The sequence below is a fragment of the Oncorhynchus keta genome, chromosome 26 (genome assembly GCF_023373465.1).
Source record: "Oncorhynchus keta strain PuntledgeMale-10-30-2019 chromosome 26, Oket_V2, whole genome shotgun sequence".
Classification (NCBI taxonomy): Eukaryota; Metazoa; Chordata; class Actinopteri; order Salmoniformes; family Salmonidae; genus Oncorhynchus; species Oncorhynchus keta.
In genome coordinates, this window is record NC_068446.1 from 40,712,848 (window position 1) to 40,784,936 (window position 72,089).

The 72,089-nt window shown below is 42.8% G+C and overlaps 2 protein-coding genes across 5 annotated transcripts; both read right to left on the reverse strand.

The window, feature by feature from the left end:
- Window positions 1-8,451: 8,451 nt before the first annotated feature.
- Window positions 8,452-41,214, reverse strand: LOC118377453 (AT-rich interactive domain-containing protein 3B-like). 2 transcript variants are annotated; one of them, XM_052480853.1, is made up of 9 exons: window positions 40,658-41,214; window positions 38,304-38,942; window positions 19,108-19,182; window positions 17,537-17,609; window positions 14,155-14,338; window positions 13,526-13,812; window positions 10,789-11,070; window positions 10,491-10,586; window positions 8,452-10,318 (listed from the first exon to the last, which is right to left on the reverse strand). In XM_052480853.1, exons 1-9 carry the CDS (start codon window positions 40,679-40,681, stop codon window positions 10,173-10,175), a joined length of 1,806 nt encoding a protein of 601 aa, XP_052336813.1. In that variant the 5' UTR covers window positions 40,682-41,214; the 3' UTR covers window positions 8,452-10,172. The 2 variants fall into 2 exon arrangements, with proteins under 2 accessions (XP_052336813.1, XP_052336812.1); XM_052480852.1 differs by having other exon boundaries at window positions 10,789-11,094.
- A 1,839-nt stretch (window positions 41,215-43,053) lies between these two features.
- On the reverse strand, window positions 43,054-52,692 carry LOC118377452 (cytochrome c oxidase subunit 5A, mitochondrial-like). 3 transcript variants are annotated; one of them, XM_035764364.1, is made up of 5 exons: window positions 51,266-51,404; window positions 49,534-49,653; window positions 45,472-45,593; window positions 45,060-45,177; window positions 43,054-43,912 (listed from the first exon to the last, which is right to left on the reverse strand). In XM_035764364.1, the coding sequence occupies exons 1-4, from the start codon at window positions 51,387-51,389 to the stop codon at window positions 45,070-45,072; spliced, it is 474 nt and encodes a 157-aa protein (XP_035620257.1). In that variant the 5' UTR covers window positions 51,390-51,404; the 3' UTR covers window positions 43,054-43,912; window positions 45,060-45,069. The 3 variants fall into 3 exon arrangements, with proteins under 3 accessions (XP_035620257.1, XP_035620258.1, XP_035620256.1); XM_035764365.2 differs by lacking the exons at window positions 43,054-43,912; window positions 51,266-51,404 and adding exons at window positions 44,022-44,220; window positions 52,505-52,692; XM_035764363.2 differs by lacking the exon at window positions 43,054-43,912 and adding an exon at window positions 44,022-44,220.
- Window positions 52,693-72,089: the final 19,397 nt, after the last annotated feature.

Here is a 72,089-nt window from a genome sequence, read left to right on the forward strand (position 1 = left end):
CTCTGATCCGTGTCTTTATTCCTGATCCGTGTCTTTATCCCTGCTCCGTGTCTTTATTCCTGATCCGTGTCTTTATTCCTGATCCGTGTCTTTATTCCTGATCCGTGTCTTTATTCCTGATCCGTGTCTTTATTCCTGCTCCGTATCTTTATTCCTGCTCCGTGTCTTTATCCCTGATCCGTGTCTTTATCCCTGCTCCGTGTCTTTATCCCTGCTCCGTGTCTTTATCCCTGATCCGTCTCTTTATCCCTGCTCCGTGTCTTTATCCCTGCTCCGTGTCTTTATCCCTGATCCGTGTCTTTATCCCTGCTCCGTGTCTTTATTACTGATCCGTGTCTTTATTCCTGATCCGTGTCTTTATTCCTGCTCCGTGTCTTTATTCCTGATCCGTGTCTTTATCCCTGATCCGTGTCTTTATCCCTGATCCGTGTCTTTATTCCTGATCCGTGTCTTTATTCCTGCTCCGTGTCTTTATCCCTGCTCCGTGTCTCTATTCCTGCTCCGTGTCTTTATTCCTGCTCCGTGTCTTTATCCCTGCTCCGTGTCTTTATCCCTGATCCGTGTCTTTATCCCAGCTCCGTGTCTTTATCCCTGATCCGTGTCTTTATTCCTGATCCGTGTCTTTATTCCTGCTCCGTGTCTTTATCCCTGCTCCGTGTCTTTATCCCTGCTCCGTGTCTTTATCCCTGATCCGTGTCTTTATCCCTGCTCCGTGTCTTTATTCCTGATCCGTGTCTTTATTCCTGATCCGTGTCTTTATTCCTCCTCCGTGTCTTTATTCCTGCTCCGTGTCTTTATTCCTGATCCGTGTCTTTATTCCTGATCCGTGTCTTTATCCCTGATCCGTGTCTTTATCCCTGATCCGTGTCTTTATCCCTGCTCCGTATCTTTATTCCTGATCCGTGTCTTTATCCCTGATCCGTGTCTTTATCCCTGATCCGTGTCTTTATCCCTGCTCCGTGTCTTTATCCCTGCTCCGTGTCTTTATCCCTGCTCCGTGTCTTTATCCCTGATCCGTGTCTTTATCCCTGCTCCGTGTCTTTATCCCTGATCCGTGTCTTTATCCCTGCTCCGTGTCTTTATCCCTGATCCGTGTCTTTATTCCTGATCCGTGTCTTTATTCCTGATCCGTGTCTTTATCCCTGCTCCGTGTCTTTATCCCTGCTCCGTGTTTTTATCCCTGATCCGTATCTTTATTCCTGCTCCGTGTCTTTATTCCTGCTCCGTGTCTTTATCCCTGCTCCGTGTCTTTATCCCTGATCTGTGTCTTTATTCCTGCTCCGTGTCTTTATTCCTGATCTGTGTCTTTATCCCTGCTCCGTGTCTTTATCCCTGATCCGTATCTTTATTCCTGCTCCGTGTCTTTATTCCTGCTCCGTGTCTTTATCCCTGCTCCGTGTCTTTATCCCTGATCCGTGTCTTTATTCCTGCTCTGTGTCTTGATTCCTGATCCGTGTCTTTATTCCTGATCCGTGTCTTTATCCCTGATCCGTGTCTTTATTCCGGCTCCGTGTCTTTATTCCTGCTCAGTGTCTTTATTCCTGATCCGTGTCTTTATCTCTGATCCGTGTCTTTATCTCTGCTCCGTGTCTTTATTCCCAATCCAAAATCTCTCTTTCTTTCTTCTTTAGCTTTTCTCTTCAGAAGACTCTTTGTTTGCCCCACATTGCTTCAGAGTGATGATCAAAGTCACAAAGAAAGGAAAACCACAACTTTGAATTTAGCTTCTGACAAAGCTTCCCTGGCAGTCAACATCACAATGTCCTTGACGTCTAGATGACATGACAGAATGGTCAGGAAGATCTAATCTGTACAACTCCATAGTTATTATTAGTATCACAAAGTCTGATCTTCACAAATTTTTAATGATGCATCAACCTTATATCATTCCAAAAATCCCTGTTTCCACACTGCTTCAAGGATGGGTTGACCAATCTTGCAGTCCTTCTCCAATGTCCTCTCTGTGATTCAACTCAGTCTCAATCCAGCCAGGATAATAATTCCAGAGATTAAACATTTTGGTAATTCCCTCTTCTACAGAGAGACTCCCCAGTGAGAGAGGGGCTGGGCGGGGTGGGGAGGGGGGGCAGGGAGGAGGAAGGCGGGAGGGGAGGAGGGGCCAGGCGGGGGAGGGGGAAGGCGAGAGGGGAGGAGGGGCCGGCAAGGCGGGAGGAGGGAAGGTGGGAGGGGCCGGGAGGGGGAGGAGGGGCCGGAGGGAAGAGGGAAGGCAGGAGGGGGAGGAGAGGCCGAGAGGGGGACGAGGGGCCGGGAGGGCGGGAGGAGGGAAGGCGAGGGGGGAGGGAGGCGAGGGGGGAGGGTGGGGCCGGGAGGGCGGGAGGAGGGAAGGTGGGAGGGGAGGAGGGGCCGGGAGGGGGAGGAGGGGCCGGGAGGGTGGGAGGAGGGAAGGCGGGAGGGGGAGGAGGGAAGGCGGGAGGAGGGGCCGGGAGGGGGAGGAGGGAAGGCGGGAGGGAAACGAGGGAAGGCGGGAGGGGAACGAGGGAAGGCGAGAGGGGGACGGGGGAAGGCGGGAGGGGGAGGGGAGGGAAGAGTGGCGGGAGGAGGAGGAGGGGGGCCGGGAGGAGGAGGAGGGGCCGGGAGGGCGGGAGGAGGGAAGACGGGAGGGGAGGAGGGAAGGCGGGAGGGGAGGAGGGTCCGGGGAGGGGGAGGGGAGGAGGGAAGGCGGGAGGAGGGGCCGGGAGGCGGAGGAGGGAAGGCGGGAGGGGGAGGAGGGAAGGCGGGAGGGGAACGAGGGAAGGCGGGAGTGGGATGAGGGAAGGCAGGAGGGGGGAGGAGGGGCCGGGAGGAGGAGCCGGGAGGGCGGGAGGAGGGAAGGCGGGAGGGGGAGGAAGGAGGGGTTACAGGATGAATGAAACCGTTGCTCCAGATGTCAATCCAGCAGTGAAGCGAGTACCGACCTCTCTCTCACACACACACACACACACACACCATTCACCCCTCATCCCTGTACATAGACACACACCAACCCCCCCTCCCCCTGTCACTTTTATTAGCATGTCCACTGTCATCCGTCTGTTGCACATCCGAGTTCAGGAATTGACTCTCCTAATCCGGAAACAAACTCCTTCTCTCCGTTCCACACACACATGGACATAAACACACTTTAAGATGTTGCGGAGGAGTCATTAAAACTCGTTTTTCAACCGCTCCACAAATGTCTTGTTAACAAACTATAGTTTTGCAAGTTGCTTAGGACATCTCCTTTGTGCATGACACAAGTCATTTTTCCAACAATTGTTTACAGACAGATTATTTCACTTAAAATTCACTGTATCACAATTCCAGTGGATCAGAAGTTTACATACACTAAGTTGACTGTGCCTTTAAACAGTGTGGAAAATTCCAGAAAATTATGCAATGTCTTTAGAAGCTTCTGATAGGCTAATTTACATAATTTTAGTCAATTGGAGGTGTACCTGTGGATGTATTTCAAGGCCTTACCTTCAAACGCAGTGCCTTTTTGCTTTACATCATGGTAAAATCAAAAGAAATCAGTAAAAAATGTCCTCTGGTCTGATGAAACAAAAATATAACTGTTTGGCCATAATGACAATCGTTATGTTTGGAGGAAAAAGGGGGAGGCTTGCAAGCTGAAGAACACCATCCCAACCGTGAAGCACGGGGGTGGCAGCATCATGTTGTGTGGGTGCTTTGCTGCAGGAGGGACTGGTGCACTTCACAAAATAGATGGCATCATGAAGAAATAACATTTTGTGGATATATTGAAGCAACATCTCAAGACATCAGTTAACGCTTGGTCGTAAATGGGTCTTCCAAATGGACAATGACCCCAAGCATACTTCCAAAGTTGTGGCAAAATGGCTAAAGGACAACAAAGTCAAGGTATTGGAGTGGCCATCACAAAGCCCTGACCTCAATCCTATAGAACATTTGTGGGCAGAACTGAAAAAGCGTGAAAGAAATAAAAGCTGAAAGAAAATATTGTCTCTAATATTATTCTGACATTTCACATTCCTAAAATGAAGTGGTGATCTGACCTAAAACAGGGAATATTAACTTGGATTAAATGTCAGGAATTATGAAAAACTGAGTCGAAATGTACTTGACTAAGGTGTATGTAAACTTCCGACTTCAACTGTATATCTACATACATCTATACACATACATCTACACATCTATACACATATATCTATACATCTAGAAAAATAATGCTGAGTTGCATCCAAAGAACACCATACCTACTGTGAAGCATGGGGGTGGAAACATCATGCTTTTGGGCTGTTTTTCTGCAAAGGGACCAGGACGACTGATCCGTGTAAAGGAAAGAATGAATGGGGGCATGTATCGTGAGATTTTGAGTGAAAACCTCCTTCCATCAGCAAGGGCATTGAAGATGAAACGTGGCTGGGTCTTTCAGCATGACAATGGTCCCAAACACACTGCCCGGGCAACGAAGGAGTGGCTTCGTAAGAAGCATTTCAAGGTCCTGGAGTGACCTAGCCAGTCTCCAGATCTAAACCCCATATAAAATCTTTGGAGGGAGTTGAAAGTCTGTATACTTATTTTCCAACATAATTTGCAAATAAATTAATTTAAAAAACCTACAATGTGATTTTCTGGACTTTTTCTCTCTCATTTTGTCTGTCTTAGTTGAAGTGTACCTATGATAAAAATTACAGGCCTCTCTCATCTTTTTAAGTGAGAGAACTTGCACAATTGGTGGCTGACTAACTATTTTTTTGCCCCACTGTATCTATACACATACATCTATATATCTATACACATACATCTATACACATACATCTACTGTATATATCTATACACATACATCTATACATCTATACACATACATATCTATACACATACATCTATACATCTATACACATGCATCTACATATCTATACACATACATCTACATATCTATACACATACATCTACATATCTATACATCTACATATCTATACATCTACATCTATACATCTATACACATACATCTACTGTATATATCTATACACATACATCTATACATCTATACACATACATATCTATACACATACATCTATACATCTATACACGTGCATCTACATATCTATACACATACATCTACATCTATACACATACATCTACATATCTATACACATACATCTACATATCTATACACATACATCTACATATCTATACACATACATCTACATATCTATACACATACATCTACATATCTATACATCTACATCTATACATCTATACACATACATATCTATACACATACATCTATACATCTACATCTATACATCTACATCTATACATCTACATCTATACATCTACATCTATACACATACATCTATACATCTATACATCTACATCTATACATCTACATCTATACATCTACATCTATACACATACATCTATACATCTATACACATACATCTACATATCTATACACATACATCTACATATCTATACATCTACATCTATACATCTATACACATACATCTACATATCTATACATATACATATCTATACATCTACATCTATACACATACATCTATACACATACATCTACATATATATACACATACATCTACATATCTATACATCTACATCTATACATCTATACACATACATATCTATACACATACATCTATACACCTACATCTATACATCTACACCTATCTACACCTACACATCTATACATCAATACACACATCTATACATCTATACATCTATACACACACATCTACACATCTATACACACACATCTATACATCTCACATCTATACATCTATACACACACACATCTATACACACACATCTATACATCTATATATATCTATACACATACATATTTACACATACATCTATACATCTATATATATATATATATCTATACAAATACATCTATACATATACATCTATACACATTTATCTATACATCTACACACGCACACACACACACACACACACACACACACACACATCTATACATATAATGGCCAAATAACACATATCCTTTTTCAGACTTAATATAATATATAGGAGGCAGGGTAGCCTAGTGGTTAGAGTATATAGGAGGCAGGGTAGCCTAGTGGTTAGAGTGTAGAGGTGGCAGGGTAGCCTAGTGGTTAGAGTGTAGAGGCGGCAGGGTAGCCTAGTGGTTAGTGGGTTAGAGTGTAGAGGTGGCAGGGTAGCCTAGTGGTTAGAGTGTGTAGAGGTGGCAGGGTAGCCTAGTGGTTAGAGTGTAGAGGTGGCAGGGTAGCCTAGTGGTTAGAGTGTAGAGGCGGCAGGGTAGCCTAGTGGTTAGAGTGTAGGGGCGGCAGGGAAGCCTAGTGGTTAGAGTGTAGAGGCGGCAGGTAGCCTAGTGGTTAGAGTGTAGAGGTGGCAGGGTAGCCTAGTGGTTAGAGTGTAGAGGTGGCAGGGTAGCCTAGTGGTTAGAGTGTAGAGGTGGCAGGGTAGCCTAGTGGTTAGAGTGTAGAGGTGGCAGGGAAGCCTAGTGGTTAGAGTGTAGAGGTGGCAGGGAAGCCTAGTGGTTAGAGTGTAGAGGCGGCAGGTAGCCTAGTGGTTAGAGTGTAGAGGTGGCAGGGTAGCCTAGTGGTTAGAGTGTAGAGGTGGCAGGGTAGCCTAGTGGTTAGAGTGTAGAGGTGGCAGGGTAGCCTAGTGGTTAGAGTGTAGAGGTGGCAGGGAAGCCTAGTGGTTAGAGTGCAGAGGCGGCAGGTAGCCTAGTGGTTAGAGTGTAGAGGTGGCAGGGTAGCCTAGTGGTTAGAGTGTAGAGGCGGCAGGGTAGCCTAGTGGTTAGAGTGTAGAGGTGGCAGGGAAGCCTAGTGGTTAGAGTGTAGAGGCGGCAGGGTAGCCTAGTGGTTAGAGTGTAGAGGTGGCAGGGAAGCCTAGTGGTTAGAGTGTAGAGGTGGCAGGGTAGCCTAGTGGTTAGAGTGTAGAGGCGGCAGGGTAGCCTAGTGGTTAGAGTGTAGGGGAGGCAGGAAGCCTAGTGGTTAGAGTGTAGAGGCGGCAGGTAGCCTAGTGGTTAGAGTGTAGAGGTGGCAGGTAGCCTAGTGGTTAGAGTGTAGAGGTGGCAGGCTAGCCTAGTGGTTAGAGTGTAGAGGCGGCAGGTAGCCTAGTGGTTAGAGTGTAGAGGTGGCAGGGTAGCCTAGTGGTTAGAGTGTAGAGGCGGCAGGGTAGCCTAGTGGTTAGAGTGTAGAGGTGGCAGGGTAGCCTAGTGGTTAGAGTGTAGAGGTGGCAGGGAAGCCTAGTGGTTAGAGTGTAGAGGCGGCAGGTAGCCTAGTGGTTAGAGTGTAGAGGTGGCAGGGTAGCCTAGTGGTTAGAGTGTAGAGGCGGCAGGGTAGCCTAGTGGTTAGAGTGTAGAGGTGGCAGGGAAGCCTAGTGGTTAGAGTGTAGAGGTGGCAGGGTAGCCTAGTGGTTAGAGTGTAGAGGCGGCAGGGTAGCCTAGTGGTTAGAGTGTAGAGGCGGCAGGGTAGCCTAGTGGTTAGAGTGTAGGGGCGGCAGGGTAGCCTAGTGGTTAGAGTGTAGGGGCGGCCCCTACACTCTAACCACAATTCCTCCCATTAATCACCTATTACAGAGAAAAACACTTTCCATTGATCGTTAGTTCTCTATTGACTTCTCGTCCTGTATTTGTCTTTGAAATAATATATATAGTGGCTAGGAAAAACTCCCTGGAAAGAAAGGAACCTATGAAGAAACCAGACTCTGGCTGTGCCAGGAGTATAAGAGTATAAGGGTCATTAAGGCTAGCTCGTTCTTCAAGGTGTTCAAATGTGCATAGAGGACCAGCAGGGTCAAATAATCACAGTGCTTACAGAGAGTGCAATTAGGTCAGCACCTCAGGAGTAAATGTCAGTTGTCTTTTTATAGCCGAGAATTCAGAGGACAGGACAGCAAGTGTGTTAGCAGGAAAGAGAGCGAGAGAAGGTCGAAACAGCAGATCCGGGTTCCATATCCGCAGGCAGAACAACAGAAACTGGATCAGCAGCATGACCAGGTGGACTGGGGACAGCCAGGAGTCGTCAGGCCAGGTCTGAGGCATGGTCCTAGAGCTCAGGTCCTCCGGGAGAGGAGAGATGGGAGAATATTTAAGATCACAAAGGACACCAGATATCTGTGAGGTTATGGTAGAGGCTTAATAAAACAGTAATACACATTTGTAAACAAACAGAGCACAGATATGGACTCTGCTCCAGAGATGTAATCTGTTTAAGAGGCAATGCCACCGCCAACAGGTCACTGGATCATACTGCATCCATCCCATGAATAGCCTCTTCATAATGCATGACACACATGCTAATAACGTCTCATATCCGCAAGCAGAACAACAGAAAGTGGATCAGCAGCATGACCAGGTGGACTGGGGACAGCCAGGAGTCGCCAGGCCAGGAAGGTCTGAGGCATTAAGACCAACCAGGCTTTGGGTCTTTATGAAGCAGCATCACAAATAGCAATAAAAAAAAATGAGAAAGCGACTTATTTCCTCAAGTTTATTTAGTTTCTCTTGTCCACATAAGAATACACCGAGTGAACAAACACCAAAAACATTTGAATCGTTTCCTATCAATACATCAGGTCTTTGGAATATAATGCAGTTAGCTGGTGATTCTGAGGCATTTTGTGTGTGTGTGTGATTTGTGTAGTTTGCAGTGTGAGGTATACATGATTGTTAGCCTGGTTAAACCAGACTGAATGTTTTCGCAAAGTGAGATAACGCTGATTTGGAAACACTGACACAGCATCCATTCAGTATGGTTTTACCAGGCTATGATTATGGCCCCATGATTGTACATACAGAATTATCATATTAAATAAGGTCCCTGACCAATGACTGGTTTGAAAGATAGACAGGTAGCTGAGCCCCCACCCCAGCCAACTACTTTCAAAGCATTTTGCGCTAATGAACACAACCCAGCTCCGATGACACAGATGTCACAAGTGAGGTAGACCGATTTCAGTGTCCCACTGTATGAAAACTGAACTATTTTCCTGAAGAGTATTCTAAGACAGACTACCCTGGTCCTGTGAGTTCCTGAGAAAATCACTTCCCGAGATGGAAATGCCTTAAAAATGGGAAGTTCAGTATTTTACAACTTAAACGCTAGATGGATCATCACCCTGAAAGTACAGTTTCTCCAGGGCCATAGACTACGTTCAGGGTGAGGAACAATGTAAACATCAAGTTGTAAAATACTGAACTTCCCCTTTAAATGAGGTAAGACGTGTATAGTTTCCTGTTTTACAAAACAGCTCGTCTCTGAGCTGTTACCAGTTGTTTACCTTTAGCTAATTGTAAGAGAACATGACTTTTGGGTGCATCAGTTTCACCTCACCCTGCCTGTGAACAGGGGGAGCTTGCACTTTAGGATGGTCTAAAATGTGCCAACTCCACCCAACCGCCGCCAAAGGCAAGTTAAAATGAACGCACCGGTTGAAAGCTCTTATTGGCATCCATATTGTCCTGCTGATGGCTATAATAACATATCGTAAACAGAAGTGACGGCTACATAATGTTAAAACCATCAAATGAGGTAGACAACTAATCGGCTCCAGAGTATAGCCAATCACCACACAGTATTTTGATGTAAAAACAAAAACACACAAAAAAAAAAAAAAAAAAAAATGTTTTCTTCACAAACCTTTTCAAATCATTCTTTTTTGCTTTATTATTCTAAAGGTTTAGAAAATAAACTCAAATCCAATTGTGAGTTCTCCTTACATTAAATAGACTAGTCTGTTCACAAGCAGTTTGTGATGTGGCAATAAGGGAAACTGTTCTTTACTAATACTGTAGCTCTCACAGCCAATGAATTGAGGTATACAAAGAAAACAGCACTTTTTTGTAATACGTGAAATTAAAAGAAAAAAAAAAAAGAAAAAAAACATTGCAGAATACAACATTTGCCTCTTCACCTGGTTCTAATTGAGATTTTACCCAAAATGCATGTGTTGAATACAAAGATAAAGTGATTGTACAACAGTTGATTGGTTGTCAGGGGTGGAATTAGAAAAAAATGAACTCATTAATAAAAAAGTAAATTAGTTTTTTAAGGTTGATTTTCCACTCCCATATTTTTTCAGTTTGACTAAAGAAGAGGTATTTGATTGAGCACTGATTTGTCCTCAGCACTAATTTGTCCTCATGGCCAATAGAATAACATGAGTAACACTGGAGAGAGACTGAGGGAGCACCATGCTCAGTTTGGCCCCTTGGAGGAAGAGGAGGATGCGGAGGAAGGGCTCTGAGAGGAGGAGAGGACACCAAAACCACTCTGTCCAGCAGGAGCCACGGTCTCTGACATCACAGAGGCTACACCAGGAGTCTTCTGGGCAAACAGCATTCCTGCAGGGGAGACAAGAACACATGTGTTGGTCAGTAGTGGGCCTCTGTGTGAGTGTGACAAGTTCAATGCCACACCGCCTAAGAAATAAGGGGATCGGAGTTGTTTCTGGACGGGTACGAAATGTCTCAAGAATGTGAAATACAGCATTACTAATCATTTGATTACTCTCACCTGAGTATAGAGTTCCATTGACCTCCACAGACACACTGATGCTGGCTGCCCCACTACTGGAAATACTGAGAGACAGGTCTTGTTCAGTGGTACTCTCTGAGGTGGGACAAAGACAAAAATGAGACAGTCTGTTAATGTTTAAAATTCAATTTATGTGAGTAAATGTTTATGTTTGGCTTGACAATGGGCTGCAAATGGAGTTTAGAAAAATAACAAACAGATATGAGAACGGGCTAAACCCGACTACGTAAGAATATGACAACTAACTGGTCGCCAACACACCCAGCCCAGTACCAACCGTTTCTGTTGTTGTTGAGTTTGAGTTGCTTTATGCCGGGGTTGAAGTGAGAGGCCATAGCCAGAAGGTTCTGCTGGAACGCCTGTTGCATCAGTCTCTGCTGTTCCTCCATGGCCAAACGAGCCATCTTCATGTCTGGACCCTCTCCTCCGCCAGCAGCCCTCTCCAGCTTCTCTCGAAGGTGCTCCAAGGTGGCGGCCTGGGCTAGCTGCTGCTGCTGCCCCAGGGAGAGAGCATGGGCCATGGGTAGACGGCTTGGAAGCATGGGGGTTGAAATCTCCTCTGAGAGGGAACAGAAGGAGAGAACTTTTCATAGATTAATCACCCCTCAAATATCAAACATTTTCAAAACATGGCCATTAGATTCGTTTCAGAAGCATGGCCATTAGATTCGTTTCAGAAGCATGGCCATTAGATTAGTTTCAGAAGCATGACCATTAGATTAGTTTCAGAAGCATGACCATTAGATTAGTTTCAGAAGCATGACCATTAGATTAGTTTCAGCCATTAGATTTGTTTCAGAAGCATGGCCATTAGATTAGTTTCAGCCATTAGATTAGTTTCAGAAGCATGGCCATTATATTAGTTTCAGAAGCATGGCCATTATATTAGTTTCAGAAGCATGACCATTAGATTAGTTTCAGAAGCATGACCATTAGATTAGTTTCAGAAGCATGACCATTAGATTAGTTTCAGAAGCATGACCATTAGATTAGTTTCAGAAGCATGACCATTAGATTAGTTTCAGAAGCATGGCCATTAGATTAGTTTCAGAAGCATGACCATTAGATTAGTTTCAGAAGCATGACCATTAGATTAGTTTCAGAAGCATGACCATTAGATTAGTTTCAGAAGCATGGCCATTAGATTAGTTTCAGAAGCATGACCATTAGATTCGTTTCAGAAGCATGACCATTAGATTAGTTTCAGAAGCATGACCATTAGATTATTTTCAGAAGCATGACCATTAGATTAGTTTCAGAAGCATGACCATTAGATTAGTTTCAGAAGCATGACCATTAGATTAGTTTCAGAAGCATGACCATTAGATTAGTTTCAGAAGCATGGCCATTAGATTAGTTTCAGAAGCATGACCATTAGATTAGTTTCAGAAGCATGGCCATTAGATTCATGTCAGAAGCATGACCATTAGATTCGTTTCAGAAGCATGACCATTAGATTCCTTTCAGAAGCATGACCATTAGATTAGTTTCAGAAGCATGGCCATTAGATTAGTTTCAGAAGCATGACCATTAGATTAGTTTCAGAAGCATGACCATTAGATTAGTTTCAGAAGCATGACCATTAGATTAGTTTCAGAAGCATGGCCATTAGATTCGTTTCAGAAGCATGGCCATTAGATTAGTTTCAGAAGCATGACCATTAGATTAGTTTCAGAAGCATGGCCATTAGATTCAAGGCCACTATCTGGATGGTGAGTGATTCATTTTTTATTTAACTTTTATTTAAGTAAGCAAGTCCGTTTAGAATAAATTATTATTTACAATGATGGCCTACCCCGGGCCAAACCTGGATAATTCTGGGCCAATTGTGCACCGCCCTATGGGACTCCCAATCGCTGCCGGATGTGATACAGCCTGGATTCAAACCAGGGACTGTAGTGACGCCTCTTGCACTGAGATGCAGTGGGGCGGCAGGGTAGCCTAGTGGTTAGAGCGTTGGACTAGTAACCGAAAGGTTGCAAGTTCGAATCCCCGAGCTGACAAGGTACAAATCTGTCGTTCTGCCCCTGAACAGGCAGTTAACCCACTGTTCCTAGGCCGTCATTGTAAATAAGAATTTGTTCTTAACTGACTTGCCTAGTTAAATAAAGGTGAAATACATTTTTAAAAACGAAATTAGACCGCTGCGCCACTCGGAAGCCCAGTGATCATGTCTGAATCAGTACCATGTTCTCATTTCATTACTACTTTGTATTACTTCTTTGTGTAGAGGAGAGCATTTCACTGTTCCATGTACACCCTGTATCCTGTGCACGTGACACAATTGATTTGAATAGTAGATCACTGTATATAGATTTTTTTTCTCTATTGTGTTATTGACTGTACATTTGTTTATTCCACGTGTAACTCTGTGTTGTTGTTTGTGTCGCACTGCTTTGCTTCATCTTGGCCAGGTCGCAGTTGTAAATGAGAACTTGTTCTCAACTGGCCTACCTGGTTAAATAAAATAAACAAACTAAACAGCAGAGGGTGTCATAACACATTAACTCTTTGTAAATGTGGTCTCAAAACTAGGTAGCCCGTCACAAGGTAGCCACATGATAGCAGCCATCACAGTAGATGAACAACTAGGTAGCCCATCACAAGGTAGCCACATGATAGCAGCCATCACAGTAGATGAACAACTAGGTAGCCCATCACAAGGTAGCCACATGATAGCAGCCATCACAGTAGATGAACAACTAGGTAGCCCATCACAAGGTAGCCAGCCACATGATAGCAGCCATCACAGTAGATGAACAACTAGGTAGCCCGTCACAAGGTAGCCAGCCACATGATAGCAGCCATCACAGTAGATGAACAACTAGGTAGCCCGTCACAAGGTAGCCAGCCACATGATAGCAGCCATCACAGTAGATGAACAACTAGGTAGCCCGTCACAAGGTAGCCAGCCACATGATAGCAGCCATCACAGTAGATGAACACCATGGTGCATTTCCAATCTACATACCAAAAAAACCCCGGCTACACGTTTAAAATATGTATACAAATACCTGTGGATCTTTTCAGAGATGGGCTGGGGGAGGTGTGCAGACCGTTGTGACCGGCTGAGGAGTGGTGGGGCATCTTGGGGGGAGAGAGGAGGGAGTGGTGGGGCATCTTGGGGGGAGAGAGGAGGGAGTGGTGGGGGTGGCCAGGGGTGGTGGAGGGGGAGAAGTGGTACAGGCTGTTGCTGTGTCTTCGGCCTTCCCTCCGGTTACCGTCTATAGCAGCCTGGAGCTCGCCTGGAGAGCTCAGCCCTTTCTTCTCACACTCGTACGGGTACAGGTACTTCATATACCTGGGTGGACGAATGAAAAGGCAGTGGTTGGATTTGTTATGCATTTTGAAATACATTTCTATCATGAACAGAAAAATGTTTGTTGCCTATAAAGAAATAATTTCTCATTTGAAAACAACTAACATCTACTGAGTAGCCGGGGGGTGTTGGTGGTTGTAGATAGTGCTGGCTTGTGTTCATTTGGGCACACTGTAAGAAGACGGTATAAACTGGTATGCAAAGGAAAAATAAAAAACATTTCTTATTGGACAGGTTCACATAGTACCTCCCATGTTGATCTCAATTTCGGGAGCATTTCCTTCTGTTTTGGTGCAGAATGAACATGGTCCAGAGTAGACTCACTGTGTGCGGAGGGTGAAGGCTGCTGAGGTGATGGAGGTGGGCAGATTGAGTCCTCTCGTGATCTCTCTCCAGATCTTCTTGTTAATGACCTCCACCAGGCCGCCCTTCTCCGTCACCAGCTTGTAGAGCATGTACAGGTCCAGAATCTGCTTCGCCATGATGGGAATGCGGTTCACCGGGGTGCCTGGAGAAAGAGGTAAGAACAGGTAGAAGAGTTGAAACTAGACGTCTACAGATCCAAGATGGTGGCAGATATCATGATGGGGATGCGGTTCACCGGGGTGCCTGGAGAAAGAGGTAAGAACAGGTAGAAGAGTTGAAACTAGACGTCTACAGATCCAAGATGGTGGCAGATATCATGATGGGGATGCGGTTCACCGGGGTGCCTGGAGAAAGAGGTAAAAACAGGTAGAAGACTTGAAACTAGACGTCTACAGATCCAAGATGGTGGCATTTGCAATCCAACCCCCCTGAATCAGAGAGGTGCGGGGGGGGGGTGGGGGGTATCTGCCATAATCAACATCCACGTCTTCGGCACCCGGGGAACAGTGGGTTAACTGCCTTGCACGGGGGCAGAATGACAAATTTGAACCTTGTCAGCTCGGGGATTCGATCCAGCAACCTTTCGGTTACTGGCCCAACGTGAAGAACACCTATTTAACCCAGGTTAAAACAGTCAGGTAATTGGAGAACTATTGCAAAAGGCATGACCGAGTCATGGAGAGGAAGAGTGAGGATTGACAGTCAATCCTAAAACCAATTAACGAAGGGGGCTAAACGGCAGTTGTTGGGTTGGGATTATTTCTTACTTTAGACATGGGGATGAGTGTGTAAAACGCACATAAAACACACACACGTGTTTTCAAATCATGCCATTTGTTTCCGAGTGGGGAATTAAGGGCAGGAAGGGCTGACATGTAGCACAACCAGTAAACCTCTGTAGATGTCCGTCCCAAACGATGTCATCTATTGTGGGTCCATTAGCCTACAAACCTACAGTAAAGCTAGAAGTCTATTCAGCAGCTCATGAAGAACCTGTGTTTTGTCTTGTAAACCACTGTTTCATAGGGTCTGAATACTTATGTAAATGTCATTTCAGTTTTTTAAAATGACTTTTAATACATTTGCAAAAAAAATTTATACGAACCCGTGTTTGCTTTGTCATTATGGGGTATTGTGATGTCATTATGGGGTATTGTGATGTCATTATGGGGTATTCTGTTTAGATTGATGAGGGGAAAAACGATTTAATCCATTTAGAATAAGGCTGTAACCTAACAAAATGTGAAGGGGCTGAATACTTCCCGAATGCTCTGTATGTGTGAAATTAGTTTGGATTTAGAATGGACCATTATCATACACCTGTCTTGGAACGGGGGGGACTGTCATGTCTACTAATGACCATAAGAAGCATCAGAGCTTGGAGAAGCCTCATCACCGTGACCGAATGGTCACGTGGAATTTGACTGCGGTCATGACCGTGACCGCCAGTGTGGTGGTAATACAGTCACGCTGACAGCCCCTAGGCCCTGAATTAGAGAGGCTTGTTCATACATCAGGCCTAGTTGAAACACAGGGGCCCCTTAATCCAGACCTTTAACCCCCTTCATACCCCCTCCTCACCCAAACACACCCTCCATTACCCTACTTTGCATTGGTAATAGCGTTAGCGTAATAACATGCTAGCCATTTCCATAAACTTCCAGTCATTGAGCTAACAATTATTAATTTAAAAGCGCATACATTTGAAAAATATCAATATTTGAGTATGGGGGAAAGACTGAACATATGGAGAGCATGGTTAGGGGGGCTAAAGAGGGTACATTATTGTAAGGCGGAAAGAATGGCCATAGCTTTAATCACAGCTGACATCTTCAATAACATTTGAACTGGAGGATTTGAACTGTTTAACCTGCCATTACTGACATTCCTGCAGTATTACACTCATAAACCATATATATTTTTTTCATTTTGTCATGAAATGCAGTCTACAAATAAAGCAGGAGGAATTTAGAGGGACCCCAGGGAATCAAACCCACAGACATGGCTCCAAGGACATAAGGTTAAGATCGATCCTTACTTCTTAAAGATTGGTTCTGGAAAGAGTTGCTCATTTTTTCACAAACTGAAATAGGAAATTGAACATTAAACAAGTCTTGGGTGAGAGGCGTGCTACGCTATTCTATGAGAGTTTAGATGAGTGGTGTGCTACGCTAATCTATGAGAGTTTAGATGAGTGGCGTGCTACGCTAATCTATGAGAGTTTAGATGAGAGGCGTGCTACGCTAATCTATGAGAGTTTAGATGAGAGGCGTGCTACGCTATTCTATGAGAGTTTAGATGAGTGGTGTGCTACGCTATTCTATGAGAGTTTAGATGAGAGGCGTGCTACGCTATTCTATGAGAGTTTAGATGAGAGGCGTGCTACGCTATTCTATGAGAGTTTAGATGAGAGGCGTGCTACGCTATTCTATGAGAGTTTAGATGAGTGGTGTGCTACGCTATTCTATGAGAGTTTAGATGAGAGGCGTGCTACGCTATTCTATGAGAGTTTAGATGAGTGGTGTGCTACGCTAATCTATGAGAGTTTAGATGAGTGGTGTGCTACGCTATTCTATGAGAGTTTAGATGAGTGGTGTGCTACGCTAATCTATGAGAGTTTAGATGAGTGGTGTGCTACGCTAATCTATGAGAGTTTAGATGAGAGGCGTGCTACGCTATTCTATGAGAGTTTAGATGAGTGGTGTGCTACGCTATTCTATGAGAGTTTAGATGAGTGGTGTGCTACGCTAATCTATGAGAGTTTAGATGAGTGGCGTGCTACGCTATTCTATGAGAGTTTAGATGAGTGGTGTGCTACGCTAATCTATGAGAGTTTAGATGAGTGGTGTGCTACGCTATTCTATGAGAGTTTAGATGAGTGGTGTGCTACGCTATTCTATGAGAGTTTAGATGAGAGGCGTGCTACGCTATTCTATGAGAGTTTAGATGAGTGGTGTGCTACGCTATTCTATGAGAGTTTAGATGAGAGGCGTGCTACGCTATTCTATGAGAGTTTAGATGAGTGGTGTGCTACGCTATTCTATGAGAGTTTAGATGAGTGGCATGCTACGCTAATCTATGACAGTTTAGATGAGTGGCATGCTACGCTAATCTATGACAGTTTAGATGAGACGTGCTACGCTATTCTATGAGAGTTTAGATGAGTGGGATGCTACGCTATTCTATGAGAGTTTAGAATGTGCAGTATAATCTTAAAACCGCTCGACTGAAGGTTCACATGTTCACTCCAAGTGAGGAATCCCCAGGTGCAATGTTTGACAAAAGCAGAACTGGCTTTATAGTAAAAAAAAAAAAAAAAAAAAGAAGACTGGAGGTTTACCTCTTTTCTGCATGAAGACAAACAGTTCATCAAGGAACTCCTTCCGGTTTGGGTCACTGTCCAATTCATACAGCTGGGGGGTGGAAATTAACTTGTTAATAACTTTAACACAGAGTTAAATAGTCGCGTTCAAACTAGGGATTCCGTTGCTACGTGAGTTAAGACAGTAATTCTGTTCATAGATTCTGCATGCAGGAACTATTTATTGTCTCAACCAGACAAAAGCGGGAGGTTTTTAAAAATACTCACGTAGTTTAACCTAAAATTCACCAGACCTCTGTTCTTTCACTTTAATAGTCAACTTTATAAACTAACTCAGTTAACCCCATCAGCCCCGAGATAGCAGCCAAAAATAGTATTTTCATTGTCTAGACTTTCATTTATCTGTAGCCTCACAATGAAGTGTTACCAATGTCTTTTCAGGACAACCAGGGCTACAAGTAGAACGCTACAATTTGACAAAACAGTTGAAGTCGTGAGTTTTATTGACAAATGCATAAAAATGCATTTATTTGAATGCTGGTTTTCTCAGTCAGAAATTAATATCCAACTAGTCAGTGACAGGAGTTTGTGACGTCAACTATGTGAGCTTATTACAGTATTATAGACACTATGACCTGGTATTTACTATGATCCATGTAGAATAACCCCTTACAGTATTATAGACACTATGTCCTGGTATTTCCTATGATCTATGTAGAAGAACCCCTTACAGTATTATAGACACTATGTCCTGGTATTTACTATGATCCATGTAGAAGAACCCCTTACCTTCTAACGACTAGTGTAGCTTGTGGGGTCATAGAGCACAACATGTTACATGTGCGTGTTCTTGAGGGTCTCAGCTTGTCATAGACTCTTTGTATAAAAAGACACGGCCCCGGACCCCGTTAATCACGCACTAATGGTTGGTATATAGAGATGCAGAGGAAACCAATCTAAAAAAATAATAATAATATATTTTTTTAAAAGGTACAAACCCAGAATTGACACCCAAACACAAAATGTTAAAAAATATATATTTTAAAATGGGTTTAAAAGTCCTAAATAGGCCAGACTTACGGTGGGACTCATTGGGTTAATAACCATCCAAACACAATTGTATGTTTATTCACTATTCAGACATACTATCCAGTGGACGGCCCACGAAGACCATTGGAGAAAATCTAGACTCATCTCAACAAGACTGGCTGTCAACTGCATTCACATTCCAGAACTCTGTAGGTATGCCACACTGAACATTTGACAAAATAGGAGACACATCAAGATTCTGTGTACAAAATGAACAATAAAAAAAAAAAGAGTATAGGGCTGAGTACCTACTCTCTACCCTCCAAGAAGTGTGCACTTGTTCACAACTCACTCAGGCATTTAAAAAGGCATTGGATTGGTGCAAAGCATAGTTGGAAGGAGTTTCCACCCTATTTCCTGACACCAGTCCCACTCCTTCTAAATACAGGGGTAGAGCATCGGAATGTAGTTTAGCTTTGCTCAGACGGGTCTGTGTGGATTAGTTTTAGTTTAGCTGAGCTTAATGCATCAGCTTACATCCTTCTTTAAAATCTGATTACCTTGGCGAAGTCTCTGGACGGCTCTCCTCTTGTTTTGCCTCCTTCATTCTCCTCCGCCCAGCCCACACTGCCTTTCTGTAAACACACACAAAAAAAAAAACATGGTTACGCACACACACACACACACACACACACACACACACACACACACTGCTGCCTCCAGTGCATGTGTGCTGCAGCAGAAGGGGTCTGAATCTGTGCTAGTGCCATGTCAGCACCCTCTCCTCTTTCTATACAATAAACCTACGAAGACTTAATAAAACACACGTTCAAAAGTTTCAGGTCACTTAGAAATGTCCTTGTTTTTTTTAAGGAAAAGCTATTTTTTTTGTTGTCCTTTAAAATAAACATCAAATTGATCAGAAATACAGTGTAGACGTAGTCATTTACAACATTAACTATCGTAGCTGGAAACAGATTTTTTTTTTGTATGGAATACACATAGGTGTACAGAGGCCCATTATCAGTAACCATCACTCCTGTGTTCCAATGGCACGTTGTGTTAGCTAATCCAAGTTTATCATTTTAAAAGGCTAATTGATCATTAGAAACCCCCTTTGCAGTTATGTTAGCACAGCGGAAAACTGTAGTGCTGATTAAAGAAGCAATACAACTGGTCTTTAGACTAGTTGAGTATCTGGAGCATCAGAATTTGTGGGTTCGATTACAGGCTCAAAATGGCCAGAAACAAAGCACTTTCTTCTGAAAGTCGTCAGTCTATTCTTATTCTGAGAAATGAAGGCTATTCCATGCGAGAAATTGCCAAGAAACTGAAGATCTCATACAACGCTGTGTACTACTCCCTTCACAGAACAGCGCAAACTGGCTTTAACCAGAGTAGAAAGAGGAGTGGGAGGCCTCGGTGCACAATTGAAGCAAGAGGACAAGTACATTAGAATGTCTAGTTTGAGAAAGACGCCTCACAAGTCCTCAACTTGTAGCGTCATTAAATAGTACCCACAAAACACCAGTCTCAACGTCAGTGAAGAGGCGACTCCGGGATGCTGGCCTTCCAGGCAGAGTTCCTCTGTCCAGTGTGTGTTCTTTTGTATCTAACACCTCGGTTTCTTACCCCCATACTCTTTGCCCTATATTCTAAATCTTCTACCAGCGTGCGTGTGCGTGTGTGTGTGTGTGTGTGTGTGTGTGTGTGTGTGTGTGTGTGTGTGTCTTCAACTTTATTTGCATAGCGTGACCCATGAGAGATGTTCTCCATTTATACAGCTGTGGATTTTGTTTGTTCCCCTGGCTTCAAGGACACAATGACCTACTCCAGACTGCTCTGCTCCCAAGCACTGAAACAATTATACAGACAACTCTGATCATAAAGTACTGTTAAGATCTGAATAAGGGGTCATATTAAAGTAAATGTGAACATTGTCCAGTGGCTACGTGAAACAAAATGACAAAAGTGTGACAGAGCCACTAAATTTCACACCCAGATAGGTCATGTTAAAATACATTTTTTGTTGTTGCCTTAGTGACATTCATTTCTTCCCCTCATCTCCACAGAGGAACTCTGGAGTTCTGTCAGAGTGACCATCGGGTTCTTGATCACCTCCCTGACCAAGGCCCTTCTCCCCCGATCGCTCAGTTTGGCCGGGGAGCCAGCTCTTGTTGGTTCCAAACTTCTTCCATTTAATACGGATGGAGGTCACTGTGTTCTTGTGGACCTTCAATGCTGCAGAGTTTTTTTGGCACCCTTCCCCAGATCTGTGGCTCTCCACAATCCTGTCTCTGAGCTCTACAGACAACTCCTTCGACCTCATGGCTTTGGTTTTTGCTCTGACGTCCACTGTGGGACCTTATATAGACAAGTGTGTGCCTTTCCAAATCATTTTCAATCAATTAAGTTTACCACAGATGGACTACAATCAAGTGTTAAAAACATCTCAAGGATGATCAATGGAAACAGGATGCACCTGAGCTCAATTTCGAGTCTCATAGCAAAGAGTCTAAATACTTATGTAAATAAGGTATTTATACATTTGCAAAAAAACCTAGAAACCTGGTTTCACTTTCTCTTTATGGGGTACTATGTGTAGATAGAGGAAAACAATTAATCAATTTTGGAATAAGCCTGTAACGTAACAAAATGTTGAAAAAGTGAGAGACTGAATACTTTCTGAATGCACTGTCCTTTAAACTTTATGTGGAAATGTCCCCTAAAATTACTGTTCTGTTATTTATAAATGGGCCATAAAATGTTCATGGAGAGTAGAAAATACAATCAAAGAGATCATGTTTTTTTAATTTTATGACCAAAAATGTGCCCAAAATGCTTGTCTAAATCAGATATTTTTTTTAAAAGTATATTTTGATCCCGCGATTGAGAGGATAACATTTTGAGCATGCTCCTAATGATTTCAAAATATTGTGTAATATCTCTGGATTAGAATGATATAGAACATGTACCAAAACAGTGGCTGAACAAAAAGTAAATGGTAGCCTTAGTATCATGTCCCATTCCATGGTTCCATTGTCAACATTCTATGTACAGGGGAGGTTTCTCATCACATTTCTAGAAATTGACAAAATGCAGAATGTCATATTTTATAAATCACTGTATTTAGTAGACTTTAGGAAAACACTCATTTGACAGATGAGTGTTTACATGTAAAATACAGAAAAGTAAGAAGAAAGTATGTTCAAGAATCAGTATTTTGGGTAGTATTTTTGGGTACCTTTTTCTTCAAAATATTCAAAAAGGACAAATATCAATGGCTCTGACCATTTTATAGGTGTTCAAGATACCAACTAACATGTTTAAGCCATCATTGGGCATTATGTACCAGTTGTTTATGGAGATATGAATCCTTTCCAATATGGTGCTATGGAGCTGGTCGGTGGTCGTTTTGGAAAATGTAGTATAAAATCACTGTTGTAAAAGCCGCCTGATGAATCAATGTCTCACAAGATCCACTTAAATGGATGATTAATTTGTATTCCGCATAACAATACTTTTTCTTCATGCTCCCTGTGTTGTTTTTTTATTCTTCTGTTCTCTCATGTAGCCAGACCTGGAGACCACCAGACCTGGAATAGCTATGGGGGGGTATTCTTTAGGAACAGTCCATCTACACAAAATCCATTGAAAAGCCCTGTATGGTTCCCTGTGTGTTACGCTTTTAACTACAGTCCGTCCATACAGACCGATACAGCCAATGCATTGTAAAGGCCGTATTGTCGTGCCGTAACAGTACCCCTGTGAGTACAGCTGTCGCATGAAGCAGCAATAATGGCCAAACCAGTGGCTATATATTATTCCAATAATGGCGGTCTGGTTGCCCTGGGCAACCGACCAATAGACCAGACCTTTCTATTGACGAGGAAGCAGATGTCCTGATCTGAGTGACTCGTTGGTAATAAAGTGAAAATAAAATCCGATTCCCTGTTGAGGAGATAGTGAAATCCCACTATGGATCTGTCCATTGACAAAAAGCTCCACTTAGTCATCTCCTTTTAGTGATTACTTTCTTAGCTTTCAATTCTGACCACTTTATGTTCGTTTAAGATAAGAGGACCCTACAACAACAGAGAGCAAAACGCTGATCAGGGTAAAAGTATTCAGGGGAACTTTTCCCACAATATAAATCACTTAGTTGATCTAAAAATCTAAAATGTATCCAATAATACACTAACTATAGTGAACAAAAATATAAAAACAGTTAGTTTATATTAGGAAATCAGTAATTCTATGGATCTATGGATTTCACATGACAGGGAATACAGATATGCATCTGTTGGTCACAGTTACTTTAAAAAGAAAAAAGTAGTGGCGTGGATCAGAGAACCAGTCAGTATCTGGTGTGATCACCATTTGCTTCATGCAGCGCGACACATCTCCTTCACATAGAGTTGATCAGGTTGTTGATTGTGGCCTGTGGAACGTTGTCCCACTCCTCTTCAATGATGGTGCAAAGTTGCTAGATATGGGTGGGAACTGGAACACACTGTCGTACATGACGATCCAGAGCATCCAAAATATGTTCAATGGGTGACATGTCTGGGGAGAATGCAGTCCATGGAAAAAACGGGGACATTTTCAGCTTCCGGGAGTCGTGTACAGATCCTTGCGACATGGGACCGTGCATTATGTTGAAACATGAGGTGAAGGCAGAGGGTGAATGACATGACAACGGGCCTCAAGATCTCGTCACAGTATCTCTGTGCATTCAAATTGCCATCGATTAGATGCAATCGTGTTCATTGTCCGTAGCTTTTCTGGTAATGAGCTTCATTACCAGAGGTGCAGCTGCTCCTGCAGTGAAACCTTATCCCTAAAACACACAGTTACGGGGGGGGGCAAATCTTTCATCCAAATGATCTTTAATCAACTTATTGGGCCTCCACTCTCCCCTCTACAAGTCGAAATAATTGGTCTGGCCCTTTGCTGTGCCCGGGGTTATCTGAGCGGATAAGGGTCTTTATCCAACAGCGTTTAGCTCAGTGATGTCATGGTTAGCCGGTGTGCCTGGTCACACGCAAGGATTAAACATGTCTGGCCCTGGCCCAGCACCAGCACTGTGGAAGTTGTTTATCGTCGGGTGGTGTGTGCATTCTGCACGTTTCAAGACTTTGATTATTTTCTTTAATTTATTTCACCTTTATTCAACCAGGTAGGCTAGTTGAGAACACCTTTATTCAACCAGGTAGGCTAGTTGAGAACAAGTTCTCATTTACAACTGCGACCAGGCCAAGATAAAGCAAAGCAGTGTGACAGACAACAACACAGAGTTACACATGTAGTAAACAATAAACAAGCCAATAACACAATAAACAAGTCAATGACAGTAGAAAAAAAAGAAAGTCTATATACATTGTGTGTAAAAGGCATGAGTGAGGCAATAAATAGGCCATAGGAGCGAATAATTACAATTTAGCAGATTAACACTGGAGTGATAAATGAGCCGATGATGATGTGCAAGTAGAGATACTAGTGTGCAAAAGAGCAGAAAAGTAAATTAAATAAAAACAGTATGGGGATTAGGTAGGTAGATTGGGTGGGCTATTTACAGATGCAACTGCAGCGATTGGTTAGCTGACGAGGGAAATAAAAGTCTCCAACTTCAGTGATTTTTGCAATTCGTTCCAGTCACTGGCAGCAGAGAACTGGAAGGAAAGGCGGCCAAATGAGGTGTTGGCTTTGGGGAGGATCAGTGAGATACACCTGCTGGAACGTGTGCTACGGGTGGGTGTTGTTATGGTGACCAGTGAGCTGAGATAAGGAGGAGCTTTACTTAGCAAAGACTTATAGATGACCTGGAGCCAGTGGGTCTGGCGACGAACATGTAGCGAGGGCCAGCCGACTAGAGCATACAGGTCAGTGGTGGGTGGGATAAGGTGATTTGGTAACAAAACGGATGGCACTGTGATAGACTGCATCCAGTTTGCTGAGTAGAGTGTTGGAAGCAATTTTGTAGATGACGTCGCCGAAGTCGAGGATCGGTAGGATAGTCAGTTTTACTAGGGTAAGTTTGGCGGCGTGAGTGAAGGAGGCTTTGCTGCGAAATAGAAAGCAGATTCTAGATTTGATTTTGGATTGGAGATGTTTAATATGAGTGTATGACTGATAAGTTATTAATCTCCAAAGCTATTTGTTTAAAAAAAGGAAACATTCGAAGAGACTAGATTGCTACAACATTATTGTATTATTGCTTTTCCCAATAAAGCTACTAAAATTGATGACACTTTAAAACATTTGAAGTCCATTTTAGATATTTCTAGAATCTTAAACCTCTTTTCAAACATTACCATCCTGTACTACACAATGCTAAATAAATCCAAATGAATGACAAGAAACGTATATATATATATATTTGTTTTTAACTCCACACCACTACCCCTCACCACGCTATACACTGAGTATACTAAACATTAGGAACACCTTCCTAATATTGAGTTACACGTCCTCAGAACAGCCTCAAATCGTCAGAGCATGGACTCTAAAAGGTGTCGAAAGCGTTCCACAGGGATGGTGGCCCATGTTGACTCCAATGCTTCACACAGTTGTGTCAAGTTGGGCTGGATATACTTTGGGTGGTGGACCATTTTTGATAGACAGGGGAAACTGTTGTGTGGAAAAACCCAGCAGCGTTGCAGTTCTTGATAAACCGGCACCTAGTACCATAATACCATGTTCATTATTTTGTCTTGCCCATTCACCCTCTGAATGGCACACAATCCATGTCTCAAGACTTCTTTAACTGGCCCTAAAGAAATCCTTCTTTAACCTGTCTCCTCCCCTTCATCTACACTGATTGAAGTGGATTTAACAGGTGATAGCAATAAGGGATCATAGTTTGTGTGTATGTGTACACACACACGTTCAAAAGTTTGGGGTCACTTAGATACTTAGATATAGGCCAGCATCCAGGCGTCGCCTCTTCACTGTTGACGTTGAGACTGGTGTTTTGCGGGTACTATTTAATGAAGCTGCCAGTTAAGGACTTGAGGCATCTGTTACTCAAACTAGACATTCTAATGTACTTGTCCTCTTGCTCAGTTGTGCACCGGGGCCTCCCACCCCTCTTTCTATTCTGGTTAGAGCCAGTTTGCGCTGTTCCGTGAAGGGAGTAGTATGCAGCGTTGTATGAGATCTTCAGTTTCTTGGCAATATCCCGCATGGAATAGCCTTCATTTTTCAGAACAAGAATAGACTGACGAGTTTCAGAAGAAAGTGCTTTGTTTCTGGCCATTTTGAGCCTGTAATCAAACCCACATATGCTGATGCTCCAGATACTCAACTAGTCTAAAGGCCAGTTTTATTGCTTCTTTAATTAGCACTACAGTTTTCAGCTGTGCTAACATAATTGCAAAAGGAGTTTTCTAATGATCAATTACCCTTTTAAAATTATAAACTTGGATTAGCTAACACAATGTGCCATTGGAACACAGGAGTGATGGTTGCTGATAATGGGCCTCTGTACACCTATGTAGATATTCCATTAAAAATCAGCCGTTTCCAGCAACAATAGTCATTTACAACATTAATGTCAACACTGTATTTCTGATCAATATTATGTTATTTTAAATGGACAAAACAAATTGCTTTTCATATATAAACTCACTGCCAAGTGCGCTTATTTTAAGCAAACTTAACGTGTAAATATTTTTATGAACATAACAAGATTCAACAACTGAGACACAAGCTGATCAAGTTCCACAGACATGGGACTAACATAAATGGAATAATGTGTCCCTGAACAAAGGGGGGTTAAAAAAATCAAAAGTAACAGTCAGTATCTGGTGTGGCCACCAGCTGCATTAAGTACTGCAGTGCATCTCCTCCTCATGGACTGCACCAGTTCTTGCTGTGAGATGTTACCACACTCTTCCACCAAGGCACCTGCAAGTTCCTGGACATTTCTGGGGGCCCAAGGCGTGCTCAATGGAATTGAGATCTGTGCTCTTCGCTGGCCATAGCAGAATACTGACCTTCCTGTCTTACAGGAAATCATGCACAGAAGGAGCAGTATGGCTGGTGGCATTGTCATGCCAGGATGAGCCTGCAGGAAGGGTACCACAGGAGGGAGGAGGATGTCTTCCCTGTAACACACAGCGTTGAAATTGCCTGCAATGACTGATGTCCGATGCTGTGACATTCCGCCCCAGACCACAACGGACCCTCCACCTCCAAATCGATCAGATGTTCATCCTGTCTCCCTGTAGCGCTGCCTTAGGTGTCTCACAGTACGGACATTGCAATTTATTGCCCTGGACACATCTGCATTCCTCATGCCTCCTTGCACCATGCCTAAGGCACGTTCACGCAGATGAGCAGGGACCCTGGGCATCTTTCTTTTGGTGTTTTTCAGAGTCAGTAGAAAGGCCTCTTTAGTGTCCTAGGTTTTCATAACTGTGACCTTAATTGCCTACTGTCTGTAAGCTGTTTGTGTCTTAACGACCGTACCACAGGTGCATGTTCATTAATTGTTTATGGTTGGGAAACAGTGTTTAAAGCCTTTACAATGAAGATCTGTGAAGTTATTTGAATATTTACGAATTATCATTGAAAGACAGGGTCCTGAAAAGGGGATGTTTCTTTTTTTGCTGATGTGTACACACACACACACACACACAAAGTTGAAGTTTACATGCATAAACTCGTTTTTCAACCACTCCATAAACATCATCTTACTAAACTGTAATTTTTCCAACAATTGTTAACAGAAAGATTATTTCACTTATAATTCAGTGTATCACAATTCCAGTGGGTCAGAAGTTACACTAAGTTGACTGTGCCTTTAAACCGCTTGGAAAATTCTAGAAAATGATATCAGAAGCTTCTAAAGCCACGACAGGCTAATTGGCATCATTTGAGTCAATTGGTGGTGTACCTGTGGATGTATTTCAAGGCCTACCTTCAAACTCAGTGCTTCTTTGCTTGACATCATGGGGAAAAAAATTCCAAATAAATCAGCAAAGACCTCATTAAAAAAAAACGTAGACCTCCACAAGTCTGGTTCATCCTTGGGAGCAATTTCCAAACGCCTGAAGGTCCCACGTCCATGTGTACAAACAATAGTACGCAAGTATAAACACCATGGTACCAAGCAGCCGTCATACCGCTCAGGAAGGAGATGCGTTCTGTCTCCTAGAGATGAATGTACTATGGTGCGAAAAAGTGCAAATCAATCCCAGAACAGCCGCAGAGGACCTTGTGAAGATGCTGGGGGAAACAGGTACAAAAGTATCTATATCCACAGTAAAACGAGTCGTATATCGACATAACCTGAAAGGCCATTCAGTAAGGAAGAAGCCACTGTTACAAAACTGCCATAAAAAAGCCAGACTACAGTTTGCAGCTGCCCATGGGGACAAAGACTGTACTTTTTGGAGAAATTTCATCTGGTCTGATGAAACAAATATAGAACTGTTTGGTCATAATGACCATCTTTATGTTTAAAGGGAAAAGGGAGAGGGTTGCAGGCCGAAGAACACCATCCCAACCGTGAAGCACGGGGGTGGCGGTGCTTTGCTGCATGAGGGACTGGTGTATTTCACAAAATAGATGGCATCATGTGCGAGCAAGGAGGCCTACAAACCTGACTCAGTTACACGAGCTCTGTCAGAAGGAATGGGCCAAAATTCTCCCAACTTATTGTGGGAAAGCTTGTGGAAGGCTACCCAAAAACATTTGACCCAAGTTAAACAATGTAAAGGCAATGCTACCAAATACAAATTGAGTCTATGTAAACTTCTGACCCACTGGGAATGTGATGAAAGAAATAAAATAAATTCTACTATTATTCTGACATTTTACATTCTTAAAATAAAGTGGTGATCCAAACCGACCTAAAATATGGGAATTTTTACTAGGATTAAATGTGAAATTGTGAAAAACTGAGTTTAAAATGTATTTGCCTAAGGTGTATGTAAACTTCTGACTTCAACTGTATGTATGCATGCATTTCACACACACTCTCCAGAGTGGCAGGACGAATGTAAAAGGCATTTAACCCATAGGGTGGAACAGAACTAGGGGTGTAAAGGGTACATGTATTCGTACCGATGGTTCGGTCCGCACTGCGAATCCTAATTAATAACAAGCAAAAATGTACTAAATAAAAACAAAGGCCACTAGGCTATGCTGCGTTCTAGGCCTCGAGTAAATCTGAGCTGAAAACATGCCAGGCTATTCCCTTAACAAGAGACTATACACAAGGTGTAAAATTCTATTCTTAAATGACGCATTCCAAAAACTGTCCTTTTGTGAGGCGCAGCCGGGAACTAGTTCTATATGATGTTGAGTGGTGGGGTGGATAAACCAGAATTGGAGGATCTTCCATTGTCCTTTAAAAATCGCCAGTTTGGGAACATTTTAGCGTCCCAGAAGATTCCCAATGATGTACAGAGAGTTGTGAACAAAACGTTAAACAGTGTGTTGCCACGCTCAACAACAATAGCCTATGCAGCTGCCAACACCTCACACACGTTAACCCGTGTCACGCAAACATCACCCCAGTACACCGGGACTGACCGGGACAGAATAAAATTACAAGAGTAGTAGGTATATATTTTTTTTAAGTCTTTGGTTTATAGCCACGGATATGAGGGTCGTCCGAGTTTGGCAGGGGTATTCTGTCATTGTAAATAAGAATTGGTTCTTAACTGACTGGTCAAGTTAAATTAAAAAAATGTTTGTAAACAAATAACTGAGTTCATAAACCACATGAATAGATTGCTTTTTATAAAATACTGTTTTGTCGTTGTATTTAACTGCAGAAAATGCTGTACTAGAGGCCATTTCTTTAGTAGATGAGGTCACCATGTGTGAGAATGAGTAAATCACCAGTTTGAGAGCTTTTCAAGTGTTTTCTTCCTAGTCGTATGTGGTAGATTCCCACTTGGTTACGAACGCGCCATGACACCGCCTCCTTCAGAGCCAGATGCACACTTGTGACCCTCATAAAAGGAGGCTTGTTTGTAGCACGATGGGGTAATGTGATTGGGCTGTCACTTATTTTTTATTTAACCTTTAACTCGGCAAGTCAGTGAATAACAAATTCTTAATTACAATGACAGTCTAGCCTGGTCAAACCCTCCCCTAAGCAAGAACGACAATGGGCCAATTGTGTGCCGTCCTATGGGATGACAGCATAACAGCTGTACTTTTAGTGTATGGTTGACACACCTGGTTGGCCATTAGCCAAAATGGCATTTCTCAACTAGTTCAAACCACATGAATTCATCCAACCTTTATTTACGACTTAAATTCCCACCTCCTACATGGTTAAAAACGCAGCATCAGAATGGAAACTTGAGAGGCTCAACGTGTCGATCCGGTCACAACAACAATGCATTGTGAACGCTGAACATTGTGAAAGGCATTTAACTTTCCCCAAAACTGCAATATGTACAAAACCATGGGTCCGGTGAACTGTTACACCCCTAGGCAGAACTAATGTAAAGACAGACCCTTTAACTTTCTCTATTTGGTTTATAAACCATCTTGTATCCACAAGACAGTTGGTCCTCATCAATCAACGTAAATGAGGCCAGAGTAAAACCAAATCAGGGCCGTGTTTAGGGCTCCATTGATCATGTGCAGCTGTGCTAAAACTGAAGCACAAAGTGTTGCCGAGCGACAGCTGAATTATGCAAGGACCAGGGGTGGTCAATGACGTAAGTACTGAATTGATTTAATTTAACCAGGCTAGCCTCGTTAAGACAAATAACTTTGTTATTGACAGAAATGAAGTACTAAAAAGAAGATCTCCTCTTGGGCCCACTCACAGTGGTCAGGCCCCTTTAAACTCATGTTTACGGTATCGATTTTGCCATTAATAATATATAGTATTTAGCAGACTTTAAAAACAAATCCAAAGTGATATAGTGCTGCATGCATTCAGTTCACGCATTGGTGGTCCCGGGAATCTAACCCACTAACATGGCATTGCAAGCACCATGCTCTACCAACTGAGAAACAGACGACCATTTTCTATTTCTATTTATTAAAAGATCCCCATTGGCTGCTGCCAAGGCAACAACTACTCTTCCTGGGGTCCAGCGAAATTGAAGCAGTAAAAACATTACAATAAATTCATGACAGAATGCACAACACACTTAAGTGTGTGCCCTCAGGCCCATACTCCACTTACCACATATCTACAACGCAAAACCCATGTGAACGTGTGTATATAGTGCGTATGTTATCATGTGTGTGTGTACTGTATGCTTTCAATACCTATGTTACTATTTGTTTATGAATTTAACTTTTATTTAATTAGGCAAGTCAGTTCAAAGAACAAATACTTATTTACATCTATTGAGCAAAAAGCTTTAAATTAAAACCCATCCTCCAATCTCTCATTTGTAAATGGATTTTATGGCATCTGCTAGCCTTTGTACGGACAGACAGTGCCATCAAACCAGTCTGGCTCTCCACCTCCATCTTTAATGACATCTGACCCCGAGACTAAGGAGGAAAACTAGTCTATAGGCTGCAGTAAAAGATGAAAGGGAATTAAAGCATTTGAGACGTATTCTTTATCCAGGACACTATCCTGGTACTACAACCATCCAACTAAAAAAATAAATAAAAAACTTTAAAATGTACTTATCTCACTGAGGGACAAGTTTGAATTAAACCAGAGATATGGGGGAAATATCTTTCTTTATGGTTTCTTAACTGGATTGAACACAGAAGGAAAATCAGAAAGATGTAATGATCTCAAACAAATCCTCTCACCTCCACCACCATCTTTAATGAAAACTGACACTAGGACCAAAGAGGAAGGTAATTCTATAGGGTGCAGTAAAGATGAAAAAGAAATGGAATGGTTCAAATTACAAGGGGTCGGGGTAGTGGATACATGACCTTGGGGGCTAAAATAATGTAAGAATGGATTAGTCCCTTCAAAAAGAACAAGTAAAAGATTGACGTCAGGCACCTCTAAAGAAATCCGCACCGCACTCATTATCTTACACCACACCCAGGTAAAAGTCGCCCCCACACACCCAGGTAAAAGTCGCCCCCACACCCAGGTAAAAGTCGCCCCCACACCCAGCTAACTCACAGTTTAATAAAAGCGTTTCTCAGTCTATGTCCAACCTTTTGTTAGTTCTTGGAGGTTTGTTACTGAAATACCTTTAATGCAGGGAAACACGGCGTTTTACCTCATGTCTATCAGCATGTTAAATGTGCAACCAGATGGAGAAAAATGAATAAACTCTAGACCACCTTTACTCCACACACTGAGACGTAGACCTCCACACAAAGACGTGCCCTCTATTTGGCAAATCTGACCATAATAATAACCTCCTGATTCCTGATTACATGCAAAAACTAAAACAGGAAGTACCAGTGACTCAGTCTATAAAAAAAAGTAGAAGCTAAGCTACGGGACTGTTTTGCTAGCACAGACTGGAATATGTTCCTGGGATTCTTCCTGATGGCATTGAGGAGTACACCACCTCAGTCACTGGCTTCATCAATAAGTGCATCAATGAAGTCGTCCCGAAAAGTGACTGTACATACATACCCTAACCAGAAGCCATGGAGAACAGGCAACATCCGCACTGAGCTAAAGGGTAGAGCTGCTGCTTTCAAGGAGCAGGACTCTAACCCGGAAGCTTATAAGAATGGATGACAAAGGAACATGTGAGAATGCTGTTCATTGACTACAGCTCAGCGTTCAACACCATAGTGCCCTCAAAGCTCATCACTAAGTTAAGGACCATGGGACTAAACACCTACCTCTGCAACTGGATCCTGGACTTCCTGACGGGCCGCCCCCAGGTGGTGAGGGTAGGCAACAGCACGTCTGCTACACTGATCCTCAACACGTGGGCCCCTCAGAGGTGCATGCTCAGTCCCCTCCTGTACTCCCTGTTCACTCATGACTGCATGGCCAGGCACGACTCTAACACCATCATTAAGTTTGCCGATGACAACAGTGGTAGGCTTGATCACCAACAACGACGAGACAGGATATAGGGAGGAGGTCAGAGACCTGGCCGTGTGGTGCCAGGACAACAACCTCTCCCTCAACGTGAACAAGGCAAAGGAGGTGATTGTGGACTACAGGGAAAGGAGGGCGGAGCACGCCCCCATTCTCATCGACGGGTGGAGCAGGTTGTGGAGCACAAAAAAAAGACAAATTCAACACCATCTTTCATCGAATCAGATGTCTTATTCATCACAAAACCATTTGATGTTGACAATTATTTGAGTGATTATTTCATTGGCAAAGTGGCAAACTTAGGCAGGAAATGCCCGACGACAAAAAGTGAGCAATTATATCCACGTATAAAAAAACAAACAATGAAAGAAAAGCAGTGCAAGTTTGAATTTTGTCAAGTTAGTGTGGGAGAGGTGGGAGAATTATTGTTAACGATCAATAATGACAAACCTCCTGGCATTGACAACTTAGATGGAAAGTTATTGAGGATGGTAGCTGACTCTTATAGCCACTCCTATCTGTAATATCTTTAATTTGAGCCTAGAGGAAAGTCTTTGTCCTCAGGCCTGGAGGGAAGCCAAAGTAATTCCCCTACCCAAGAGTGGTATAGTGGCCTTTACTGGTTCTAACAGCAGACCTATCAGCTTGCTGCCAGCTCTTAGCAAACTGTTGGAAAAAATTGTGTTGGAACAAATACAATGCTATTTCTCTGTAAACAAATTAAGTACTAGACCTCAGCTGAATCTGGTAATGAATGGTGTGGCTGTTGAACAAGTTGAGCAGACTAAATTACTTGGCGTTACCTTAGATTGTAAACTGTCATGGTCAAAACATATAGATTCGATAGTTGCAAAGATGGGGAGAGGTCTGTCCATAGTAAAGAGATGGGGAGAGGTCTGTCCATAGTAAAGAGATGGGGAGAGGTCTGTCCATAGTAAAGAGATGGGGAGAGGTCTGTCCATAGTAAAGAGATGGGGAGAGGTCTGTCCATAGTAAAGAGATGGGGAGAGGTCTGTCCATAGTAAAGAGATGGGGAGAGGTCTGTCCATAGTAAAGAGATGGGGAGAGAGTCTGTCCATAGTAAAAAGAGATGGGGAGAGGTCTGTCCATAGTAAAGAGACGGGGAGAGGTCTGTCCATAGTAAAGAGATGGGGAGAGGTCTGTCCATAGTAAAGAGATGGGGAGAGGTCTGTCCATAGTAAAGAGATGGGGAGAGGTCTGTCCATAGTAAAGAGATGGGGAGAGGTCTGTCCATAGTAAAGAGACGGGGAGAGGTCTGTCCATAGTAAAGAGATGGGGAGAGGTCTGTCCATAGTAAAGAGATGGGGAGAGGTCTGTCCATAGTAAAGAGACGGGGAGAGGTCTGTCCATAGTAAAGAGACGGGGAGAGGTCTGTCCATAGTAAAGAGACGGGGAGAGGTCTGTCCATAGTAAAGAGATGGGGAGAGGTCTGTCCATAGTAAAGAGATGGGGAGAGGTCTGTCCATAGTAAAGAGATGGGGAGAGGTCTGTCCATAGTAAAGAGACGGGGAGAGAGCTGTCCATAGTAAAGAGATGGGGAGAGAGCTGTCCATAGTAAAGAGATGGGGAGAGGGCTGTCCATAGTAAAGAGATGGGGAGAGGTCTGTCCATAGTAAAGAGATGGGGAGAGGTCTGTCCATAGTAAAGAGATGGGGAGAGGTCTGTCCATAGTAAAGAGATGGGGAGAGGTCTGTCCATAGTAAAGAGACGGGGAGAGAGCTGTCCATAGTAAAGAGACGGGGAGAGGTCTGTCCATAGTAAAGAGACGGGGAGAGGTCTGTCCATAGTAAAGAGACGGGGAGAGGTCTGTCCATAGTAAAGAGATGGGGAGAGGTCTGTCCATAGTAAAGAGATGGGGAGAGGTCTGTCCATAGTAAAGAGATGGGGAGAGGTCTGTCCATAGTAAAGAGACGGGGAGAGAGCTGTCCATAGTAAAGAGATGGGGAGAGAGCTGTCCATAGTAAAGAGATGGGGAGAGGTCTGTCCATAGTAAAGAGACGGGGAGAGGTCTGTCCATAGTAAAGAGACGGGGAGAGGTCTGTCCATAGTAAAGAGACGGGGAGAGGTCTGTCCATAGTAAAGAGACGGGGAGAGGTCTGTCCATAGTAAAGAGACGGGGAGAGGTCTGTCCATAGTAAAGAGACGGGGAGAGACTTGTCCATAGTAAAGAGATGGGGAGAGGTCTGTCCATAGTAAAGAGATGGGGAGAGGTCTGTCCATAGTAAAGAGATGGGGAGAGGTCTGTCCATAGTAAAGAGACGGGGAGAGACTTGTCCATAGTAAAGAGATGGGGAGAGGTCTGTCCATAGTAAAGAGATGGGGAGAGGTCTGTCCATAGTAAAGAGACGGGGAGAGGTCTGTCCATAGTAAAGAGACGGGGAGAGGTCTGTCCATAGTAAAGAGATGGGGAGAGGTCTGTCCATAGTAAAGAGATGGGGGGGAGAGTCTGTCCATAGTAAAGAGATGGGGAGAGGTCTGTCCATAGTAAAGAGATGGGGAGAGGTCTGTCCATAGTAAAGAGATGGGGAGAGGTCTGTCCATAGTAAAGAGATGGGGAGAGGTCTGTCCATAGTAAAGAGATGGGAGAGGGGAGAGTCTGTCCATAGTAAAGAGATGGGGAGAGGTCTGTCCATAGTAAAGAGATGGGGAGAGGTCTGTCCATAGTAAAGAGATGGGGAGAGGTCTGTCCATAGTAAAGAGATGGGGAGAGGTCTGTCCATAGTAAAGAGATGGGGAGAGGTCTGTCCATAGTAAAGAGATGGGGAGAGGTCTGTCCATAGTAAAGAGATGGGGAGAGGTCTGTCCATAGTAAAGAGATGGGGAGAGGTCTGTCCATAGTAAAGAGATGGGGAGAGGTTTGTCTGTAATAAAGAGATGCTCCGTTTGTTTTGACACCACACTCCACAAAGCAAGTCCTGCAGGCTCTAGTTTTATCTTCTCTTAATTATTGTCCAGTCATATGGTGAAGTCCTGCAGGCTCTAGTTTTATCTTCTCTTGATTATTGTCCAGTCATATGGTGAAGTCCTGCAGGCTCTAGTTTTATCTTCTCTTGATTATTGTCCAGTCATGTGGTAAAGTCCTGCAGGCTCTAGTTTTATCTTCTCTTGATTATTGTCCAGTCATATGGTAAAGTCCTGCAGGCTCTAGTTTTATCTTCTCTTGATTATTGTCCAGTCATATGGTAAAGTCCTGCAGGCTCTAGTTTTATCTAATCTTGATTATTGTCCAGTCATATGGTCAAGTCCTGCAGGCTCTAGTTTTATCTAATCTTGATTATTGTCCAGTCATATGGTCAAGTCCTGCAGGCTCTAGTTTTATCTCATCTTGATTATTGTCCAGTCATATGGTCAAGTCCTGCAGGTTCTAGTTTTATCTAATATTGATTATTGTCCAGTCATGTGGTCAAGTGCTGCAAGGAAAGACCAAGTTAAGCTGCAGCCCAGAACAGAGCAGCACGTCTAGCTCTTCATTGTAATCAGAGAGCTGATATTAATACTATTCATGCCAGTCTCTCTTCGCTAAGAGTTGAGGAGAGACTGACTGTATCACTTCTTGTTTTTCATAAGAAACATTAATGTGTTGAAAATCCCAAATTATTTGCCTAGTCAATTTACACACACACTTATCCCACCAGACATGCCACCAGGGGTCTTTTCATAGTCCCCAAAGCCAGAACAAATTCAAGAAAACGTACAGTATTATACATAGCACTTATTGCATGGAACTTCCATCTCATATTGCTCAAATAAACAGCAAACCTGGTTTCAAAAACAGATAAAGCAACACCACACGGCACAACACCTCTCCCCTATTTGACCTAGATAGTTTGTGTGTATGTATTCACATGTAGGCTGTGTGCCTTTAAAAAAATATATCAATCAAATGTATTTATAAAGCCCTTCTTACATCAGCTGATGTCACAAAGTGCTGTACAGAAACCCAGTCTAAAACCCCAAACAGCAAGCAATGCAGGTTTAGAAGCACAGTGGCTAGGAAAAACACCCTAGAAAGGCCAAAACCTAGGAAGAAACCTAGAGAGGAACCAGGCTATGAGGGGTGGCCAGTCCTCTTCTGGCTGTGCTGGGTGGAGATTATAACAGAACATGACCAAGATGTATGTATGTAGTTCTGTCCTTGAGCTGTTCTTGTCTAATTATGTTCTGTATAATGTTTCATGTTTTGTGTGGACCCCAGGAAGAGTAGCTGCTGCTAATGAGGATCCTAATTAAAATATCAAATACCGGTACCCCCTGCATATACCCTCGCTATTGTTATTTTACTGCTGCTCTTTAATTATTTGTTACTTTAAATTTCTTATTTTTGTAGGTATTTTTCTTAACAGCATTTTTTATTTGGGGCTTGTAGGTAAGCATTCCACTGTAAGATCTACACCGGTTGTGTTCGGCGCATGTGACAAATAGAATTTGATTCGATTGCCCCTCCCCTCAAAAAAACTATTTGATGTCATATTCATTCACAAATACTAGTCTCACACTTTATGGCCTATCACATCTCATTCTGAACCAGCTGCTTCCAGTAGTTCCCATTCATTCAACAGTGTCTTGGACAGAGGCCAAGGCTACTTAGCTCTGCCAAGAACCCTTCTGTGTGAAGAGTGTGGAGGGCATCCTCCCAAACGGCACCCTATTCCCTATATAGTGCACTACTTTTGACCAGAGTCCTTGTAGAAAGTAGTGCACTAGATTAGGAATAGGGTGCAATTTTGGGACGTAGACAAGAAGAAGTCACACGAGCCAAAGGGAGAAGGTGGGAAAACCCCTGGAGCGCCCGGCTGAATAAACTCCCCTCCTGTTGGGCTAGTGGCCAGGAAGACACGATGACAAAGAATAAAGTGGGAGAATAACCTCCTCTCCCCTTCCTGTTGGGCTAGCTGCCAGGAGAACACAGTTCTCTGTGCTCTCTGCCTGACCTCTACATGTGAAGAAACAGGAAGCAGAAGCAGTGCAGGCTGTCTGTGTAAATTCAATTGTTAAGAGGATTTCAGTGGTGCTACAAGCAATGCCAAAGTCATGAGTTCATGTCCAATAAGGATCACACCCCTACTAAAGAATGCATTCATTTCAGTGTGTGCTGGCCAGCTATTCCATTTACGTTAGCAGCCCGTCAAGAGAATAGAAAAATGTAGGCTCTATGCAATCACTCTAGTCTACCAAGTCATTTTGGATAAAAACACAGTTTTGCTAAAGTGGGACATTGTACGTTACTATATTATTTTAGCAGCAGGAGCAGAGATGGCAGTGTGCCAGTGTTCGGTCATTCATTGACTCTCAGTGTGAGTGGGTCAACAGAGTGTAAGGAGGGAGGGAAACAAAACACCCCCCCCCCCCTCTCCTCACTGTGAAGCATTATACAAGTTTCATATGAAGCCAGTCATTAAAAGTGACTGCATACCACTTCGCAGTAGTCGAACAGTAGATAATAGCCTGTTTTACATAGAACTGCTGTGATCAATGGAGGTGAAAAAAACTCCATGAACACTTTTGAAACCTGGTAAAGTGTGTGTGGATTCAATATGATGTCTGCTGCTGGGCTGTTTGCTGCACATGGGACACCTAATGCCAATTTCTCAGTAAACGCATGCATACCATCAGTGTCGTCCTACAGTTTAGGCTACACGTTCCCTGAATAGAGACCCATTCCAACGTTCTTCAAGTGGAAGTAGATCACACGCCTGGCTTTTGGAATGTAAAATCTTCAAACAAAACATTTACAGAGTGTAAGGGGTTGTAGGGTGAAATACAACTCACTTGTTTGAATGGTCCATCATCAAAGCTCCAATCTCCAAATCCATTGGACGATGTGAAGGAGTGTTGTTCTGTGGTAGACTGGTCCTTCTCCTCAGACTCTTTCTTTAGATTCATAGGAAGGGAAGCGGCGCTGGGTTTAGCAGACGCCGACGGAGAGGTCGAATACAGAGGAAAAGATAAGGAACTATCCTGTTGGAGTGGAGACATCTTCGTCATGTGGCCACCATCATCCTCATCCTCACTGTTCTCTTCTTCATATGCCGTCCTTTCTTCTTCCTCATCATCTTCCTCTGACCCTTCACCTCCCAGTCCCTCTTCTCCGTTCTCCCCATGCACACCACTTTGAGTGTTGGTGTTACTACCACCAGCCTCGGTCTGTTGCTGACCCATCTGAGGGGTCCTTCCTGTCCCTGTTCCTTCCACCCGTTTGCCCAGGAAGGCAGAGTCCAGGGGGGCTCCAGTGTTCCGGGTGGCAGTTATGTGTTTAATGAACATCATCTGGGCCTGGCGGAGGTGTTTCTCCTGCCGGTCCATCTCCAGCTTGGCCTCCTGCTGTCTCTGGAGCTGCTCCATCACAGCCTCTAGTCTGACACCAACAGGGCTACCCAGACCACCCCCAGCCTCCTGCGATAGGTTGGGCTGTAGGGAGAGGAAAACAACGAAATGTAGAGTAAATATATTGTAAACAGATATCTTATTTTTCCCCACAGATGTAAGGAAGTTAAAATATTGTACAAGAAGATGCATTATGGAATTTATAGACTAGAGATAAACAATGTACACACAGATACATTGTGGAGGCCGTCATTTTAAATAGAAATTTAAATAACTGATATATAATAAAGATTTTTTTTCTCCCAAAGATAGAATATTCTTATTTGTATAGTTATGTAGTTTATGGCTGGGTGTTACAGGGGTGTAAGACTGTGTCCTATATGTGGGGTTCTGGGTAGACAGCAGATCCAACCTGCTCGGTTACAGCTGCACCAGGGTCAGACAGCATTCCTGTGTATATCAAGACAGGGTTTCCAAACTAAATCAGCTGCCCCCCGAACTGCATATTTTGTTTTTTCCTCCAAGCACTACACAGACAATTCAAAGAATGAAAGCTTGATGATGAGTTGGTTATTTAAATCAGCTGTGTAGTGCTGATTTAGCACAAGATATGTCTCTGAAGATGTTCCTCAATACAAGGATGACAAATGTGTTGTACTCCGAATTGTCTTATTATCCTAACTGTTACACAGTAAAGATTAAACTGCGAGCTTAATAAGTATAGCAAATTGTTCAATCTTCTCAGTTTAACAGTTGGAATAATGGGCCAATTCGGAGTCCAATACATATCTCATCCCTGGATTGAGGTACGTTTTCAAGCCATATCTCACAATAGCTGCACAGTGTCCTTAATATACACAGGGATGCGGTCTGCCCCTAGAGCAGCCAGTAAGCAAGCATATCGGATCTGCTGGCTCGGGTTCTGGGTAGAGCCTCGACCACTCCACTTCAGAATTTTACCTACACAATGTATGGTCAGCTGTTAACATATAGGTCTATAAGTTACCCTGAAAGAAAATGGCGGCAGTGTAAGAGTCAACAGTTTCTATAATTGGCTTTTCTTTTCAGCATGTTCAAAGTTATTTAAAAAGCGTTTCAAGGAGAGGCGTGTTTTCTTTGATAAACAGGGCCAGTTACCTACCACACGGTATTATGCCCAATAAGACATCAAAAGAGAAAATGTGATTAATTAAACATTATTTATTAAACCAAATTCGTTTAATAAAATATGTCCCTATCGAAATGACCGTTAGTACAGTCTCCAATTATTTATTATTTTAATAAATAGGATACACTCGCACGTGGATGGCTCAAACAAACTTATTGTTGAGAAAAATACAATCTCACGCCTGGTCTATATTACATTTAAACCATGCCAACAGATGAATTTACAATTACGATTGATCTACAAAGGGGTATAAAGGTGAATAGAAAACATGTTGTCGAATGTTTATTTCACGAGATTCCATCGACAACAATGTATCAATCTACAACTTTCTAAAAGGTGATCTCTTCTGCTCCGTGGTGATGGTAAAGCAAACATGACGTGTACAACAGTCGCCTACTTTTCCAAAGTAGTGTCTCAATCTTTAAACACGTATAGGAATAAGGTAAACAATTTACCGACCAGGTAACAAAATGTCGTCCCATCATGGTTTATTAAATATTAGTTTCAAAAGTGTAAAACTACATATCACTTTCACGACTGTTGCCCAATTTGTTACAGTATCTAACTAAATGGGGGAACGGTGCCAAAGGAAACCGTCCGTCAGCAGCGAACTGACTCGATCGAAACTCACCATTTGCGATTTCGAGTTTTCCATCCTCCCCTCAGGTTCCCAATTTAACCTTCTTTTCCACTCGTTCTCTCTCCTACGTAAATCAATTTATATGCCAATATAGTTTATTATGATAAACGTTCGGTTGAGATCCATATAATGCCTGTAACTGTTGTGATAGGAAGATTGGCGAGGAGGCCAGTGTAGGGTAAATGCCGGGCCTCACCTCCCTGACCGCAGCCTGAACATAAAAAACCCACCCTGGTCTTGATTGTCTTTGCCTGTATAGGTTAGTAGTCTACTACACCCCCACAGTAACAAGAGAAGGCCCGCCCTACTTCAAAAGTGGTGCCTCTTCGTTCGCAACATGATGGTGTTGGTCAATTCTTGCCACAGTGCTCCTCAGACAGCAAAGTGAAATACTATTCACTATGAATAGTGTTTATAGAATAAATGACGCAACTGTAGCCTGCTATGTGAAGCTGTTTTTCATAGCATAGTTTATATCCTACTAACCAACACCATCAATACATGTACATGGATGATCCACGTATTTTACACGTGTAGCAGGGTTAGTTGCGTTCCCACTTGACGCTGCAGAAATATGTATTCATTGTTTATGTATTCTTATTGGTTGGTTGAATTGACATATCAAAAAGGTGTTACGCCATTGGTCATGCTTGCAGATTAGGGGGGATCGCGAACGTTCATTCTTCCCAGTCTGATATTGACATGGATGCAGTCGGTCACGTTCTGAAATACTGTATTATATTCTCAGATTTACAATGTGTATGAGTTCACTATGTTTATATTTATGTATGGTACCTGTTAGGTGTTGGGGGCGTCCTGATATGTGCTTTTTGTATGCTATTGCTGTAAAAGCGAGTTCGTTTAGCATGCTGTAATTGTAATGGTCACATTAGCTCCCTGCTAATTCAGTTATTTTCATGCCAACAGACTAATCGACAACCATCAACATACTGTTGTCCCGCTCATCAGAAGAAACACCAATCAACTGGGTTTACTGGCTGGACAGTCGTTTCTTTAAAAGCACAATGCTAGGAAGTACGATCGCATGTTACACTGGTGCAGAGACCAGACAACGGTTATCAATTTCTTTGCATTGCCTATTTCTATACCACCATGTAAAAATAAAATAAAAACTATAACCATACCATTTTTATGCCTACAATCTACATCTAGGTCTGCTCTTTGGCCATGTTGATGTAGTCTCCCCCATTTTATAATGGAGACCATCCACGCGCTTCAGCGTGATGAGCGCATATTAAGGTCATTGCTTAAACATAATATAGTTTGTCAATTTGAAGTCGAAAGTGGGTTTTTTTTGGTGTATTTTAGTTAAACCCTTTTCCTAACCTTAACTTAGTTATCCTAACCTGCTGAGTATGTTCCCCTAACCGGCTATAAAAAAAATACATTATGGTAAATTGTGACAAACTATACTCTAGTCAAAACCGCATTTAAAAATCCGTTAAAGTACTTGTTAAATTCAGGACTCGATTCTGCTCCCTGGTGGCATAAACACACTAACATGACGGACTTCATCACCAGTTGCTATAGTCACGGTAGAGCAGTGCAAGAGTCATTCGTTTAGTGGTAGGCTTATACGTTCTCTGGTGCTATAGCGCTACTCGAATGCAATATAAGGAATTAAAAGCAAATCATTCAGGTCACGGTTGGACGAAATAACTCAGAGACCATGGACAGAGGAAGAAGCGAAAGTGAGAGGTTTCTCTGCCCAAAATATGTCCACGAAAATAAACCCCAAAGCAGTGGTGAAAAAAGTACTGTCGTACCTGAGTAAAAGATGACCTAAGTAAAAACATAAAAAATGACTAAAATAAAATGCACCCAGTAAAATTACTTGAGTATAAGTATTTGGTTTTAAATATACTTAAGTATCAAAAGTAAATGGAATTACTAAAATGTTTGTTTTTTTTATTTTAAACTGCATTGTTGGTTAAGGGCTTGTAAAGTAAGCATTTCACTGTAAGGTCTACACCTATTGTATTCGGCGCATGTAACAAAATACAATTTGATAAAAGTATAAATAATTTTAACTTCCTTATATTAAGCAAACCAGACAGCACACATTTGTTATTTTTATTGACGGATAGCCAGGGACACACTCCAACACTCAGACATAATTTACAAACGGAGCGTTTGTGTTTGGAGTCCGTCAGATCAGATGCAGTAGGGATGACCAGGGATGTTCTCTTGATAAGTGTGTGAATTGGACCATTTTCCTGTCAAAATGTAACGACTACATTTGGGTGTCAGAGAAAATGTATGGAGTAAAAAAAAAACATTTTATTTAGGAATGTAGTGAAGTAAAAGTTGCCAAAAATATATATCAATATTAAAGTAGAAATACAAAACAAAAACTACATCAGTAGTACTTTAAAATATTTTTATTTAAGTACTTTACATTTACAACATTGCCCAGAAGTGAGGAGTTTTGTATGGAGGTCTATGAGAGTCTTATTTGGTAAACCAAAAAAAAAAAGGTAATTGCTCATTTGCTGCTTGGAGGTTTATTTGATTGAATAGATGTTTGTAATGTTTAGGTTCTTATACATGCACTGAGTGGCTGCCCATGCTGTCACAGATGCTATAACAACACTGATACAAATGAGTCCTCTATCTATCTCTATGGCTTGGTCACCTTTTGGCAACTTACCCAAAAACAAACTTATCAGAGTTGTCATCAGCCTGTTGTCAGAGAGACTAAATCACAGATAATGCGTTTTAGCATGGACATTGCCAGAGGGCTTCTACCATTTTAAAGTAGTCAACGAGGTGGCAATTCCTGAGTTGAGCAGTCAGACAATGATGAAAATGGACTACTTTAAAATGACTAGAATGGTCCTTGCAAATGGGTCCTAGACTTCCTGACAGACCGCACCCACCCCCTCAACGATCAATTACAATAATGGCCTACCAGGGAAGAGTGGGTTAAACCGCCTTGTTCAGAGGCAGAATTAGATTTTTACCTTGTCAGCTCGGGGATCCGCTCCAGCAACCTTGCGATTACCGGCCCAAAGCTCTTACCACTTGGCTACCTGCCGCCCCAGCAGACGTGAGGCATTTTGGTTAAACTGTGACTGATCTACAAATAATTAATAGTTCTTTATGACGCAAGGCAATCCGTAGTTCAGTCAGTCGGCAATCACATAGGGCGGAGCACAACTGGCCCAGCATCGTCCGGGTTAGGGTTTGGCCGGTGTAGGCCATCCTTGTTCTTAACAGACTTCCCTAGTTACATTTAAAAACGGGAAGAAAATAATAATAAAAATCACCTGCAATGTTGAAATGCAAACATATCTAAAATGATACCAAGAAGAACATTTGACACAAAAAAATTAAAAAATGTATTTTTTTCCTTTATTAGGTTCATCAATATTTTACAAGCAAAAGAACTTAATAAAGGCCCAAATTAAATATCACATTTATACGAGGAAAAGACGAAGTACAAGGTTCCCAGAGAGACAACAGCAGCCCAGAGAGTCCCAGAGAAAACAGCAGCCCAGAGAGTCCCAGAGAAAACAGCAGCCCAGAGAAAACTAGGGAGGAAGACATTATTTCAGTTAAGAGAACAGGCCTGGACAGGTGTAAGCAGTATTGCTGCATTTCCACCAGGCCTATATAAGGGTAGGTAATATACAAGATGGAGCCATCGCCATATTGCTTACACCTATCCAATCCTCTAAGATCTATACAACTGCCTAGGGCGTGACTCATGTAGTCTTTAACTAGGCCCGAAGGGCCGCACTGAAAATGGGTTATATTTATTTGCTGTCAATTTGCCCTAAGACACTCCTCCACTCATTGGTTTTAGATTGTAAAAGCATAAAACAAATCTAGCTTTCAGTTCAGTGATTACCAGCAAGCTGGACACAGTAAAAATAATAATTATAATTTCTACACCAGTTTCAATTCGGTTTTAGTTATTTGAAAGCATATTGAGTTTCCCCCCAATATAAATATTATTTAAAATGACAAACAAAACGTGTGCCGATTAGACAGGCTGAATCGGGCTGTATGTTTGACACCCCTTTCCTAGGCCTGTAGGGGTTCATTTGGGATTCAGGGTATAAAGACTGTAATAAACTGGGTGGTTCGAATGCTGATTGGCTGACAACCGGAATATCAGACCGTACACCACAGGTATGACAAAACATTTATTTTTACTGTTCTAATTACATCGGTAACCAGTTTATAATAGCAATAAGGTACCTCAGGGGTTTGTGGTATATGGCCAATATACAACGGCTATGGGCTGTGTCCTAGCACTCCGTGTTGCATCGTGCTTAAGAATAGCCCTTAGCCGTGGTATATTGGCCATATACCACACTCCCTCGGCCCTTATTGCTTAGACAGTGCATGGCCATTGGATACCTACCCATCTATACTTAGTCCATGCCAAGCTCTTCAGGTGTAGAGATACCGAGCTCATCTAGTGTTGGTCGCAGCTCCTGAATTAAGTATGGGTAGATTTTTTTGTGGGGGCCAGATTTGTCCTGGGGGAAACAACATAAACCAACTGCTTTGAGGAAAATGTCAGGGACGATGTGTAGCAAAACATACACACACACACATATATATATATATTTTGTTTATTTCTGGGGAGAATGATTACAACAAATATATATAAAATTGGGAGTTTGTAATATACCTCATGTTCAGAGTAAACATACAGAAAGGGGATAGACAAGTGACTAGGGGGGGGGGGGTCAAAGGGGTCATTGCCATTCAACACATGTTCTTCTAGAACTGATCGTTATCATTTTGAAGAGGAGCATCCTCCAACTCACCTTGACAGCCTCCAGGATACGTATGGCGCTAGCCAGGTCATTTAATCTGCGGCAGGCTCGGAGAGCTGCTTCCAGGATCTTAGGCTCAGGCACCAGGTCGTATCCAATCAGCGTGTTCATCCCTAGACAAACAACGCCAGGGTTAGTTACCACAGGATGATAGAAGAGGTCTACTTTTCACAACAGTTGCTTTTTTAAAACTAATGATGGCAAGTCACTTGAGACTCCAAAAGGATAGATTTGTTCACTCAAATCATTCCTTAAAAATGTTTTTGCTCATCTAGGGCACTGGTTCTGCCATACTACCATTACCCCTGGGGAAGACTCAGGGCAGAGGAAAATATGATTGGGGTTCAGTAACCAGGACAGGTTGAGCATAGGGTTGGCATGGTGACTATCTTACCGCCACATCGGCAGTCGCAAGTCATGGCAACTAGGCTTCTCCAAAATGCTCTGATGGTCATTCATAACCTACAAAAACTTGCTGATGGCCTGGTACTCAGTGCTCTATTTTCCCTCTCATCTCTGACAAAAAAAATAATAACTTTTTACATTTTACCTTTATTTAACCAGGCAAGTCAGTTAAGAACAAATTCTTATTTTCAATAACGGCCTAGGAACAGTGGGTTAACTGCATGTTCAGGGGCAGAATGACAGATTTATACCTTGTCAGCTCGGGGGTTTGAACTTGCAACAGTCCGGTTACTAGTCCAACGCTCTAACCACTAGGCTACCCTGCTGACATCAATGCTAATGAAATATATATTTTTTTATTAAATAAAAACAGAGCCCTGGCATTGAGTTGAAGCACCTGTTCAGCGAGAGCCAGCTCCTCATTGCTGGTTGATGCATGGATTGAGTGAGAAAGTTGATGGCCTGTATTAAAAAGATCACATTAGCATTCTACAGGCTAGGCCCATTTATTTCTCAACTTGGCTAATATTAATGAATTAATATCGCACCGCGTCACGACAAGAGTAGCATACCTGGCTGGCATGAAAATTAACTGCAGGAAGAGAGTCCTCTATTCGCTATTCAAGTGCATACCCGTATTTCATAAATGTTTTCCATCCCGAGAATAAATCACTTTACTCTCGGGTAACCAAGAATTTCCCGCTAAAACTGTAAGTGTCATTCAAAAGTATATAAATATGTCTGGATTTGATTATAGCTTTTGGTATAAAATTCAAGCCCGATGCTACCGGAGCCTCACGAGCCATACATGAAATACATTTTAGGAGTACTATATAACAAAAAAATATATTTATTAATGAGCTCAAGGAAGCCCTAAATGATTGTGGCGTTATCCAATACATATGATAAAGGCTACTGCAAATTACGCACGAGAGGAAAACCATAAAAGCCCATAGATGGAGCTAGCTATATGTTCTCTTGGGTAAATCAATTAAACTAGCTCCATTAGGCTAATCTTTGAGTGAACTGTATTACTGTATCATACAGACAGGAATCATTTAAACCATGCTAAAGCAAGTAGAAGCTAGCGAATTTGATTATAATAGGGCCTATTTGTATAATTAGTAGGCTGACATGTATACAGAGCATTCGGAAAGTATTCAGGCCCCTTGACCTTTTACTCACATTGTTACGTTACAGCCTTGTTCTAAAATAAATTACATGTATATTTTCCACCCTCTGTCGACACACAATACACACTAAATGACTAATCGAAAACAGGTTTAGAAATGGTTTGCCTGTTTATAAAAACTAAACAGAAATACTTTATTTACTTAAAGTATTCAGACTCTTTGCTATGAGACTCGAAATTGAGCTCAGGTGCATCCTGTTTCAATTGATCATCCTTGAGATGTTTCTACAACTAGGAGACCACCTCTGGTAAATTCAATTGATTAGACAATTTGTAAAAAGGCACACACCTGTCTATATTAGGTCCCACAGTTGACAGTGCATGTCAAGAGCAAAAACCAACCCATGAGGACGAAAGAATTGTCCGTAGAGCACAGAGACTGTGTCGAGGCACAGATCTGGGGAAGGGCACAAAAACATGTTTGCAGAATTGAAGGTCCCCAAGAACACATTGGCTCCATAATTCTTAAATGGAAGTTTGGAACCACCAAGACTCTTCCTAGATCTGGCCGCCCGGCCAAACTGAGCAATCAGGGGGAGAAGGTCCTTGGTCAGGGAGGTGACCAAGAACCGGATGGGCACTCTGACAGAGCTTCAGAGTTCCTCTGTGGAGATGGTTGTCCTTCTGGAAGGTTCTCCCATCTCTGCAGCACGGCACTAATCAGGCCTTTATAGTAGTGGCCAGACGGCATGACAGCCCGCTTGGAATTTTCCGAAAGGCACCTGAAGGACTCTCAGACCATGAAACAAGATTCTCTGGTCTGATGAAACCAAGATGAACTCTTTGGCCCGAATGCCAAGCGTCACGCCTGGAGGAAACCTGGCACCGTCCTAATGGCGAAGCATGGTGGTGAAAGCATGATGTTTTTCAGCAGCAGCGACTGGGAGACTAGTCAGGATCGAGGGAAAGATTAATGGAGCAAAGTACAGAGAGATCCTTGATGAAAACCTTCTCCAGAGCACTCAGGACCTCAGACTGGGACGATGGTTCACCTTCCATCAGGACAACAACCCTAAGCACACAGCCAAGACAACGCAGGAGTGGCTTCGGGACAAGTCTCAATGTCCTTGAGTGGCCCAGCCAGAGCCGGGACTTGAACCCGATCAAACATCTCTGGAGACCTGAAAATAGCTGTGTAGCGAAGCTCCCCATCCAACTTGACAGAACTTGAGAGAATCTGCAGAGAAGAAATGTGGAAAAGCTCCAAATACAGGTGTGCCAAGCGTGTAGTGTCACACCCAAGAAGACTCCAGGCTGTAATCGTTGCTTTAACAAAGTACTGACTAACGGGTCTGAATACTTATGTAAATGTAATATAAGTTTTGTTAATAAATTAGCAAGAATGTCTAACCACCATAAAAATTTTAAAAAAGGATCATTCAACACATTCGTAGGTTATATGTAAATACCAAATAAAAATGGAGAACAGTCCGATGGTGAGAATAACATCAAGTCCTTGTCACATTGTGAATGAGAGACTGATTGTGTCTAGTCTGACCAATTAACTGAGCAGAGGTCATGCCTTTCACGCAACTTTTTTCAAAACATATTTAGTTTTATCACGCAGCCTAAGAATGTATTAGAAACCAAAAACATTTGGCCTAAGGTTCGTATCACAACTAAAGTTGCATTAAAATATTATTATTTCTTACTTTAAAGTAAAGCATATAGGAGGACCTGTTTCAAATAATAATTTTGTTAACCGTTCAACTCCTCCGGAAATCATATCTTCTATTTTATTTCAGCCACGTTCAATTTTATTAGTCTTACTATAAAATAATCATTAGCAAATCTTGTCTGCTAACTTAACTAGTGTAGCCTACAGCCATATGGCATAACCAGATCAGGGCCCAACATAAGGATGACTCAGAATACGGTATTCTGTTCTTCTGAAATACGACATTTTCACAACACATTTCTTGAGAACTTTTAGTATGTTGGTCTGTTATAAAGCCCCTTTGTGTGGAAAAACTCATTCTGATTGGCTGAGCCTGGCTCCCAAAGTGGGTTAGCCTCAGCCCTCCCGGACCCACCCATGGCTGCGCCCCTTGACTGAACCTTATATGAAATGTAATTAAGCCAAATATTTTATATTGGTGCATTTATATTTTTGTTGAGTATAAATGGATTTATTAGACTTTCAATTGTAGATGTTCCAAAAGTCTGCATCAGTGGTTTGTAGGCTATGAGTGAAGATGCTAAACATGCTTTGTTAATTACCGGTCAATTACCATGAGACCAGCAGTTATTTGCATGACAGTTACCGGCTGACAAAATGTCATGACTTCCACAACCCTAGTTGAGAACTACTGATATCTAGTCAACTGTATATAGAGATTTACACACACATAAAAACATACACACACACGCTCTCTCTTCCAAGTAATCAATGCAGCTGTGCACTATGCTCTTCGTCATAATCGTAGGGCTGACCATGTGATTTCATCGTCACCCACCTTTCCTCAGCTCCCACGCATCAATATCTGCCTTGTTAAAATAGGTTACCCAGCGGGCATCAAACTCCTCGTCCGATTCCAGCTTCCCACCATGGGCGTAACACCTCTGGACCAGGGGAGCTGCAGGAAAAGATACAGGGATTATTAAAGAAAAATGTCACCTCAGTCTTATACCACCACGGATTTTGGGAGTCTTCCCCAAAGAAAAGAGGTGGGGCTTAGAGAGCCTATAGTCTGACTAGAGCATCGCCTCAGACTCTATGCAGGGCCACAGAGCACTTTCATTGCCACAGATATTCAGATCCTAGTTCAAAACATAGGAGGGGCTGAGTATGCATAGCAACAACACTTGGGCTGCTCAGCTACTCGCTGTTTATTATCTATGCATAGTCACTTCACCCCTACAAACACGAACTTACTTAACTGTACCACCGCAAATTAACTCGGTACCCCCTGTATATAGCCTCATTATTGTTAACTTATTGTGTTACTTTAGTCTATTTGGTAAATATTTTCTAAACTCCATTTCTGGAACTGCATTGTTGGTTAAGGGCTTGTAAGTAAGCATTTCATGGTAAGGTCTACACCGGTTGTAATTTGGCGCATATGACAAATATTTTTGTTGATTTAACTACTCTAAACTCCGATAAATCGCGAACATTGTGAAATAATTTGTCTTATATTTGATGAGGTTGAATCACTACTGACAGACACCATGTTATGATTTTAGACAGATGGGACTTTACTGCGCAGCAAGCAGAGCACTAAGCTTCTAAATGATCCATTTAGTGATAACCGAGCCCTGCCCGTACCCTAGCTATTGATGGGGGGGGGAGAAAAAAGAGAACAGGCCCTACCCTGATGTATAAAGTCAGGGGTCGGGTAGCAGAGCCAACACTAGTCAAGTGTATTTAGCTACATCTACTAGGGCTGTAGATGTAAATAAAGTAAAAACTGACAGTGTACATGCATGACCAGTGTATTTGCATGACCTAGCTAGATGGCAGTCATGGCACCATTAATGGTTAAATTGTTCACAGTCCAACAGGGTGAGGGAATGGAAGGCAGGTTTGACGGCACCGTCAATTATAGCCTGACGACTGACTAAATGCGCTGTCGTTCCCTTACATACTTCAGTCTGAGACGGCCATCATTTTAGTCATTTAAGGTGATGAGGAGTGTTGTACAAAGTAATCAGCAATTGGATCATCTAACCAATCAGAGTATCAAAGTCATTAACTATTTTTTTTTTTTTTTTTTTTTTTTTTAAATGCTGCTTTACCCACCTGTGGGCTGGGTCTGATCCAACCAATCGGTTTCTGGACCAATCCGACAGACCCAAATGTGTGAGCTTTCAGTGCAGGGTCAGGGAGGTAACCAGAGTCATTGTGGAGAATATAATAACATCCGTGTTTGTCTGGAGCAAGGAGACTGGGTAGCCAGGCATTATTATGCTTTCTAAGAACCAAATATGTTCCAATATATGTTGAGCAAATATAGCTAACAAGTTATGCCATTTGCTATGGCTTGAGCTATGCAGTGCACTGCAGCACCTCACTCTAGAAAACCCTTAATATAACAGTAGGGGTTTCAGTGGTGGCCACGGTTGGTGAACTAAAATTCCGACGCTGTGTTAACGTTTTAAAGTCAATAATCGTCACTTGATAAATGGTTTTCAAACCATATACTGATATCTTTCATATCAGCGAGAAATAGTCTTAAAAACACTTACTGTAGCAGCTTTGCACATAAACTGTGTGTGTGCCTCCAGTTAAAGTGAACGACACGTCCTCCTCCCCAGTTACGCATAAGGCGTCTGCATCCTCCCCAGTCGAAACCGGTCGTACATATGACATCGTTTGTTCGTTTTGGACTTCGGGTTTTTTCGGATGTTCGGGCACAAATGATCTTGAGGAAAACGGAAGTACGGAGCCGAAGTCTACACCCCTTCATCGGTGATTGGTCAACAGTAGGGACTCTTCAATAAAAGTTAGTTTTCATGACAATTTTCTCATTGAAAAATCTTGCACCAAATATTATCTGAAATTGTGCAATTAAGATATCTGCAAAAACAAATTGACCGATTTCAGTTCTATTGAGGAAGTGGATACTGGCTTCAAATTGTAAAAAAAAAAAAAATGGACAGACAGTACTATTGCCGAAGGTATTTTAAGGGAGTAACATACACCGTCAGCTAAATTCGGCTAGGCACCAGCCACACCGAAGCCTTTACACCGGTGTTTGGAGCCACACCGAAGCCTTTACACCGGTGTTTGGAGCCCGCCAGCTAATTAGTACAGGTGGCCGCCCATGTTCAGAACGAGCTTCGGGGATCTTAAAATACCATCGTCAATAGGCACCAAATCAGTGAGCAGGTCTATTAATGGGTTATTATGCGGCAATGCACTATTAACCAGCAGTAGTTCGCTACAAGTTAGTTGAGCTGGTTTGCTAGCTAGAGTTGCTGCCTGTTTAGTACTAGTTAATGTTACAGTCCATTTAAAAGCACAATCTATTATCTCGAGTTGAACAACCATACCAGTCTATATGCAAACGTAAGCTAGTTAGACATGGCTGGCAAGTCATCTGCTATCCAGTGCTAATTCGCTAGCTAGTATTAGACAAATATAGGCCATGGTTATGGCATTAGATAGTTCACTTGCTAGTTACAGGCCTCACCTCAAGCAGTCGGTCATTGCAAGGACATCAATAAAATAAAAATGTTTTTAATCCACTTGAATATTACAGAGCGCTTTTAAACATTACATTTGTTTTAAGGATTAAAGGGATATAGGTCATCTAACACGTCTACCACTTGTAGTTCACCGAAAACGTGTATTTTGTAGTTATCCATTCGCAACTGATTGTGCTAGTAACATGCTAACGTAGCTAGCCAGCTAATAACGACTGCCGACAGTGATTTCCGCATGAACGTCCCAAACTACGAAATTAAGTGATAACACAATAATACCTGTAAGTCCGAGCTGTGGCCGTGTCAAACTCCGGGCACCGGACACTGAAAGTCGAACGGCGGCTCGAAACATGATGCAGGGACAGACAGTCAGCTAACGTTAGGGACAAGCAAATATAGATGGTTTCAGACTTCGACTCAAGGATGTTAGCTGGTAGCTCAATACCAAGTTCCCACGGCGCATGCGCAAGGTTATAAAAGTAACTCTCTCCACTCACGTTTAATACACAGTGCCCGCCTTCAGGAAGTATTCACACCCCTTGACTTTTTAAAATGTATTTTTCCCCCCTTACATTGGTTGTGTTACAGTCCGAATTTAAAGATTGAAAAATGTATATTGTGCCACTGATCTACACAATAACCCACAATGTCAAAGGGGAATTTTGTACAGACATTTTTACAAATTATTAAAAAGCTGAAAATGTTGAGCCAATAACTACTTGTAAGGGAGCGAACCGAGAGTAGCCAAGGGAGGTGATAGAATCAGGACCCATCATTGTACAAAAACAATACTTGGATTTATTAGAGATACTGAATTTCAAGACACATGGCTTGTCTCATACAGTTATCCATAGCAACAGTCAGCAAAAGAAAATTCACAAAAATGACAGATGACTGTGAGTCTAAAGCGCAGCCCCTCAATTGGGTTCCTGCTGCAGCTAAAACTAGGCCTAAATGCTAAACTGCATAACTAGGGATTACCCCTTATCCAATTCTGAACAAAGCCTAACTCTCCCCTTACTGGGACTAAAGATAGTCTACAAGAACAGCCTGAAACATGGCTGTCCAACCCACTTCCTGGAGAACTACAATCCTGTGAATTTTCAGTCCAATCCTAATTTAAAACACACCGGATTCTACTAATTAGCTGCTCAACAAGACCTTAACTAGCTGAATCAGATATGCTAAATTAGGGTTGGACTAAAAACCTACAGGACAGTAGATCTCCAAGAAGAGGGTTGGACTGAAAACCTACAGGACAGGACAGTAGCTCTCCAGGAAGAGGGTTGGGCAGCCCTGGCCTAAAGCAACTGCCTGTACATACAAGACACAACAAACTGCTATTGAGCACCTTGTTTAAAACAATTATAATAATGGTGTTCAACCCTGAGCTGGATGAAAAGGACAGAATTTAGCCATTTTCTCCTCAACCCCACCCACACTTATTAGCCAATGACAATAAGGTTTTAATTAGAACAACTTTACTTTGTTAATCAGACCAGGTAACACTATGCATGGTTTCCCAAACTCGGTCCTCGGGACCCCAAAGGGTACAAGTGTTGTTTTTTTGCCCCAACAACTAATCATCAAGATTTGATCATTTGAATCAGCTGTGTAGTGTTAGGGCAAAAAAACTAAACTTGCACCCTTTGGGGTCCTGAGGACAGAGTTTGGAAAACACTGCACTATACTGTTTTACCCACTTCATGTATAAACTATTCAAGGCCATCCTATTCGACTAATGTTGTACATATACTATTCTATCCTACGTATTCTATAGATATACTACATATTCTATCCACATACTGTCCATAATGTCTATACATCCCATCACATAGACATGTATATATATATATATTAGTACCAGTCAAAAGTTTGGACACAACTACTCATTCAAAGTTTTTATACATTGTAGAATAATATTGAAGACATCAAAACTATGAAAAAACACATATGGAATCATGTAGTAACCAAAAATTGTTTAACAAATCAAAATATATTCTATATTTGAGATTCTTCAAAGTAGCTACCCTTTGACTTGATGACAGCTTTGCACATTCTTGGCATTCTCTCAACCAGTTTCATGAGGTAGTCACCTGGAATGCATTTCAATTAACAGAAATACCTTGTTAAAAGTTAGTTCATGAAAATTCTTTCCTTTTTAATGCGTTTGAGCCAATCAGTTGTGTTGTGACAAGGTCGGGTTGGTATACAGAAGATAGCCCTATTTAGTAAAAGACCAAGTCCATATTAGGTCAAGAACAGCTCAAATAAGCAAAGAGAAACGACAGTCCCTCATTACTTTCAAATATGAAGGTCAGTCAATATGGAAAATTTCAATAACTTTTCAAGTTTCTTCAAGTGCAGTCACAAAAACCATCAAGCGCTATGATGAAACTGGCTCTCAAGGACCACCACAGGAAAGGAAGACCCAGAGTTACCTCTGCTGCAGAGAATACATTCAGAGTTTGAGTAACAGACACATCTCAACATCAACTGTTCAGAGGATACTGCATGAATCGGGCTTTCATGGTCGAATTGCTGCAAAGAAACCACTATTAAAGGACATCAGTAATAAGAAGAGACTTGCTTGGGCCAAGAAACACAAGCAATGGAGATTAGACTGTCCTTTGGTCTGACGAGTCCAAATTTGAGATTTTTGGTTACAACCGCCGTGTTTTTGTGAGATGCAGAGTAGGTGAACGGATGATCTCCGCATGAGTGGTGCCCACCGTGAAGCATGGAGGAGGAGGTGTGATGGGGTGGGGGTGCTTTGCTGGTGATACTGTTGGTGATTTATTTAGAATTCAAGGGACACTTAACCAGCATGGCTACCACAGCATTCTGCAGCGATACGACATCCCATCTGGTTTGCGCTTATTGAGACTATCATTTTTTTTCTTCAACAGGACAATGACCCAACACAGGCTGTGTAAGAGCTTTTGACCAAGAAGGAGAGTGATGGAGTGCTGGATCAGATGACCTGGCCTCCACAATCACCCGACCTCAACCCAATTGAGATGGTTTGGGATGAGTTGGACAGCAGAGTGAAGGCATTGCAGCCAACAAGTGCTCAGCCTATCTGGGAACTACTTCAAGACTGTTGGAAAAGCATTCCAGGTGAAGCTGGTTGAGAGAATGCCAACAGTATGCAAAGCTTTTTTATTTGTTTAACACTTTTTTGTGTTACTACATGATTCCATGTGTTATTTATAGTTTTGATGCCTTCACTATTATTCTACAATGTAGAAATTAAAGAAAACCCCTTGACTGAGTAGGTGTGTCCACACTTTTGACTGGTACCGTTCAAAAGTTTGGGGTCACTTAGAAATGTCCTTGTTTTTGAAAGAAAAGCACATGTTTTGTCCATTAAAATAACATCAAATTGATCAGAAATACAGTGTAGACATGGTTAATGTTGTAAATGACTATTGTAGCTGGAAATGGGGTATGTACATACGTTCACTGTGAGGACGACATCATCGATGCACATCGATTGATGAAGCCAGTGACTGATGTGGTGTAACTCCTCAATGCCATCGGAGGAATCACGGAACATATTCCAGTCTGTGCTAGATACCCAAATCATGCAGGGTTTCTGTGCAAAACAGTCCTGTAGCTTAGCATCTGCTTCCTCTGACCACTTTTTTTTAATTGATTTAGTGTGAGTTCAAGCCCTGGTCAGGATGGAATATGAATTTTGTCAGATAGGGTAATTTGGGGCTTGAACCCAAGAGGTTGGTACCCTGGGTGCTGGTACCCAAAATCGTGCAGGGTTTCTGTGCAAAACAGTCCTGTAGTTTAGCATCTGCTTCCTCTGACCACTTTTTTATTGATCTAGTCACTGGTGCTTCCTGCTTCATTAAAAAAATAATTTAGCTTGTAAGCAGGAATCAGGAGAATACAATTATGGTCAGATTTGCCAAATGGAGTGATGAGGGAGAGCATTGTATGTGTCTCTGTGTATAGGTGGTCCAGAGTTCTGGAGTATAGGTGGTCCAGAGTTCCTTTTCCTCTAGCTGCACATTTAACATGCTGATAGAAATTTGGTAAAACGGATTTAATTTTCCCTGCATTAAAGTCTCCGGCTACTAGGAGTGCCGCCTCTGGGTGAGCGTTTTCTTTTTTGCTTATGGTGGAATACAGCTCATTCAATGCTGTCTTAGTGCCAGCCTCTGCCTGTGGTGGTATCTAAACAGCTACAAAGAATACAGATTAAAACTATCTCGGTAGGTAGTGTGGTCTACAGTTTATCATGAGATACTCTACCTCAGATGAGCAGTAGCTCGAGACTTCCTAAGATGTCGTGCACCAGCTGTTGCTTACAAAAATACATAGATCACCGCCCCTTGTCTTACCAGATGCTGCTGTTCTATCCTGCCGGTCCATCATATAACCAGCCAGCTGTATGTTGATGTTGTCGTTGTTCAGCCACAACTCCGTGAAGCATAAGATGTTACAGTTTTTAATGTCCCGTTGGTAGTTTAATCTTCCGCAGAACTCATCTATTTTATTGTCCAAAGATTGCACATTTGCTAGCAGAATGGAGGGAAGTGGGGGTTTATTTGATCGCCTACAAATTCTCCGAAGGCAGCCCGACCTTTGGCCCCTCTTTCTCCGTGTCCTCTTCACGCAGATCTCGGGGATCGGGGCCTGTTCCCGAGGAAGCAGCGTGTCCTTCGCATCGGGCTCGTCAGAGTCGTGAAAGGAAAAAGAGGATTCTGCTAGTCTGTGGTGAGTAATCGCAGTCCTGATGTCTAGAACTTATTTTTCTGGTCATAAGAGACGGTAGAGGCAACATTATTAACATTACATTAAGTTATGGTCTCGGTAATCCCCTTGCCTGACCCGGTAAAACTACCTGACTCACTCTAAGCCCTGTGCGGTTCAGACGATCACCATGATTCCCTGTCCTTGCCTAAGCCCCAACAGGATTGTACCTCCATCCAAGAATCCTTTTCCCCGCATCAAATCAAATCAAATCAAAGTGTATTTGTCACGTGCGCTGAATACAACAGGTATTTTACCTTACAGTGAAATGCTTACTTACAGGCTCTAACCAATAGTGCAAAGTAGGTATTAGATGAATAGGTAAGTAAAGAAATAAAACAACAGTAAAAAGACAGGCTATATACAGTAGTGAGGCTATAACAGTAGCGAGGCTACATACAGACACCGGTTAGTCAGGCTGATTGAGGTAGTATGTACGTGTAGATATGGTTAAGGTGACTATGCATATATGATTAACAGAGGGTAGCAGTAGCGTAAAAGAGGGGTTGGCAGGTGGTGGGTGGGACACAATGCAGATCTCCCGCACATTGGCTAACCGGGCTCACTGGTTGGTCGGCCCAATTGAGGTAGTATGTACATGAATGTATAGTTAAAGTGACTATGCATATATGATTAACAGAGAGTAGCAGCCTTCGGCCTTGTCGTCCGACCACTGTCCAAGAATCCCTCTTCTTCTCCCTGCCCTCAGCCATGTCGTCTGACCACTGTCCAAGAGTCCCTCTTCCTCTCCCTGCCCTCAGCCATGTCGAGTCTGACCATGTCGTCTGACCATGTCCCCTCTTCCTCTCCCTGCCCTCAGCCATGAGTCCCACTGTTCCTCTCTTCCTGCCCTCAGCCATGTCGTCTGACCACTGTCCAAGAGTCCCTCTTCCTTCTCCCTGCCCTCAGCCATGTCGTCTGACCACTGTCCAAGAGTCCCTCTTCCTCTCCCTGCCCTCAGCCATGTCGTCCCACTGTCCATGAGTCCCTCTTCCTCTCCTGCCCTCAGCCATGTCTGTCTGTCCAAGAGTCCCTCTTCCTCTCCCTGCCCTCAGCCATGTCGTCCGACCACTGTCCAAGAATCCCTCTTCTTCTCCCTGCCCTCAGCCATGTCGTCTGACCACTGTCCAAGAGTCCCTCTTCCTCTCCCTGCCCTCAGCCATGTCGTCTGACCACTGTCCAAGAGTCCCTCTTCCTCTCCCTGCCCTCAGCCATGTCGTCTGACCACTGTCCAAGAGTCCCTCTTCCTCTCCCTGCCCTCAGCCATGTCGTCTGACCACTGTCCAAGAGTCCCTCTTCCTCTCCCTGCCCTCAGCCATGTCGTCTGACCACTGTCCAAGAGTCCCTCTTCCTCTCCCTGCCCTCAGCCATGTCGTCTGACCACTGTCCAAGAGTCCCTCTTCCTCTCCCTGCCCTCAGCCATGTCGTCTGACCACTGTCCAAGAGTCCCTCTTCTTCTCCCTGCATGTGAGCCATGGCGAATCCCAAGAAGTTTCAGAACTTGCTCCCCCCCTTCACTCGCATTTCAAGAACGCCTGCTGCCAGTCCAGGGATAGTACAGGGATAATACCTAGTCATTTATTACAAAGTCTCTCAAACGGGGTGTCAAAAGATATGCACAGACACCTGGCTGGAGGAACCTGAAATTGAGTAGTTAAAGGCAAGTTCAGAGAGGCATTGTGTATTTCCTTTTCACAGGTTTGGCAGCAAGATAACATAAGATCATTTTGGATTTAGACAACATTTTGTATCGAAAAGCCATTATTAATATCAACAGCCCACATGGCCTATGGCTCGTAGGTCTACTTGTCTCCTGAGAGAGGGCCATCTGGTGTTGGGGAAATGGCTGTCTGGGGGCTGTGTTTTTGAGGGGAGCGGGACGCAAGGTGAGCGTGGTGAACAACTCAGCAGTCCCCATCCTCATCACAACTCATGTCCCTCACTGTGTGAGTGACCAAGAAAAGGAAAGGGATTTGGCACATTATCAATTAGTAAGATGATTGTACTCAAGTTCTTCATTTTACTTGGTTAGTAGTAGTAACATACTGGAAAAACGTAGTTTGATATTTGTCAGAACATACAAGTCTTTCATCTTTCTCTTTTCTGGTGAGGAACCACACTCTTAGAAATAAAAGGTACTAAGTAGAACCATACAGGGTTCTTCAGTTTGTACCCATAGGGGACCTCTTTTTGGTGCTGGGTAGAACCCTTTGCACAGGGTTCTATCTAGAACCGTCTATGTAGGGTTCTTCAAATAACCCCCTGTATATGGTTCTTCCCAGAACCCTCTATGTAGGGTTCTACCGAAAAACCTTTGGAGGCTTTTTTCCCCTAAGAGTTCAGCTATCACTTCACCTTTAAGGGCACTGTTCTAGTTCAGTTATCACTTCACCTTTAAGGGCACTGTTCTAGTTCAGCTATCACTTCACCTTTAAGGGCACTGTTCTAGTTCAGTTATCACTTCACCTTTAAGGGCACTGTTCTAGTTCAGCTTTCACTTCACCTTTAAGGGCACTGTTCTAGTTCAACTATCACTTCACCTTTAAGGGCACTGTTCTAGTTCAGCTATCACTTCACCTTTAAGGGCACTGTTCTAGTTCAGTTATCACTTCACCTTTAAGGGCACTGTTCTAGTTCAGTTATCACTTCACCTTTAAGGGCACTGTTCTAGTTCAGCTATCACTTCACCTTTAAGGGCACTGTTCTAGTTCAGTTCAGGGCACTGTTCTAGTTCAGCTATCACTTCACCTTTAAGGGCACTGTTCTAGTTCAGCTATCACTTCACCTTTAAGGGCACTGTTCTAGTTCAGCTATCACTTCACCTTTAAGGGCACTGTTCTAGTTCAGCTATCACTTCACCTTTAAGGGCACTGTTCTAGTTCAGCTATCACTTCACCTTTAAGGGCACTGTTCTAGTTCAGCTATCACTTCACCTTTAAGGGCACTGTTCTAGTTCAGCTATCACTTCACCTTTAAGGGCACTGTTCTAGTTCAGCTATCACTTCACCTTTAAGGGCACTGTTCTAGTTCAGCTATCACTTCACCTTTAAGGGCACTGTTCTAGTTCAGCTATCACTTCACCTTTAAGGGCACTGTTCTAGTTCAGCTATCACTTCACCTTTAAGGGCACTGTTCTAGTTCAGCTATCACTTCACCTTTAAGGGCACTGTTCTAGTTCAGGGCACTGTTCTATCACTTCACCTTTAAGGGCACTGTTCTAGTTCAGCTATCACTTCACCTTTACACTGTTCTAGTTCAGCTAGGGCACTGTTCTAGTTCAGCTATCACTTCACCTTTAAGGGCACTGTTCTAGTTCAGCTATCACTTCACCTTTAAGGGCACTGTTCTAGTTCAGCTATCACTTCACCTTTAAGGGCACTGTTCTAGTTCAGCTATCACTTCACCTTTAAGGGCACTGTTCTAGTTCAGCTATCACTTCACCTTTAAGGGCACTGTTCTAGTTCAGCTATCACTTCACCTTTAAGGGCACTGTTCTAGTTCTTTATCACTTCAGTTCAGCTATCACTTCACCTTTAAGGGCACTGTTCTAGTTCAGCTATCACTTCACCTTTAAGGGCACTGTTCTAGTTCAGCTATCACTTCACCTTTAAGGTTCAGCACACTTCACCTTTAAGTTCTAGTTCAGCTATCACTTCACCTTTAAGGGCACTGTTCTAGTTCAGCTATCACTTCACCTTTAAGGGCACTGTTCTAGTTCAGCTATCACTTCACCTTTAAGGGCACTGTTCTAGTTCAGCTATCACTTCACCTTTAAGGGCACTGTTCTAGTTCAGCTATCACTTCACCTTTAAGGGCACTGTTCTAGTTCAGCTATCACTTCACCTTTAAGGGCACTGTTCTAGTTCAGGGCACTGTATCAGTTCAGGTCACTTCCCTTTAAGGGCACTGTTCTAGTTCAGCTATCACTTCACCTTTAAGGGCACTGTTCTAGTTCAGCTATCACTTCACCTTTAAGGGCACTGTTCTAGTTCAGCTATCACTTCACCTTTAAGGGCACTGTTCTAGTTCAGTTATCATCACTCACCTTTAAGGGCACTGTTCTAGTTCAGCTATCACTTCACCTTTAAGGGCACTGTTCTAGTTCAGCTATCACTTCACCTTTAAGGGCACTGTTCTAGTTCAGCTATCACTTCACCTTTAAGGGCACTGTTCTAGTTCAGCTATCACTTCACCTTTAAGGGCACTGTTCTAGTTCAGCTATCACTTCACCTTTAAGGGCACTGTTCTAGTTCAGCTATCACTTCACCTTTAAGGGCACTGTTCTAGTTCAGCTATCACTTCACCTTTAAGGGCACTGTTCTAGTTCAGCTATCACTTCACCTTTAAGGGCACTGTTCTAGTTCAGCTATCACTTCACCTTTAAGGGCACTGTTCTAGTTCAGCTATCACTTCACCTTTAAGGGCACTGTTCTAGTTCAGCTATCACTTCACCTTTAAGGGCACTGTTCTAGTTCAGCTATCACTTCACCTTTAAGGGCACTGTTCTAGTTCAGCTATCACTTCACCTTTAAGGGCACTGTTCTAGTTCAGCTATCACTTCACCTTTAAGGGCACTGTTCTAGTTCAGCTATCACTTCACCTTTAAGGGCACTGTTCTAGTTCAGCTATCACTTCACCTTTAAGGGCACTGTTCTAGTTCAGCTATCACTTCACCTTTAAGGGCACTGTTCTAGTTCAGCTATCACTTCACCTTTAAGGGCACTGTTCTAGTTCAGCTATCACTTCACCTTTAAGGGCACTGTTCTAGTTCAGCTATCACTTCACCTTTAAGGGCACTGTTCTAGTTCAGCTATCACTTCACCTTTAAGGGCACTGTTCTAGTTCAGCTATCTTCACCTTTAAGGGCACTGTTCTAGTTCAGCTATCACTTCACCTTTAAGGGCACTGTTCTAGTTCAGCTTATCACTTCACCTTTAAGGGCACTGTTCTAGTTCAGCTATCACTTCACCTTTAAGGGCACTGTTCTAGTTCAGCTATCACTTCACCTTTAAGGGCACTGTTCTAGTTCAGCTATCACTTCACCTTTAAGGGCACTGTTCTAGTTCAGGTATCACTTCACCTTTAAGGGCACTGTTCTAGTTCAGCTATCACTTCACCTTTAAGGGCACTGTTCTAGTTCAGCTATCACTTCACCTTTAAGGGCACTGTTCTAGTTCAGCTATCACTTCACCTTTAAGGGCACTGTTCTAGTTCAGTTATCACTTCACCTTTAAGGGCACTGTTCTAGTTCAGCTTTCACTTCACCTTTAAGGGCACTGTTCTAGTTCAGCTATCACTTCACCTTTAAGGGCACTGTTCTAGTTCAGCTATCACTTCACCTTTAAGGGCACTGTTCTAGTTCAGCTATCACTTCACCTTTAAGGGCACTGTTCTAGTTCAGCTATCACTTCACCTTTAAGGGCACTGTTCTAGTTCAGTTATCACTTCACCTTTAAGGGCACTGTTCTAGTTCAGCTATCACTTCACCTTTAAGGGCACTGTTCTGTTCTTCACCTTCAGTTCAGCTATCACTTCACCTTTAAGGGCACTGTTCTAGTTCAGCTTTCACTTCACCTTTAAGGGCACTGTTCTAGTTCAGCTATCACTTCACCTTTAAGGGCACTGTTCTAGTTCAGTATCACTTCACCTTTAAGGGCAGCTATTCACTTCACCTTTAAGGGCACTGTTCTAGTTCAGCTATCACTTCACCTTTAAGGGCACTGTTCTAGTTCAGCTATCACTTCACCTTTAAGGGCACTGTTCTAGTTCAGCTATCACTTCACCTTTAAGGGCACTGTTCTAGTTCAGCTATCACTTCACCTTTAAGGGCACTGTTCTAGTTCAGCTATCACTTCACCTTTAAGGGCACTGTTCTAGTTCAGCTATCACTTCACCTTTAAGGGGCTGTTCTAGTTCACTGTTCACCTTTAAGGGCACTGTTCTAGTTCAGCTTCAGCACTGTTCTAGTCACTTCACCTTTAAGGGCACTGTTCTAGTTCAGCTATCACTTCACCTTTAAGGGCACTGTTCTAGTTCAGCTATCACTTCACCTTTAAGGGCACTGTTCTAGTTCAGCTATCACTTCACCTTTAAGGGCACTGTTCTAGTTCAGCTATCACTTCACCTTTAAGGGCACTGTTCTAGTTCAGCTATCACTTCACCTTTAAGGGCACTGTTCTAGTTCAGCTATCACTTCACCTTTAAGGGCACTGTTCTAGTTCAGCTATCACTTCACCTTTAAGGGCACTGTTCTAGTTCAGCTATCACTTCACCTTTAAGGGCACTGTTCTAGTTCAGCTATCACTTCACCTTTAAGGGCACTGTTCTAGTTCAGCTATCACTTCACCTTTAAGGGCACTGTTCTAGTTCAGCTATCACTTCACCTTTAAGGGCACTGTTCTAGTTCAGCTATCACTTCACCTTTAAGGGCACTGTTCTAGTTCAGCTATCACTTCACCTTTAAGGGCACTGTTCTAGTTCAGCTATCACTTCACCTTTAAGGGCACTGTTCTAGTTCAGCACTGTTCTAGTTCAGCTATCACTTCACCTTTAAGGGCACTGTTCTAGTTCAGCTATCACTTCACCTTTAAGGGCACTGTTCTAGTTCAGCTTATCACTTCACCTTTAAGGGCACTGTTCTAGTTCAGCTATCACTTCACCTTTAAGGGCACTGTTCTAGTTCAGCTATCACTTCACCTTTAAGGGCACTGTTCTAGTTCAGCTTTCACTTCACCTTTAAGGGCACTGTCTAGTTCAGCTATCACTTCACCTTTAAGGGCACTGTTCTAGTTCAGCTATCACTTCACCTTTAAGGGCACTGTTCTAGTTCAGCTATCACTTCACCTTTAAGGGCACTGTTCTAGTTCAGCTATCACTTCACCTTTAAGGGCACTGTTCTAGTTCAGCTATCACTTCACCTTTAAGGGCACTGTTCTAGTTCAGCTATCACTTCACCTTTAAGGGCACTGTTCTAGTTCAGCTATCACTTCACCTTTAAGGGCACTTTAAGTTCTAGTTCAGCTATCACTTCACCTTTAAGGGCACTGTTCTAGTTCAGCTTTCACTTCACCTTTAAGGGCACTGTTCTAGTTCAGCTATCACTTCACCTTTAAGGGCACTGTTCTAGTTCAGCTATCACTTCACCTTTAAGGGCACTGTTCTAGTTCAGCTATCACTTCACCTTTAAGGGCACTGTTCTAGTTCAGCTATCACTTCACCTTTAAGGGCACTGTTCTAGTTCAGCTATCACTTCACCTTTAAGGGCACTGTTCTAGTTCAGCTATCACTTCACCTTTAAGGGCACTGTTCTAGTTCAGCTATCACTTCACCTTTAAGGGCACTGTTCTAGTTCAGCTATTCACTTCACCTTTAAGGGCACTGTTCTAGTTCAGCTATCACTTCACCTTTAAGGGCACTGTTCTAGTTCAGCTATCACTTCACCTTTAAGGGCACTGTTCTAGTTCAGCTTTCTGTTGTTCTAGTTCAGCTTCACTTCACCTTTAAGGGCACTGTTCTAGTTCAGCTATCACTTCACCTTTAAGGGCACTGTTCTAGTTCAGCTATCACTTCACCTTTAAGGGCACTGTTCTAGTTCAGCTATCACTTCACCTTTTAAGGGCACTGTTCTAGTTCAGCTATCACTTCACCTTTAAGGGCACTGTTCTAGTTCAGCTATGTTCTAGTTCAGCTATCACTTCACCTTTAAGGGCACTGTTCTAGTTCAGCTATCACTTCACCTTTAAGGGCACTGTTCTAGTTCAGCTATCACTTCACCTTTAAGGGCACTGTTCTAGTTCAGCTATCACTTCACCTTTAAGGGCACTGTTCTAGTTCAGCTATCACTTCACCTTTAAGGGCACTGTTCTAGTTCAGCTATCACTTCACCTTTAAGGGCACTGTTCTAGTTCAGCTATCACTTCACCTTTAAGGGCACTGTTCTAGTTCAGTTATCACTTCACCTTTAAGGGCACTGTTCTAGTTCAGCTATCACTTCACCTTTAAGGGCACTGTTCTAGTTCAGCTATCACTTCACCTTTAAGGGCACTGTTCTAGTTCAGCTATCACTTCACCTTTAAGGGCACTGTTCTAGTTCAGTATCACTTCACCTTTAAGGGCACTGTTCTAGTTCAGCTATCACTTCACCTTTAAGGGCACTGTTCTAGTTCAGCTATCACTTCACCTTTAAGGGGCACTGTTCTAGTTCAGCTATCACTTCACCTTTAAGGGCACTGTTCTAGTTCAGCTATACTCACCTTTAAGGGCACTGTTCTAGTTCAGCACTGTTCTACTGTTCTAGTTCAGCTCACTTCACCTTTAAGGGCACTGTTCTAGTTCAGCTATCACTTCACCTTTAAGGGCACTGTTCCCAGTTCAGCTATCAGTTGTTCTAGTTCAGCTTCACCTTTAAGGGCACTGTTCTAGTTCAGTTATCACTTCACCTTTAAGGGCACTGTTCTAGTTCAGCTATCACTTCACCTTTAAGGGCACTGTTCTAGTTCAGCTAGGCACTGTTCAGCTATCACTTCACCTTTAAGGGCACTGTTCTAGTTCAGCTATCACTTCACCTTTAAGGGCACTGTTCTAGTTCAGCTATCACTTCACCTTTAAGGGCACTGTTCTAGTTCAGCTATCACTTCACCTTTAAGGGCACTGTTCTAGTTCAGCTATCACTTCACCTTTAAGGGCACTGTTCTAGTTCAGGTATCACTTCACCTTTAGGGCACTGTTCTAGTTCAGCTATCACTTCACCTTTAAGGGCACTGTTCTAGTTCAGCTATCACTTCACCTTTAAGGGCACTGTTCTAGTTCAGCTATCACTTCACCTTTAAGGGCACTGTTCTAGTTCAGGTATCACTTCACCTTTAAGGGCACTGTTCTAGTTCAGCTATCACTTCACCTTTAAGGGCACTGTTCTAGTTCAGCTATCACTTCACCTTTAAGGGCACTGTTCTAGTTCAGCTATCACTTCACCTTTAAGGGCACTGTTCTAGTTCAGCTATCACTTCACCTTTAAGGGCACTGTTCTAGTTCAGCTATCACTTCACCTTTAAGGGCACTGTTCTAGTTCAGCTATCACTTCACCTTTAAGGGCACTGTTCTAGTTCAGCTATCACTTCACCTTTAAGGGCACTGTTCTAGTTCAGTTATCACTTCACCTTTAAGGGCACTGTTCTAGTTCAGCTATCACTTCACCTTTAAGGGCACTGTTCTAGTTCAGCTATCACTTCACCTTTAAGGGCACTGTTCTAGTTCAGCTATCACTTCACCTTTAAGGGCACTGTTCTAGTTCAGCTATCACTTCACCTTTAAGGGCACTGTTCTAGTTCAGCTATCACTTCACCTTTAAGGGCACTGTTCTAGTTCAGGTATCACTTCACCTTTAAGGGCACTGTTCTAGTTCAGCTATCACTTCACCTTTAAGGGCACTGTTCTAGTTCAGCTATCACTTCACCTTTAAGGGCACTGTTCTAGTTCAGCTATCACTTCACCTTTAAGGGCACTGTTCTAGTTCAGCTATCACTTCACCTTTAAGGGCACTGTTCTAGTTCAGCTATCACTTCACCTTTAAGGGCACTGTTCTAGTTCAGCTATCACTTCACCTTTAAGGGCACTGTTCTAGTTCAGCTGTTCTAGTCACTTCACCTTTAAGGGCACTGTTCTAGTTCAGCTATCACTTCACCTTTAAGGGCACTGTTCTAGTTCAGCTATCACTTCACCTTTAAGGGCACTGTTCTAGTTCAGCTATCACTTCACCTTTAAGGGCACTGTTCTAGTTCAGCTATCACTTCACCTTTAAGGGCACTGTTCTAGTTCAGCTATCACTTCACCTTTAAGGGCACTGTTCTAGTTCAGCTATCACTTCACCTTTAAGGGCACTGTTCTAGTTCAGCTAGTTCACCTTTAGCTGTTCTATTCAGCTTCACCCTTTAAGGGCACTGTTCTAGTTCAGCTATCACTTCACCTTTAAGGGCACTGTTCTAGTTCAGCTATCACTTCACCTTTAAGGGCACTGTTCTAGTTCAGCTATCACTTCACCTTTAAGGGCACTGTTCTAGTTCAGCTATCACTTCACCTTTAAGGGCACTGTTCTAGTTCAGCTATCACTTCACCTTTAAGGGCACTGTTCTAGTTCAGCTATCACTTCACCTTTAAGGGCACTGTTCTAGTTCAGCTATCACTTCACCTTTAAGGGCACTGTTCTAGTTCAGCTATCACTTCACCTTTAAGGGCACTGTTCTAGTTCAGCTTTCACTTCACCTTTAAGGGCACTGTTCTAGTTCAGCTATCACTTCACCTTTAAGGGCACTGTTCTAGTTCAGCTATCACCTTCACCTTTATCACTTCACCTTTAAGGGCACTGTTCTAGTTCAGCTATCACTTCACCTTTAAGGGCACTGTTCTAGTTCAGCTATCACTTCACCTTTAAGGGCACTGTTCTAGTTCAGCTATCACTTCACCTTTAAGGGCACTGTTCTAGTTCAGCTATCACTTCACCTTTAAGGGCACTGTTCTAGTTCAGCTATCACTTCACCTTTAAGGGCACTGTTCTAGTTCAGCTATCACTTCACCTTTAAGGGCACTGTTCTAGTTCAGGTATCACTTCACCTTTAAGGGCACTGTTCTAGTTCAGCTATCACTTCACCTTTAAGGGCACTGTTCTAGTTCAGCTATCACTTCACCTTTAAGGGCACTGTTCTAGTTCAGCTATCACTTCACCTTTAAGGGCACTGTTCTAGTTCAGCTATCACTTCACCTTTAAGGGCACTGTTCTAGTTCAGCTATCACTTCACCTTTAAGGGCACTGTTCTAGTTCAGCTATCACTTCACCTTTAAGGGCACTGTTCTAGTTCAGCTATCACTTCACCTTTAAGGGCACTGTTCTAGTTCAGCTATCACTTCACCTTTAAGGGCACTGTTCTAGTTCAGCTATCACTTCACCTTTAAGGGCACTGTTCTAGTTCAGCTATCACTTCACCTTTAAGGGCACTGTTCTAGTTCAGCTATCACTTCACCTTTAAGGGCACTGTTCTAGTTCAGCTATCACTTCACCTTTAAGGGCACTGTTCTAGTTCAGCTATCACTTCACCTTTAAGGGCACTGTTCTAGTTCAGCTATCACTTCACCTTTAAGGGCACTGTTCTAGTTCAGCTATCACTTCACCTTTAAGGGCACTGTTCTAGTTCAGCTATCACTTCACCTTTAAGGGCACTGTTCTAGTTCAGTTATCACTTCAAGGGCACTGTTCTAGTTCAGCTATCACTTCACCTTTAAGGGCACTGTTCTAGTTCAGCTATCACTTCACCTTTACCTTAGGGCACTGTTCTAGTTCAGCTATCACTTCACCTTTAAGGGCACTGTTCTAGTTCAGCTATCACTTCACCTTTAAGGGCACTGTTCTAGTTCAGCTATCACTTCACCTTTAAGGGCACTGTTCTAGTTCAGCTATCACTTCACCTTTAAGGGCACTGTTCTAGTTCAGCTATCACTTCACCTTTAAGGGCACTGTTCTAGTTCAGCTATCACTTCACCTTTAAGGGCACTGTTCTAGTTCAGCTATCACTTCACCTTTAAGGGCACTGTTCTAGTTCAGCTATCACTTCACCTTTAAGGGCACTGTTCTAGTTCAGCTACCTTTAAGGGCACTGTTCTAGTTCAGCTTCACCTTTAAGGGCACTGTTCTAGTTCAGCTTATCACTTCACCTTTAAGGGCACTGTTCTAGTTCAGCTATCACTTCACCTTTAAGGGCACTGTTCTAGTTCAGCTATCACTTCACCTTTAAGGGCACTGTTCTAGTTCAGCTATCACTTCACCTTTAAGGGCACTGTTCTAGTTCAGCTATCACTTCACCTTTAAGGGCACTGTTCTAGTTCAGCTATTCACCTTTATCTTCTTTCAGCCTTTAAGGGCACTGTTCTAGTTCAGCTATCACTTCACCTTTAAGGGCACTGTTCTAGTTCAGCTATCACTTCACCTTTAAGGGCACTGTTCTAGTTCAGCTATCACTTCACCTTTAAGGGCACTGTTCTAGTTCAGCACTTCACCTTTAACTTTCAGCTATCTTCACCTTTAAGGGCACTGTTCTAGTTCAGTTATCACTTCACCTTTAAGGGCACTGTTCTAGTTCAGCTATCACTTCACCTTTAAGGGCACTGTTCTAGTTCAGCTATCACTTCACCTTTAAGGGCACTGTTCTAGTTCAGCTATCACTTCACCTTTAAGGGCACTGTTCTAGTTCAGCTATCACTTCACCTTTAAGGGCACTGTTCTAGTTCAGCTTCACTTCACCTTTAAGGGCACTGTTCTAGTTCAGCTATCACTTCACCTTTAAGGGCACTGTTCTAGTTCAGCTATCACTTCACCTTTAAGGGCACTGTTCTAGTTCAGCTATCACTTCACCTTTAAGGGCACTGTTCTAGTTCAGCTATCACTTCACCTTTAAGGGCACTGTTCTAGTTCAGCTATCACTTCACCTTTAAGGGCACTGTCTAGGCACTGTTCTAGTTCAGCTATCACTTCACCTTTAAGGGCACTGTTCTAGTTCACCTTTAAGCTATGTTCTAGTTCAGCTTCTTCACCTTTAAGGGCACTGTTCTAGTTCAGCTATCACTTCACCTTTAAGGGCACTGTTCTAGTTCAGCTATCACTTCACCTTTAAGGGCACTGTTCTAGTTCAGCTATCACTTCACCTTTAAGGGCACTGTTCTAGTTCAGCTATCACTTCACCTTTAAGGGCACTGTTCTAGTTCAGCTATCACTTCACCTTTAAGGGCACTGTTCTAGTTCAGCTATCACTTCACCTTTAAGGGCACTGTTCTAGTTCAGCTATCACTTCACCTTTAAGGGCACTGTTCTAGTTCAGCTATCACTTCACCTTTAAGGGCACTGTTCTAGTTCAGCTATCACTTCACCTTTAAGGGCACTGTTCTAGTTCAGCTATCACTTCACCTTTAAGGGCACTGTTCTAGTTCAGCTATCACTTCACCTTTAAGGGCACTGTTCTAGTTCAGCTTTCACTTCACCTTTAAGGGCACTGTTCTAGTTCAGCTATCACTTCACCTTTAAGGGCACTGTTCTAGTTCAGCTATCACTTCACCTTTAAGGGCACTGTTCTAGTTCAGCTATCACTTCACCTTTAAGGGCACTGTTCTAGTTCAGCTTTCACTTCACCTTTAAGGGCACTGTTCTAGTTCAGCTATCACTTCACCTTTAAGGGCACTGTTCTAGTTCAGCTATCACTTCACCTTTAAGGGCACTGTTCTAGTTCAGCTATCACTTCACCTTTAAGGGCACTGTTCTAGTTCAGCTATCACTTCACCTTTAAGGGCACTGTTCTAGTTCAGCTATCACTTCACCTTTAAGGGCACTGTTCTAGTTCAGCTATCACTTCACCTTTAAGGGCACTGTTCTAGTTCAGCTATCACTTCACCTTTAAGGGCACTGTTCTAGTTCAGCTTCACTTCACCTTTAAGGGCACTGTTCTAGTTCAGCTATCACTTCACCTTTAAGGGCACTGTTCTAGTTCAGCTATCACTTCACCTTTAAGGGCACTGTTTCACCTTTGAGGGCACTGTTCTAGTTCAGCTATCACTTCACCTTTAAGGGCACTGTTCTAGTTCAGCTATCACTTCACCTTTAAGGGCACTGTTCTAGTTCAGCTATCACTTCACCTTTAAGGGCACTGTTCACTTCAGCTTTTCACCTTTAAGGGCACTGTTCTAGTTCAGCTATCACTTCACCTTTAAGGGCACTGTTCTAGTTCAGGTATCACTTCACCTTTAAGGGCACTGTTCTAGTTCAGCTATCACTTCACCTTTAAGGGCACTGTTCTAGTTCAGTTATCACTTCACCTTTAAGGGCACTGTTCTAGTTCAGCTATCACTTCACCTTTAAGGGCACTGTTCTAGTTCAGCTATCACTTCACCTTTAAGGGCACTGTTCTAGTTCAGCTATCACTTCACCTTTAAGGGCACTGTTCTAGTTCAGCTATCACTTCACCTTTAAGGGCACTGTTCTAGTTCAGCTATCACTTCACCTTTAAGGGCACTGTTCTAGTTCAGGTATCACTTCACTTTAAGGGCACTGTTCACCTTTAAGGGCACTGTTCTAGTTCAGCTATCACTTCACCTTTAAGGGCACTGTTCTAGTTCAGCTATCACTTCACCTTTAAGGGCACTGTTCTAGTTCAGCTATCACTTCACCTTTAAGGGCACTGTTCTAGTTCAGCTATCACTTCACCTTTAAGGGCACTGTTCTAGTTCAGCTATCACTTCACCTTTAAGGGCACTGTTCTAGTTCAGCTATCACTTCACCTTTAAGGGCACTGTTCTAGTTCAGCTCAGCACTGTTCTAGTTCAGCTATCTTCACCTTTAAGGGCACTGTTCTAGTTCAGCTATCACTTCACCTTTAAGGGCACTGTTCTAGTTCAGCTATCACTTCACCTTTAAGGGCACTGTTCTAGTTCAGCTATCACTTCACCTTTAAGGGCACTGTTCTAGTTCAGCTATCACTTCACCTTTAAGGGCACTGTTCTAGTTCAGCTATCACTTCACCTTTAAGGGCACTGTTCTAGTTCAGCTATCACTTCACCTTTAAGGGCACTGTTCTAGTTCAGCTATCACTTCACCTTTAAGGGCACTGTTCTAGTTCAGCTATCACTTCACCTTTAAGGGCACTGTTCTAGTTCAGCTATCACTTCACCTTTAAGGGCACTGTTCTAGTTCAGCTATCACTTCACCTTTAAGGGCACTGTTCTAGTTCAGCTATCACTTCACCTTTAAGGGCACTGTTCTAGTTCAGCTATCACTTCACCTTTAAGGGCACTGTTCTAGTTCAGCTATCACTTCACCTTTAAGGGCACTGTTCTAGTTCAGCTATCACTTCACCTTTAAGGGCACTGTTCTAGTTCAGCTATCACTTCACCTTTAAGGGCACTGTTCTAGTTCAGCTATCACTTTTAAGGGCACCTTTCAGCTATCACTTCACCTTTAAGGGCACTGTTCTAGTTCAGCTATCACTTCACCTTTAAGGGCACTGTTCTAGTTCAGCTATCACTTCACCTTTAAGGGCACTGTTCTAGTTCAGCTATCACTTCA

Coding starts and splice junctions, on each gene's coding strand:
- LOC118377453 (XM_052480852.1), bottom strand. CDS start 40,681: ATGGAAAACTCGAAATCGCAAATG. Junction 38,943..40,657: donor AAAACTCGAAATCGCAAATG/GTGAGTTTCGAT, acceptor CTCTCCCTACAG/CCCAACCTATCGCAGGAGGC. Junction 13,813..14,154: donor GCCTTCACCCTCCGCACACA/GTGAGTCTACTC, acceptor TCGTCCACCCAG/GTATATGAAGTACCTGTACC.
- LOC118377452 (XM_035764364.1), bottom strand. CDS start 51,389: ATGTCATATGTACGACCGGTTTCGACTGGGGAGGATGCAGACGCCTTA. Junction 49,654..51,265: donor TTATGTGCAAAGCTGCTACA/GTAAGTGTTTTT, acceptor CTTTTCCTGCAG/CTCCCCTGGTCCAGAGGTGT. Junction 45,178..45,471: donor GTATCCTGGAGGCTGTCAAG/GTGAGTTGGAGG, acceptor TGTTTCCCCCAG/GACAAATCTGGCCCCCACAA.